The following is a 72,089-nucleotide window of genomic DNA, read 5'->3' on the forward strand; positions in this document are numbered from 1 at the left end:
GGTCATTTGTTTATATTTTAATTTATTTTTGCTATTGTAACTTCATGATTGTTAAATGCCAGTAATATTATCTAGTTTCTTTCCAAAAAATTTTTGTTCCTCTTATGGCTGATTAATAGAACGCGTACTCATAATACAGCTTCCAACAGCATTACACCATTGTAACTTTGAGTAACAGACTGTGGCCTCTACAACTTTTGCAAAAGTTTCTTCCATCTTGTTCCACTTTGGCTATCCTGGATGGAATTATCATGTCCTGAGCCCTCTGAACAGGCTATAAGCTAGAGTCTCTCGTTCCACAGTGTTATCATTATCTGGTGTCAGTAAAGTAAGTGACTTCTTTCTTATGGATTTTGACCAACACATTCTTTACAAAATATCCCTATTTTTTTTTAATCAATGCCCTCTGCATTGCTGAATCTGCACAAATGTTGCTGTTCTTTACCTGGGATGACCAGGGGCTACTATATCTGAATTATATATCCTACAACCCTAAGGACAAAAGTTCTGTCTATAGATTATACATGGCCTTCATATTGGAAGGTGCCCCTTTTATTAATGTGTCTCAGAATTATTTACACCTACTGGCTAGGATATTTTCTTGGATTTTTAGGCTAACCTTGTTATTTTCATCCAAATCATGTTACTTTTGAAAGTGAAAGGAGTGCTATTAATAATTGCACTGGGACATCAGGCATAAATAAGCACATACCAATCACATCAAGATGTATCCTCATTGTAGTTATTATGTTTGTAAAACTAAATTGTATTGAGGCACTTGGTGGGTTTTATCATGATTTCCTTGATACCTAAAATTATAGTGTTAAAAAGATGGCACATCTCCAAAATGAAAGAAGCAAAATGCTTACAGGACCTAACAGTCCTTCCTCTGGGCCACTCTGTTCCTAAATCTCACCTCTCTTATTGAACTGGTCACAAGATATTGCAATTATTGGTTTACGTCTCCATCTCCTTTGCTGCACTCAGCTGGGTAAGACCTGGGACTAGAGCATTGCTTGTGACCTGGAAGGAAATTAATGTGTATTTTTATAATTGAGATGATCTGAATAAATCGAAAAGAATAGAATGTTTTTATGAACTTTCTTTTTTAAGGAGCATTAACAAAGATAGAATTACTTGTGCAAGAGAAATGGTATGTTACATGTAATGTGCTTATATACTAATATGGCACGATGCAGCATGCTAATATGTAACTGTGCAATTTATAAGATAACTTGTTATAGCTGGATCAAAGGAGCAACATGGTACAATGTTTACGAGGATCAACTCTGGAGGAAGACTGCTGGAGTCTGAATCTAGACTTTGCCACTTACTAGCTGTGTGACTTTGGAAAAACCAGCCTCTCTACATCTTTTTCTATCTATAAAATGGAAAGTAAATGTACTTCTTCCACAGAGTTGTAAAACATAAATGAGTTGTTTCACATGAAGAGTTTAAAATAGTTCCAAATTATTGTAAACACTCAAGAGTTGGTTATTGTTTCGTTATAATAACAATAATAATTACTACTACTACTATTATTATTAAAGATTGAACCTCACATACACGGGTCAATAGCAATACAGCTGTAGATATTATACTCAAAAATTTAGACTGGGTACCTTTCTTATTCATGTAATGAAGAATCAATACTTTGCACCTAAATTAAATAGTAATTTAAGGATGGAAATAAGACCAGGTAGGCCAAAGAATTCACATGGGAGAAAAGTACTGACGTTAATTGAAATCTATAGGCCTGATCCCAAATATTAAAGACTACAAAATAAATATGAAAGACGTTTATACTCTCTTATCTTTACATCCTATTTTCCTTTCCAACTTTCAAAGAGTAGAAAGGTATTTAAAATATTTCCACTTATATCTGTGAAGGTAGGAAATAAATTATCTTTTCTTTAACCTTTATTTTCTTCCTTAGGTAGGACTTAGAATTGTTTCATTTAAACATGGGGAAAATTTATGTACATAATGAAAAATAACAACTGAATTTCCCAAAGATTTACGGATTAATTGAAAAGAGTCACTTAACATGTAGAAACAAAATGTCAATATCATTTTTAGGGTGCATGTAGAAAATGATTTAAATGTGTGATGTTTTCATAAATGCTCCATGCTAAAAAATATTTTACAAACTGCACATTAAAAGCCTCCTACATAAAATTATTAAAAGCAGATTATGGGTTATTTCAGTGTTTACAAAGAGAATTTCTAACCTCTTAAAGTGATTTTTTCAGCACCATCTCTCTAATGTTTGACATTATATTTTATGGAGTGTGTCTTTAGGAAATTTTAAATCTGTTTCCACTCAAAGCCAAGTCAACCAATACATGATATTGATGAATTCTACAATATAGTAGACACGTATCTGGCTTTTCTTTAAGTCTTAAGAGACTAATTGCTGATGGTCTTAAGCTGTTATATGTTGTGCTACTACATTTCCCGGCCATATACTACTTTTCTTCAGACTCTGCCTCAAAAATAGGCATATATTTTTGCTATCAATTTCATATCTAAATATGATAGAATGAGTCTTTCAAGGAAAGGATAAAACTTTTATAAATTATATACATCACTACACATCTTATTATTTATGCTCACTGCCATTACTGTCATTTATCAGATGTTGGAATACCACGTGTGCATATGTTTGTGAATATATACACATACTCTCTTATATGTTAATCAGGCATGTTTTCTTTTTTAAAAAATCCTCTGACTATTTTTACTAGCTGTTCTATTTGCTCACCCTAAAAGCTGACACGCAGAACAGGTGTGAAATGGAGAGATCAGCAGTTTCCAAAGGGCATGGCAGCCGTTGGGAAGATTGAGTTTCTTACACTTTATACCTTGTGATGTTTGTTGGTGTTTAAGCTACTGAGCTACTTTATCTGAAAGCATGTCGTGTTCTATCAATTTTCACATTAGCCAGTGAATTAGGTATGCATTATTAGTCTCTTAATACATCATCTATATGTTATTTCCCATGAAATAGAATGAAGAGAATGTTTTCTGTGCTAGGAAAAATTAATAAATACAGAAAATCAAATTAATTGTTAAGAAGAATGGAGAGGATGGATTATTTCTCTTCTTGCCCACGTTCCAAATCCACTGCACTATTCTGTCTTGTCTCCACATTTCTTTGCCTCTTTCTACATTGTCTTTGGCAGTTTCCTAAAACATCCTAGCTTTGTTTTGATTAAGTTTATTTATTTTAAAATCAGACCTCAGAGTATCCTGTCCAACTATAGGAACAGGAGAGGAAGGAGACATCACTGCAATTCAATTCTATCCACAGGTACTGACTGAGGATTCCTACAGACTGCACCTTGTGAGGGAAGAAGACCACTGTCCCTGCCCTGAACAAGCAGGTGGTCCAGTCAGGATAATTAGTGAAATGCTTAGTGCATGCAAGAAGATTAGTGTCATAAGAGATCTGAAAATGAAGAGCTCCCATCAACTGAAATAGTAGGAAACTTCAAAAGAGTGGGGACTTGAGTTGTACATAGAAAAATGTGCGGAGTTGGATAGGAAGAGAGGAGTAAAGATAACTGAAAGTGACTGAGGGATGCTTGTGACCAGTCACAGAGGAACAGGTGAGCATGGCTTGTTCTAGGGACAATGTGACTTGCTTGACTGACGGCGATCTTGAGACAGGGAGCCATGGGAAATAAGGCTGCATGGTTTAGGTGGGGTGATAAGAAGGCTGATGCACTAATACTAACCAAGATCAGTTACTTAATTAGGCATTGAAATATGCTGCAAAATCAGACCTTAGAGGCATCTCAGCCAAATAAAAATGATTTCTTTGTAATCCACTCTTGATTTACCCAAGCCCCTCTTTGCTTTATTATCATGAATATAAAGAATTGGATATATTAGGAAAAGACTTAGGGGATTTTTTCTTATATTTTCACATATTATATTGTTTCATATTTGAAAAATGAAGGTAATACGTATGTGTTTAACAAATATAGAAATGACACAAAATAAAAATTCTGAACATTTTTTAAAAGTTTGTTTAATAAGGTTTTAACGCACTACAATAGTGACATTTCTTATAAAATGTGATCATTCAAAGCTAGGCTGAAAATCTAGTGAAAATTTAATTAGCTGTTTAATAAAGTTTGGGTAAAGTTATGGAAACATATTGGATTAATGACCAAATCTATTTTTGAAAGATGAAAAGTAAATTATGTTGTCATGATTTTTATTATGAATTATTTCTGAAAATAGACAAAAATTAAGCAAACTAATTTAGTCAGGTATAAAAGTAACTTTTTTAGCTATTCTCTTCATATAGGTGTACCACTGTGGAGACACTGGAAGAGCATGGCCTGTCGTACCTCTTTCATACTTTGCTGCACAATCAAAATCAATCCTGCTCTTCAGTTCCACAAGAACTGGCTAAGACAAGATTCAAATAATAAAAGACGATCCTTATTGCTTAGTTTGATTTTTATATTCACTTGGTGAAAATTTGAAAGAAAGGTCACAGATCATGATAATAGAAATCAGTAGGTAAACTGGCCCTGGAGAGGACAGTCTTCCTGCCTGCATCTTTACTAGTTCTCCTGATAGTTTCTTATTGTTTTGCTTTGCCCGCTTTTTTGATTTATTTTTATGTAAAATGTGAGCCTAATAAACAAGACAATAGTCCTGGTGATACAAAATAATACTCATGGCTGAAGAAAGTGTTTAAAAAAGTACCACAAATGCTATTAAGGAAAAATGAAGTATTTTATTTATTTCCCCAAATTTGGTCTGGATCTTTTTTCTTTTTTCTTTTTTTTTGGTGAAGAAGATTCACCCTGACATCCATTGCTAATATTCCTCTTTTGCGTTTTTTTTTTTGGCTTGAGGAAGATTAGCTCTGAGATAACATCTGTGCCAATCTTCCTCTATTTTTTTGTATGTGGGATGCCTCCACAGCATGGCTGAGGAGTGAAGTAGGTCTGCACCCGGGATCCGAACCTGGGCCACTGAAGTGGAGCACACAGAGCTTTAACCACTCAGCCACAGTGCAGGCCCCCTGGTCTGGACATTTTTAAGTTTTCCATTTAACTAGCAGACTGGTTTAAGATGACAAATAAAAGATGATCCTATTTCTCTCACAAAATGGAGACACACACATATATATATATATATATATATTGAAATAATTCACTACCAAAATATTGGAGCTCAGCAGGGGAACACAATTGCACTAACCCAGTGTTCTTGAATGTTGATGGGTGAATGTCATCTCATTGACTCATTTCCTCTAACATTGAAAAATCTGTTGAGATATTGATGGTGTATACAGATGTGATTTTTTTAAGATAGTTGATTTTGGTACCTACATTTTCTTGACTTGCCAATTAATTTTTAGAATTTTGTTTCTAATAATCAGAAGCCCAACAATATAGGTGGTGGCTATTAAATCACATTTCTTACCCGCTATAGAAACAGGTGTGCAATGCACTTCTCTTTGCTTCTTCTCATGTCACAGCCTCTTTTGGACCTTATCCAATACTCAGGAAGACGTGGTGAAGGTTTTTAAAGATTACCCTTGCCATGAGAATTCATAGTCGAATCTTTATAAACCAGGGGCTGCTGGTTCTTCCTGAGACCCACTTTTTTGTTCAACATAGTGATGTGACCAAAATGGATCGCAAAAAACCACCTCTCCACCTGGCCATAGTTTCATAAGCCATAGTTTCATGACTTTATTTCAAATTCTTCGTAAGTAATGTTTGGAAAGTTGGTTAGATTACCAATTATTTCTTCATTGCATGCAGAGAAATACACAATTGAGTATTTCAAATCCTTTGAAACTTCTATTGTCATATTACAAATATGCATGAGAAGGTTTAGTAAGTTAATGTTACCAAAAGTCAAATAAAAGAGATAAAAGAAGTTACATTCTTTTATGTATAAGAGAATAATTATAGTTCGGGCACCTGTGTTCATATAGTAATGTAGTGTTCTTTGCATTAATAAGATATGGCATATTGACCGAAACTCTTAAAGGTAGAATGCAAAACCAAACCATTAAGAACTGAAGAAATGCTAACCTTAACTCCGTTGTAATTTAGACCTGTCAACAAAATTATCAAGACAGCAATTTTAAAGATAATATTCTAGGTACGGCCGACAGTATTCCACTTGTATTTAATGAAAATGTGCTTTCTCAAACAATCAAATATTTGCCCTTAGTACTACTTCAGGATATTTGTATTTGTTCAACTAAAAAGTTAAAGTCAAGCATTCAGTTTCAATGGGACTTGAGACAAGCAGGCAATTAGGGGGTTTGGAAATAGTTGTATACCTGATGAAAACTCAGGAAATCATTTACTACCACATGAAAGTCGGTTTAAATGCTTCCTTCTCATTTCGTCTTCCCATAAATGCATATTTCTTAGAAGTGTGGGATGATATATGCAAGTTTTACACAGTAAATTTACCTTTTTAGGTAAATAAACAGATTACTTTTTCTCTCTGAAGATACACGCTACATGCTCTATGAAAGAAGTTCCTATGAAAAAGGAATCACCCAAATGGGTTCCCTTGATGTGACTCTCTTCCATATTCCCGGCCAAGTCAAAAGTATCAAACTACATCCCTATTCCTCCTCCCTGAGGACTAGAAATTCAGGATAGTAAAGGAAGTGCTCTGCCATAGAACAGTTTTTGCATATAGTAGTCATTCAATAAATGGTGGTTGAAAACCATTGTATAAGAATCTTTGCATTACCCCTCTGTGACTAAAATGATTAGTTCCGTTATTTCACATACTTAACCATAGATCATAACAGCAGCCAAAGTCACTGCTCTACTGTATACTCGTTTCTCTATCAGTTGATTTCCATATCTACCTATTTGCCCAATTAAAGTTTTGAGTTATCATCTAAAAATCTGTTAATTACAAACTAAATATCACAAATGATTAGTTGTTTGTTCTCTAAATGCAGGTTGGAGAACAATTTACTGTCTTATAATGAGAAAAGATTAAAGATTTGAGGACAAAAAGTACTACCAAGTAGAATAGTTCATTTGGAAATCTCTTTTTAATTATTAGTATCTTTTAATGCTTTGTGCTTTATAGGTACAAATTCATTCTGAATCAATGCTTGTGGAACTTTAATTTTCAATTCTGAATAACAGTTGACATTGAAATTGTTCAGCTGTGTTATACACTCTCCTTTTATAAGAGAAAAACATCACTTACAGAGAGGCCACCCACAAAATTTTGCAGAATTGAAAGATCATCTCCCAATTGCTTCAGTCTTTGTCAGACTTGGCTTATGAATTTCCTGACTTTGTAGGTATAAAGGAGGTAAAAGGTATGTGTGTTTATAAAGTATTATTCAAGCAAACAATGGGCTTCTTGAATTTCCGTTTATGCATTTCAGTATGCACAGGCGTCATTCTTAAAAGTATGAAATCGAAGTTGAAAGATTTGATCTATTAAAATGTGCTGAGAAATGATACAGTGGTAAATGCAAACTTCATGGTTAATACTAAAAGACCAAAAAAAGTCCTCTGCCATTGTCCATGTTTTATCTGTTTTTAAAAACCGTAGGGGGAAAAATACTCTCAGGGAAAAAAAATGAAGCTTTACTGCAAAAGAAATGAATGCAAGAAATGGCACTTTAAGTAGTGAAGAGACGTGAAGCATTGCAACTTCATAGCCTGCTAAGGAGCAACAGCTGTACTTAATTTCAACTTGACGTGCTTCAGATCTCATATTCATATAGGTATTTAATGATCCAAACATAATGGTCCTATATAGAATAATTACTTATATGAAGGAGCAAACTTCATACGCATTCTTTTTTAAATGATCCTTCAAGAGAAAAACTGCACTGGCTCTTTGAACAATGAACAGTCTTTTTCACCAATCCAAAGGTTTGGGGCTAAGTAGCTTATCTTTTAAGAGAGAATAATAATAGCGCTGAGGTTACTTCTTCTTGACAGACTCTTTTTGTCTTCCCCCTTCCCACGATAGCCAGTACAATGACAGAAGGTAGAACGCCAAGCCGATCATTAAGTCATACTGGTAAGTGGTTATAAGAAATATCACAAACAAAAGGAAATAAGGTATTTTAGAGTTGGTGTATCTTGAAAGCAGAGATTCACTGCTTTGAGCTTGACTCTCCTGGGCAGGGAGACAAGCAGAAGCAGAGCCCTCAGGTTCCTTGTCACCTGAAGTGTACAGTGATTGTCGATAGTTTATTAATCCTTCGTTTTCATGCCTTGCCTCTTCCATGCTCTCAAAATCTTCACTGATTAAAATCCTTGGCCCTAGAGATTTTTCCACACTACATTCTCCTTGTTGGAAAATCTGGCCTATGCATCTTTCTCTCCTACTACCTGACGTCACTGTTTCTGAACTTCTGGAAACTTCTTCAGGTATAGACCCAGGATGAGGGTGCTTTTCAGTACCCTGGGTTTCACTTGTTGGGTTCCAATCATATTCTGATTTAGCAGAAATAGATTGGAGAGTCATGGTAGTAACTGTATTCTCTACAGCATTTGCCTGTTCATAAGATGGCACTGAAGTTTTAGCATGGTGATTGGAAATGTGAGAGCCATTTTGAGAAGCCCTATTAGTGTCTGAACTTAAAGCAGAATGAATAACGGCATCTTCATCTGTTTTCTTTGATAATTCTTGGACCTGCCCATGATCTCTATTTTCCGGAAATATTTTTTTTTCTGTTGGTAGCATTCCCAAATGTAAATCCGGTTTTGAGGCTGCTTTTTCATTGCCTGTAATGGTGTGTAAGGATTCCTCTACACTTGTTCTATTTCCAATGCCACGTCTCTTCCTGTCATGTGTCTTCCCAGGATTGTACATAGACATGGTTTCTTCTTTCTCCATTTTATCTACATGTACATTACAAATACCTAAACGTGATTCCTTTTCAAAATCATTGTCATAGATTACGCCTACTGTATCTCGTTGACAAAGGGTATAATGTGAATCATCATTTCTCCCTTCATGTGGATCAAAGGCTGTTTCCTTTACCTCCATGGTCCTGTCATTTCGTGCTGTCTCTTGAGGTAGCTTAGCAATTATTGCTTTTTCTCTAGCAGACAAGCTTTCTAGAGTACTTTCTGATGTTGTCTTAATTATATAAGCTGTACCTGCTTCTGCTTTCCCAGTAATACCATGATCAGCTAGAGAAGACAGTTCACAGCTCACTGTTTCTTGGCAGGTAAACAATTCTTCGGTAGGAGTAGCTTTCAAACTCCTTGTTTTATCTCTTTTTTCCCACATGTCTTCACAATCTGCTTGTTCTTTGATCTGCTCTGTTCTATTTCTCTCACTTTCTCTTGCTTTAGCCTGACTTTCCAGAACATTCCAACTTTGTTTATGTTGTGTGTTCTTATTCTGATCTTCAGGATTAATCCAATCCAATTTTTCCTCTTCACCTTGGAAAAGATAAGCAGTCCTCAAAACATTTCCATTTCTTGAGGAACAACTTTCACCAGGTATCCCTCCTAAAGTTGTGCCTCCGCTAGTCAAGAGATCATGCTCAGGGGTTAACACAGCTTCTTCCCAATTTAGGTTTGTCCTTCGTAAATGAAAAGTATCTGCTCTTATTGCCTGGGTGGGAACTGTGGTATCTTTACTCGGCAGAACAGTCAGGTCTCTGTTACTAGCTCCAATCCCTTCCACGTTTAATTCAGGGTGGCCGATCTTCCTTTCTTGGTCATGTAAGATTGACTGAAAATTTTTACTTTGTTTTTCATTAACATCTAAATGTATTCTTTGCTCCTCCTTGTCATTCTTAGCATTGTCATAATCTTTCTTGGAAGATCCTTTTCCTATCGATTCTTCCAAATGGAAATCTGAATGGAAATCTCTTCTTAAATGTTCCCAATCTTTTATTTCAATTTTCTTAGCTCCTCCTTCATGTTGTTTATTGTCTGCCATTAATTGGTCTGAGGAGGGACAAGATATCTGCACTCTGCTTCTCCCTTGGGCTGGATTAGCATTATCATCTAGTACTTCTTTCCTGCCAATATGTAATTGCACTAATTCATCACTCCTAGTGTCTCCCAGTGATGGCTTGATTTCTCCCATATCGGACGTAATTTCCTCTGAAGGTTGATGACTACACTCATTTCCCGAGGAACACTTTTGATTGTGGTAAAAATCTCCCTTTAAGGAGCTTTCTGCTGATGAACTTGGAGACAAAGGCCTTTTAAACAAGTCGGTGTATACTTCACCATGGATTTGTGTCTTCTCTAACCCCTCAGCTTTATTTGGAAAATCGACTGGATCTGTTGAAAACGTATTCTTTTCATCTCTGGAAGCAGTACTTCTTATTAAGCGTTGATTTATCTTAAGGGATAAAAACAAACAAACAAAAATAATGACCAAAGGCTTTTACATATATACAATAAATTAGATAGGTCTCATTAACTTGGCTAGTAATTATCGGGTAAATTTCCTTGACTCATTTCATTTGTGAATTTTGTGCAAATTCTGGAAGCCGGATGTTTTGGGGGGATCCTTGTAGGCTGTGACTTGGGAATGAGATTAACAAGAAAAGGGGCCAAAATTAATCACTCTCCTTCCCAGCTTCCAAATATCACATTGTATTATTCAACTATTCTTGCTTGTCATTGCACTTTCTCCTCACTTAGGATATACACATTGATAGCTCCATGCTAATCAATTAGAGAGCAGCTTCCTGGGTGCCCCTTGCTGCATTTACTCTTGCTGTAGGTGCCCCTATTACAGTTTCTCTTATTAATATGTTTTCTGCAAAGCTTCTGCAAACTATTAATAGCAAAACGTCACTCAAAGAAAAGTGAGGGAGTTAATGTCTCTGCAAATTCTGTTTTAATGACCCTCTGCCAACTGGTACTCAAATGTATTTGAGCTCTTCAGTGATGCCAACTGTCAGGATTTAACAGTGAGATGCCTGTGTTTTTTTTTTCTCCTCATAACTGACATTTGCATGATCTCAATAATTATATGCAAATCTTACGTTTTCCCCTTCTTCTCACATAAGGCTCATGTTACTTGTCAACTGCACAGCTGTCTTGTAAGCCAATGCCTGTGGGTTCCACAGATTTGGTTGTATTTCCATCTATTATAGAGCTTCATTGTTTTATGCATTAACGTCAGCATGGAGCAAATTAGCATCTAAATTACAGCTCCCTGTTCATTTATTGGACGTACAATCTCAGTAACTTCTAAACAAACTTTTATATTTGAGCCTGCTCATTGTAATGAGGTGTGTTGGTGAAGTATGTGATTTTTCAGGACCCTTTCATTAAATTCTGTAGTTTGAAAAAAAAAATTGGCGATGTTAACTTTCAGCTGGTGAGAATTCTCACAATGGGTGACAACTTTGTAGTTTCTTAAAGTTGGAGCAAAGTAAATTGCATACTTTAGTGATGCAGCTTCCATATCACTATAGAAAAGATGGAATGCGTGGGGAAAGAGATGAGCTCTATTTCTTTTCTGTTTCAGCACTGACACTTGAAGAGGCAAATGTCATTTTAATCTTAGATGATTATGAATCCATGTATCCTAATGATATGAGCTCCAACCAAATACAGTAAAGGATAAATTGCATTATGTGACTCATTTACTCCTATTTCTTCCTTTGTGATAAAAATGCTATCTAAACCATCCCCCACAAAATTCCAAATAGATTGAATGTTCACCAGTGTGAAATTTATGATAACAAATTTAATACTAAGTTTTACCGTACTGAATTTGTTTCCTGTTTAAAAATTATGGCACAGGCTATTTTCTCCTCATTTGGTAATTTAATCCTTTCCAATGATATAGAGCTTTGAGATTCTCACAAAGACGGAAGTAAAAAAAAAAATGCTGCTCAATGCAAGAATCAGACTTGTAGAGCCGGACAGAACCTTAACAATCATCTAGTCCAGCCCTCTCATTTTACAGATGAGTTTATGCTAAGTGTACACTTGTCACAAAGATTAGAAATGCACATCGGGATAGTGCTACCTCTTCTGTAATTCCTACAAACTATTACTCAGAGCCCCTGGTAAAGAGATAAGAAATGAATGTCATTAATTTACTAATGCAGAGACCAGAAGCAACATACTGAAATCAAAGTGCCTTGTTGATCAAGCTAGAGACAGAATAGGCTGTGCTTTCACATTTGCAAATTATATTAGTTGAAGCTATTGAAAGGCAGGCATTGCAGCATCTTTGAAGCATAAACAGATTCATCTTCTCTAATACCGTGGCAACCAGAACACTTACCATCAACTCTAATTCTTTTCCATTATGTTCATCGTGTTCCCTGTTTACCTCTTTTACATTCTGATTACTGGTTTCCAAGTCTTCCTTGTCCTCATGAGAAGAAACAATGCTTGGGATATAGGCTTCTGAAAAGTTAATATAATTGTACCCATGTAAGATTGTTATAATGGTAGGCTTTAACAAAAGAGACAGATTTTGTTTAAAAGTTAAATAAGAAATATTACCTGTAATTTTTGAATCCTCAGAATTATTCTCATCGGATGTTCCTGATGATTCTTCTTTACTGTTAAATTTAAAACAAAATGTTATACATTTTTCTGGCACTACATCTTCTAATAGTTTTTATACAGGGGAAAATTAAAACCAATAACAAGCCAAATAAATATAACCTTTCATATTTTTTGCATTACTTTGTATATTTTTTAAATAAAATTGATCTCTTAGAATGAGCAATAGTAAAGCAATAGTAAATATTAGTTGTAGAAAAATTTTGAAATAATTCACACCACCTCATATTTCTAAATATTATTGTGTTACTCATATTAAAACTTATACAACCAAAGTGAAAATATATGTAAATGCAGATTATTCCATCATTCATGAATTTAATCTTTCCAAGTGAGAACATTCTTCTCTTGGCTTATATGATAAAATTTTATGAACTGACAGTCCATTTGTGGTCATGGAAATTGCTTTCTAACGTTCCAATTATTAATTTTTTTGTGTTCCATTTTATTCAAAATTCTTTCAGTTGGACTGACATAATATTAACTCTCTGTTTCCAGAAAAGGAGAAAAGAAAACAAACTTACTAAAAACTGAAAAGCAGGAAAATTTATATTCAGTTAAAAGACTTTATTTGTGTATTATAGCCACAGGCCAATTTTATAACCAAGACTTCAGATCACTTATATGGAAGCATATATTTTCTTTACTTAAAATGATTTGGGTTATACTCCCTTTTCTCTGTGTTCTGCATACTGACTGAAAAAGATAAATAGCTTTTTCTTTCAAATGTAATCTGTTTGTAGATATATTTGTGGAATCATTAAAATTTAGCTTTGTCCAGGACACTTAGCAGGAAAAATGGTGGTGACAAAAGTCTACTTTGTGTATAGTTATGTCATAAGTCAATCTATTAGAAATGACTGGCCCAGTGTCCACATTTTCTTTTATTGTCTGAGCTGAATTTGCTGCTAGTGACTTTTCTCAATGATTTTTTCTTCAATAAAATAAATCTAGAGAGTTGGCAATGGTTGATACATTTTTATAATAGAGCCCAGTCTTCATTGCATGGATAATGTTGATCCAAATCCCAAAAAGGCTAATCTTATTTTAACAAATCATGAGAAAATTGTGAATTCTTCCATCCTGTGTAAGAAGGTAATTCAATTTTGTATATATTTATAATGCTTAATTTTAACTTTACCAAAACTATTTGGTAACTTCCAGGAGGTCCATAAACGAAAACAATGTTCTACATAAATATAATTTCATTAGAAAAATATAGTGTTTACATAATTGATATTGACTTAATCTATGAATCTATATTGTTTAACGAAGCCAATAGCTATGTGAAGATTTACTTTTGTGGGATCCGACTGCAAGCTGACACATCTTACTTCTCCATGTACATAATGTCTATGTGCTTAAACAGATATAAACCATTGAACAGAATTTAATTGTCCCTGCTTCCTCTTCATTCTCATAACAATACTGAAAACTTCATTTGTAGAGGGAAAATAATAGCTATTTAAAGGCTTTTGCTTTTTACCTAACTAAAATGCTAGCAGTCATTTTTCTAACTCAATTGTCTAAAATAGTTCAATTTTTAAAAAATGATCACATCAAAAGGAAAGGAACTTGCTTTTAACTCATTTTGGGGACAAATAATGAGGTGTCAAACTGTGTATTACTATATTAGTGTCTTACAAAAATATGCAAATACACAAATATGGTGGTGGGAAATCTCAGATTCAGGGATAAATACAAGAAAGAGAAGTTGAAACAGAGAAAAATTTAAATATTATATTAAATATCTATGGAAAAACTAATAGAAGATGTGTGAGACACCTAGAAGGAAAAGAATAATAAAATTGTATCAAAAAATAATAAAGGCCTAGAAAAATTGAGAAATATACCATGTTCATAGATAGGAAGAAGGTATTATGAAAATGTCAATTCTCTCTCAAATTGATCTATAGATGTAATTCAATTCTAATCAAAATTCCAAAGAAGTTTTTCACAAAATTTGAAAGTATGACTCTAAAGAGAAGAATAAAGGGCTAAAGATAGCTGGAATATTTCTGAGAAATGGCAGAGAAGGGAGAAACTGCTCCATCTGATTTCAAGAGTTCTTATGAAGATTGAGTTATTAATACTGTTATATTGGTATAAAGACCGACAAACTGGCTGATGAAAAAGGATTGAGAGCTCAGTAACAGATCCACACATATTTAGAACTTAGGTACATGACAAATGTAGCATATCAGACAGCAGGGAAATAAGAGACTTTTCAGCAAGTGGAGATAAGGAAAATGGCTAATACCTTTATGGGGAAAGACGAAATTGGCACAACGTATAGTCAAAAGTCACCTTTAGATGGATTAAGATATTAAATGTCAAAAACCTTCAAAATCTTAGCAGAAAACATGTGAACATCTTTCATACCTAAGAATAGGAAATATTTTCCTAAATAAGAAAAAATCTAGTGACTATTAAAAAAAATTAAAACTTTTTTTCATTAAAAGACATCTTTATAATGTAAAAATATAAGTTACAAACTAAGAGAAGACGTTTGCATTACAAAAAATCAACACAAATAAGTATCAAGAATATATTACAAAACTCCTACAAATCAATAAGAAAGCACAAACGTATTAATAGAATTGGGGGAGAAGGGTAGATATTTCACAGAAGAGAAAATACGTGTAGCTGATAAACACATAAAGGGATGGCAGCACTATTTGAGAACAGAGAAATGCAAATCAAAACCACAAGGAGATACTATTTTATACCTAATTAATTGATAAACATTGCTATTGACTGCATAAACTTGAGCCGACCCAAATGCCCACCAACAGGAGAGTAGATAGATAGCTATGGCATATCACAACAAGGAATATTACATAGCACTCAAAATTAATAAACCACAGAGATATACAACAATATGGATAAATCTTAGCAACGTAATATTAAATGAATAGTCCCAAAACCTTACATCAGAAGATGTTCTTTTTTATGAGGCTAAAAACTACCAGAATAATTTAAATATATATGTGATGGAACAGAGAGAATAAAATAAAAAGTTATATGAGAAAGAAAGCTTGATTTTCAAGATTATAGTTACATCAAGTGGTGCAAGTTAGAGGAACAGAATGAGGCAGGAAATAGAAGTTTGTTACTGTTTTCAGTGGTAGTTTTGCAGGTGTTTATTACATTATTGAAAATATCTAAGTAGTTGAATTTTAGTTTCAGATAATTTATTAAGACAAATGGGTAGCTCTCTGGCCTAGATTAGAGGACGTCTATAGATAAAATCCCACTCTGGAGTTCAAAGTTTTTGTCATATGATCAATTACATAAAAAGTGAATAATTATAACCACTTTAGAAAATCTGAGGAAAAAAGACTAAAAACGATAGTTGATGATGTATATAAATGAAATGTATTATGGAATGCTTCTAGTCTCTCCTTTATGTTTCCTGAGTCCTTTTTAAGTAGAGGAGTGTCTTATTTATCTGTATTCCCAGTGGCTGACAGTGCCTGACACACAGCAGTGACATCGTAAATGCTGCTGAGTACATGTGCAGCATCCTTTCTGCTCTTCCTTTCTCGCAACCTCTTGTCAACATTAGCATAACATTGTTCTTCTCTTCTTTCCTCACAAAAATTTAATTTCAGAAAAGGTTCTAATAAATTAAAACAAGCATAGTTTTCTATGTCTTATAATGCTTAAAGTATCACCCCTTCCAAAGTTCAGGAATGCTTTTGATTACGGATTCTAATAATTAAATAAAGTTTAAAAATCTTCTAATATAAATTTAAAAATTAAAAAGAAAGGTACTTATTTTGATCATTTCCAGTGCACTTTAAATTATATAATATAGTCATTTGTATTATTTAATCATAAGAAGGGTCATTTACTCTTCTAATAGATATTTTGAACACCCACTATGTGCCACAAATTATAATAAGCCCTGGGACATCCACGTTGAATAATCTATAGCTTCTTACCTCAAGGAAGCTATAATGTAATGATGGAAATAGACATATCAACAGGTAATTATTATCACAATTGATACATATTATAGTAAATAATGGGATATGATAGATATTCTCTTAGAGAAAAATGAGAGGACAGAAATGAGGAGAGCACTCCATTAGGAGAATCAGGGAATTTTTCACAAAGGAAGTAACATTGTGAGTTAGGTTTTAGGGAAAGTAGACATTTCCCAATTAGAGAAGAATGGTAAGGTCATTTCAAGTTGAGAGAATGACAAGTGAACAAAGATTTAAGGTTAAGAAAGCACAGAAGAAAGAGACATCCTGAAACAGTGAGGTGCTCAGAGACCATGGACTGTGTTTTGGGGAAAGAATGCCAAGGAAGAGAACTGGGGTTGGTTTGAGCCAGATTTAAAGGGCTTAGCAGGCCAGACAAAGCAGGGCTGAATTCTTTATACACTTTTTAACTAACGTGGTTGACGGATGGGACAGTTAAATGGGAGAGAGACGTGGTCAGATTTACATTTAGGGACCAATATGTGGACATACAATTAGGAACCACTCTTAGGAAAGCCTGGATGGGATGAGCTACAATGGCAGGAATACCAGTCCTGAGGCTCCTGCAATATTTCAGGCACAAAATGATGAGTGTTAAAGGTGACGGCAATGAGAAAAGAGAAGAGGAATCAAATGTGAGTCATAATTTTTGAGGTAGCATCAACATGATTTGTTGATCAAGTCCCTGTACATAGATTTTTAAAATGACTTCTCTGCCTGAGCTTGGTTGCCTTCATGAGATTTGGAAATCTATTATTGCCCCTTCCAAGATCTAAGCAAGGGAGAGTTAAGTATGGTGGTTAACTGGGACTTCTGCATGACAAGTCAGTAAGGTCCTGAATTAGTCTTCAGGCTGGTTTCTCATGTCTTCTGGGCTGGCTGATGTGCTTCTGAGGTGTCCATGTAGACACTGCTTTCAGGCTTCTTCTCTAGTCTCTGGTACACATGCCTGCACAGTGGACCAGCAAGGTATGCCTAGGCTCCTGGCTTTTATTCTAGTCCTTCAGTGAGGAAAAGTAAGATACTTTCCATCCATCCTCTGTTCACTTGGGTCTATAACTTTATAAGTAGTGCTGAGCTAACCTATGAACAGTAGCCAATCTGTCTTGCTAGATTTGGGCATTCTACCTAGAAGAATTTCTAACAAACTAGAAATCAAGCTGATAAAGGAACTTTAAGCATCTCAGTTGTTCAGAAGCCCTGCTAACCTTGCCCCTCCCTTCTCCCATGAATACCATAGCTCTCAAACATAACAACAGTTCCCAAAATTGTTTTTCATATCAGAAACACCAGGCCCTGTTTCTGTGTGTTCTAAATTAATAGAACTGCACATGGAGGTGGGGAGAGGGAATGGAGAAGGATGGTACTGGAAATCTCCTAAGATGATTTTGACGTGAGGCCAGATTTGCAGACTTCTGATGTAGATAACAATGCATCTCAGAGCATAAGCCCATTGGATTTAGCTATGCAGGCTGCCCCTTCCCTAGGCAGTTGGGAGAGTCATTCCTTAGCTTTAGTTGGACCTCCTGGGCCAGAACCCAGTTTTCCTACTTCTTACTAGCTTTATATAAGTGTGTAGCATGTTTTACTACTATCTAGCCAAAACTTACCAGTACAGAGAAATAAAGGATGACGCAGATATTTCTAGTTTGAGAATTTAAAAGGATGGAACCGCCATCATTTGAGATGGAGAATTCAGGAGGAGAAACAAGGGTGCAGGAAGGAGGGTGAGTTCCATTGAAGGAAATGTATTAGGATTGGAAGGTCCCTGGGATATGGGCTTTTGACCAAATGAGAAGTGAAAATTAGTGCTTGTTGAATGAAAAATGTCCAGAGTTTGATGTGTTTCTTTTATCTCTTGTGATATCATTGCACAAAGTCTTCCACCATCTTTACAATTTGAGTATGTGAATTTACCCCCAATTCAAAGAAATAGGACATAACATTGAAATTTTATATGATGACCTGGAGTAGATATTAAATAAATATATGTTGCATATAGGAAGAAGTGAATGGTTTCCAGCTGATAGTGATCCTCATGAAATTAATAGTAATTTTAAATACATAGCAATCAGTATTCATTCATTCAATCAATCATCATTTAACAAATATTTATTGTGTCCACAAATTTCTAAATATTGTACTAGATCACGACAATAAACAAGACAGAATCCCCACACTCTCAAAGTATCACAAGCCAGTGGGGAAGGCAGATGGTTAAGTAAAGCAACACCCTACAGTATAATAAATGTGTGTTCAGTGACGTGCAGGGTGGGTTGGAAAGGCTTCCAGGAGGACATGACTTCTAAGTTGAAACCTAACAAGAAGTGACATTCGTTAACAGTGTCTTTCAAAATGTGGTTCGCAGCCCTGCTATGTGAAAACCATCTGGTACTTGTTACAAATGCTGCTTCAGGAGCCCAGAACCCGATCCACTGAATCAGCGTCTCTGGAATGGGGAGTGGGTATCTGCATTTTTGACCAAAACCTCAGAGATATCTATGTGCACTAGTGTTTGAAACACTCTGGTCTAACTATACATATAAAAGGGAAACAGGGAGACTCCAGTCTCTAGGATTCCAGGAAAATGGTGTAGAAAGTGCCTCTTTATGCCTCAGACTTTTTAGCAAGTCAGAGCCTACTGTGTAAGGAGACCTGCAGCTCTATGCACAAAAGAAAATAATTGTTTATGTGTCACATATATACCTAAAAAAAGAAGAAATACATTGAAGACTAGACCAGTCTATGTGCCTTAGAGAATAAAATGATGAAACATTGATGAGGCAGGAAGTGAAAGGCGTTTGTAACATATCTAATAAATTAATTAGCAAACAATAACTTGTGTTTCTGAGTCAGCTGGTAACCACTCAAAAGTTGAGTCCTACCTAGTCTCTACCTCTGAGCCTCACATAAATTAAGGAAAGTTTATTTTACTTTTTATGTCAAATTTCTCTCATTCATAGGATCTCAGATCTGTAAGGGACCTCATATGTGGATAGTCCCATCCCCCCATATTATAGAGAGAGAAACTAAAGCCTAGTTAAACGACGTGGCAGAAGTCACACAAGCTAACTAGTAGCCAAGCTAGAACTAGATTCAAGCCTCTTGGTCACCATGTCAGTGTCGTTACGTAGGGAGTCAATCCGTAGCAGAAAAGAGCAGAAAGACTTGGATGCAAATCTTAGTCTTTTCTGTTATTTACCAAGTACTAAGCCACGTGACCTCAGACAAGATACTTAACTTCTCTATATCTCATTTTTTCCAAAATATGCCTACTTCTTACACAGGGCAATTATTTAGCACAGTTCTTAATACATGGAAGCATTTAATAAATATTATTATTATCACTACTGCTTTTATCATTATTATTAGTGACGTGGTAAATACCACACTGATCATTAGTTCTACACTACCACAGGACCCGATTCCCACACTTCTCTTTCTACTTGAAATTATCTACATTTTTTAAATTTTAATCCATTGTCTCATATCTTTAATTCACAAGTTAGTTTTAAGAGTAAAATTTGCAACTCATGATAAGATACTTCCTTAGTCTTTTTTAATGTGCCCTTTTTTAATATCACCCTCCAAAGAAAAATCACTAGATCTTCAGTGAAAGTAACCTTTTATTTAAAAGTGTGCACTCCAAATACAGCGTACACGAGAATGCTAATTCACACTTTCTGTTATTACCCAATTGATTTATTCAGTGTCAGGACATAGGCACCATGCTAATATTACTGCAGTTTCTGGGTATGTGGCACTTCTGCTTTTGGAATTACGGCTAATTTTAACACTGTCAAAATGCAGTAGTTCTGGTGTAAGTAATAATATAGTTTTTCCTAAGGTCCTATAATGCCATTGTGCTAAAAGCCCATATGTCTCTTATAATATGAGGGAAACCTCTCAGAGACCTGTTCCCCACAATCTAAGTCTGATGTGATGGAATTACCCAACCAGTCAGGGTAAATGTCAGGATTAGGCTGGAGACAGCAAAAGTGTAACTCCATTCCAAGTGGAATCAAAATGTTGGCATAAAAAAGGATCCTTTCCAAAGTGAGTCATGAATGTTGTATTTGTGTCTCCTTAACACTCTGTGTGAAAGTACTCAGCACTGCCTAAAGAGAACCAGACGTGGAATTCTTGGCCATCACCTCTCCCCCTACGATAAACAGCTAAAGAGTAAATGTTGAACTCCTCAAGAAGTTCGGGCCTGTCCTCTTTGTTCAAAGCTTGTGGTCTCATTCTATTTCCTCCACCTCCTCCTCTAAAGAAAGAAAGGAAAATAAATGAATGGAGAGCTTTTAAATTAGGAATAACTTGCACTTCATTTGAGAATTTTTTTAAAAGACACTTAGGAAGAGTATATTAGCACCAGCACTGATAAGTGGTTATTTACCAAAATACTGAAAAAATTTTCCTAAGGTAAATAATTACATATTGTGTACTATTTATTTTCATAAATTTTATGGTGATGTTTCTCTAAAAAACGACTTTCTAGTATTCTGACATTTTATAGTCATTTATAAATTGGAAGAAGGAGGAAAGCAGAAACTTGTACTTAAGGAGAGGTGAAGTTCGTAACACACTAACCCACTACTAGGACGTCCTATCTTTTCCTTTGGTGTTACAACACTGGTAGTCTAAGGATCCGAAATAGAACCGAAGATAGAAGAGACATATTTAATCAAAAGATAGACAATTAGAGAGAGAATGTCTAATTACGAACAGAAATGTCTAAGGAACAAAATTTTAAGACATGCTGCAGAAGGAATTTAGGACGGATAGATGAATTAAATTCAGTTCCTTGATAATCATGGCAGAAAGGAAAACAAAATGAAGACAGTTCTGCATTATTAACAGGGATTGCAAGAAGCAAGAAATAATCTCAGAAGGAAAAATCAAACATTTTTAAATGGCTTTATATTTCCCTTAAATTCTGACTCTGGAGACTAATAACTAACATTGTAAGGAACATGGTTTTTGTGGACATCACATTCCTTATCTTCGAAGTGGAAGCTCTGGATTAGATTAGGGATAGCTAACACAGTACCCTTGTCCTGGCCTTCCTCTCTGGCACCCACGGAAGCACTGATGACAGATCAAGAGAGTTCCTTGCTGAGACCAGATTGAGCCTGGTGGCACTTCTCTACATAGCCAGGCAGCCACTACCTGTTAACTCCTTTATTGCTCAAAATGGAACCAATTTTCTCTTCTCAGTTTTAGACTTCCTTATTTATATAACTGATAGGAATAGTCTATGAATACAATTTTGAAATGTTTAATTTGGAAATTCCTTAATTTTTTTTGCAAAAGAAATGTAAATGCTAGTAGGATCAACAGAAATAAGAACTTAACATTTCAATACAGTGAAAGATAAATTCTTAATTCAATCTTACAGTCAGCATTATTAGTTCAAATTGAGAGAAATCCTACTTGCATATTTTGTAAGCTAGTCTTACATTATTTGTAATATAGATTACAGAAGGATGTATTTCCACATTATTTTACTTATGTCCAGGTAATACTTTTCAAATAGTGGAACATTACCAATATCTACAACTAACTAGGATAAACGAATGTATCGGATAAAACATACTATACAAGCTAATTCATTGCTTTTAAAATGTAATCATAAACCATGGCAAACCACAAGCCCTTTGAATAAACTCAAGCAAAAGTCTCAAGCATTCAGGTAACTAAGAACATACCACGACCTTAGCAATAGATGGTTTTATTGAGTCATTTTCCTGTTTTCCATACAACTGAATTACTACGTTCTGAAAAATTTTCTCTATTTCTATTTCTAAATTAGAGTGTTGCCCATTGCCTCAGTGCTTGATCTTGAAAATGTACTGAAAACAATGTTTCTGTGCCTTCTTGAGGCAGGAAATTTCAGTAGCAGAGAAGGAAGCAACTGAAAAACACAGCCTTGTTGAAGAATCCTTTGGTAAGTTACTTTTCCAAAGTTTTTTCATTTCCTAACTCTTTATTTCCTACCAAGCATTGCCCATTCACATCTACTTGGTCATGTCAAAGTGGTGGCACTATTTTTTTTCGCTCATCCCATCCCACAGGAATCAGGGAGGAAAAGACTATTTAGATTTAATTTTGTGATTGAATCTGGGCGCCGTGTGCAATTTTATAGAGATGTGTACTTTCTAAAGGGGCACTAAATTGTGAGGATCTAGTGCATAATTAAGTAGAATCTTGGAGGCCCAAGTGTAAACCAAAAAGAAATTGTAGGTTACTTTGGGAGACATAATTACAAGCGGAATCCGTGAACTCTAAGTAGAAGACTTATAGGTAAACCTGGCCCAAGGGAATTCTCTGCCACAGCCTGCCAATTACATTCTATCAAGAGAGAAATGTAAATGTTTTTAAGTTACAGATACTGGAAAAACTAAAGAATATATATCAGAGAGATATCAGGAAAAGATTTCTTCAACTTATCGACCTGAAGTCCTTATTTTACGTGAGTTCTTAAAGGAAGTAATTGTCACCTGTGGGGCAGGTGGGTGAGAAGAAAGTAGCGACTGTCCAGCTGAGAGTCTTGCTACCTCAAAAGTCTGACATTCATTCTCATTCTTCACAATTCCTCTGTAAAGGGATTGCTAAGAGCCTTATATTGCCTCCCTCTTTCAAACATTATCAGAGTATTGTTATGTCTATTTTTTTCTAAGGATAGTAGCTTTCAGGCATTACTTTCTTCATAATAATATTGATTTGTCTGTGGTTGTGTAAAATTTCATTATCACAGAGTCATGACTACTGAGCCAGCTTACTGAAGTTAAAGAAATCTTGATGAAACATGTTTTCTCTCTGGAATCTACATGTAAGTATCACCTAAGTGATTTGGTTTGTTAAATACTAAGCTTTGACATCCAAGTTCTACAGCATTTTTGTTACAGATCGTTTTGAAAACTCTCCTTGAAAAGTAATTTAAAATGTAAAATCAGGGGCCACCCCAGAGGCATAGTGGTTAGGTAAATTCATGGGCTCCACTTCAGCGGTCTGGAGTTCGTGGATTCAGATCCCTGGCACAGACTTACGCACTGTTCATCAAGCCACGCTGTAGTAGCATCCTACGTACAAAAAAACTGAGGAAGAGTGGTACAGATGTTAGCTCAGTGGCAATCTTCCTCAACCAAAAAGAGGAAGACTGGCAGCAGATATTGGCTCAGGGCCAATCTTCCTCACACAAAAAAATTAAATAAATAAAATGTAAATTGATATTCCCAGTATGTGTTTAGAAGGGTTATGTTTGAAAGGGTTAGGAGAGGGAGCAAATAAAAAGGGATATGAGACTTCCAGATTTTGAAATCAAATCATTCACAAGCGACACCTCTCAGAAGAATTATCTGTTGCCCAACTGAGGGTGGCAGGTGTGAGGCCAGAGCACCAGCCTGCAGCCACTCCGCTGAGCAGCCGTGTCCTCTATTGTTCCTCAAGACACTGATGTTTGCATGTGGTTGTTCATTTTGTAATTTCTTAAGGGGAACAAAGTGCCAAGCTTCAACTTTTTACTCAGCTTTTGTCCCATTCCTGTCTCTTGACAAAGAATTTCAAGCTTATATCAATACTCTTCCTTTCATTTGGAGAGTAAAACAGATGAAATGGTGAATAATTCAATAAAAATACTGGAAGAGCAATTCATCAGTATTTCATTTAGGAGGTCGCAGGTTTTATGTTTGTAAAAAATCACTAGATATCTTAAATATTATAATTGGGACCAACGAAAGTCAAGACATGCCAATGCAAGTTAGAAATGTTAAGATACTCAGTGTCTTCCTGTGACTACTTTTAAGTAAATGTTAAATTTAAAAGTTATAGAGTCATTTTTTCGGATCCTGGGACCATTTCTTTATTGCCGTGCAATTAATATATGTCTAACATTTCCTCTGTATTTTTTATTTTTTTATACTATCAGCCACTGCTTTTTAGTTTTATTAAGTGTTTAGTAACCTCTATGATATGAAATCTGTTAGAATTAATTTCCATTTTCAATCAATTCAGTTTCACAAACATATTTTCAGTCTAGCTCTTCTACTTATGCTAATCACAGCATAAATTGGTATATCAGGGAAAAGAGAAATATGGTAAATTGGGTTGGATGGTTTGTGTTAAAATCCAAATAAGAACCCTAATTATCAAACTGGGTTTGTATTTAACTGCATTTGAAAAGTTTTCTAGGCAGGCTCAGTAAGTCTTAAAGCATTATTTCTTAATTTAATGCTTTTGTGAACTTACGTCACACATTAAAATCATCTTAATGCACCTTTTTGTCAATTCTTCACAATAGTATTACAAAAGGAAGAGAGGAGAGGGATGCATTTTAAAAAGCAAATGAAAAAGAACTCAATGGAAACCTATTAGGCTACCTGTTGATGAGCATGTAAGAGAGTCATTAATATGCGGATCATTGACATGATAGGCCATAATGACTCCTCCAGGGACGTTTCAGTCTATTGTGTCAGACACTAGTTAGGGATTCATTAATGTGAAGACTCGTGACTTCTTAATATGCAAATCATTAATGCAATGCACTGAGGCATACCTCACAAATGTCCACATTTTGTGTTACATATTTTCTTTGCCAGCCCTTCACCCACACCTTTGTGAACTATTTTCTTTCTTCCATCTTCTGTTGCAGATTTCTTCACAAAAGATTCTATATTCGTGTGGAATCTACCACTTTACATTTGAAGACCGCCTCCCCTTCAGCCTGTGTTTCTTTGATTTAAGGCACGTTTACATATGCAAACCACTTGAACACTTTGACTAAATCACTCAAAATTCAGCACAAAAATCTGATTTGATATTTTCCTCCAATGTCAAATTAGCCAAAGGCAGAGCAACATGAACAAAGTACTTGTTTTTAAAATTAAAACTCTGAAACATGAATAGTATAACCAGCAGTTGAATAATTTGGACTGAAGGTGGGTGGGAAAGAGTAGTGGAGCACAGAAAAGAAAAGGAGAGCAGAGAAAGACCCAAGAGAGAGAACATCGGAAGAAAAATAGTGCAATTAAACCAACTAAGAAGAGTAAGTATTCGTATCAACGTAACACGTTAAATGAGGAAATGGATTTAAATGACTCAGTGTCTGGCATACAGCAAGTAATCAATAACTATTCGCTAATATTATTATGTCAGCGTTTTTCACTTATACAAAAAGATGAAGTTAATACCCACATTCCCTATTGAAACAATATGAAGACGTTATAGAGTGAAAGTGCTTCAATGTTTGAATTAACATACTATGAAGAAGGGGATCAAACTTATATTCCTTATTCCTGCAGCAGAATCAGCTACAGAATTCATGGAAAGGTACTCTAGTATCTCTTGAAGCTTTTTCCACATACCATGTATGGGAAATAGGTTATAATATAACTTTTCATCTGGGACTTTACCTGCTACCTTTATTCATTTTCTTGCCACTTTATTACTCTAGTCTCACCTAAAATACAATACAATCTTTCACAAGTATTTTTATACTAAATTTCAGGAAAAACAGACCCTTAGTTCTAAACTTATAAACTTCATAACTCTAAACTCTGTATGGGTATACCAAAGTGTTTATCTGCTTATCATAAAATACTTATGTCCCCATGCAAACTCAGTATTATAATTTTCTAAGTTAACAGCTTTATTAAAGTGTAATTTACATAAACAAAATCCATTTGTTTTAAGTATTCAATTCAATGACTTTTAGTATATTTAGTGTATTGATAGAGTTGTGCAACCATCACCAAAATCTGATTTTAGAACACTTCCAGCACCCCAAAAAGAAATCTCATGCCCATTAGAGTCGCAACTTATTCCCACCCCGAGTCCTAGACACCTGCTAATCTTTCTGTCTCTATTTATTTGCCTTTTCTGGACATTTCATATACCTGTACAGGGAATCATGCAATATGTGCTCTTTTGTGTCTGGCTTCTTTCACCGAGCGTAATGTTTTTCAGGTTAATCAATGTTGTACCATGTATCAGTACTTCCTTTTTATTGTTGAATAGTATTCCATTGTATAGACACACCACACTTTGTTTATCCGTTCACCAGTTGATGCACCTTTGAGTTGTTTCCACCTTTTGGGTCTTGTGGATAGTGCTGCCATTAATATTCACATGCGAGTATTCGTGTGGACGTATGTTTTTTTTCCCTTGGACAGATACCTAGAAGTGAAATTGCTGGGTTTATGGTAATTCTATAATTTCAATTTCTCCACATCCTCGTCAACACCTGTTATTATCTGTCTTATTGATTATGGTCATTTTAGTGGGTGTGAAATGACACTTCTCTGTAGTTTTGATTTGTATTTTTCTAGTGACTAATGATGTTGAATACTTTTTTATGTGTTTATTGGTCATTAATACATCTTCTTTGGAGAAATGTCTACTCAAATCTTTTTCCCATTTTTAAATTGGGATATTTGTCGTTTTATTATTGAGTTGTAAGAATTCTTCTGGATATGTCACTTATCAGATATATGATTTGTAAATATTTTCTGCTATTCTGTTGGTTGTCTTTTCAATTTCTTGATTGTGTCTTTTGAAGTGCAAAAGTTTTTAATTTGGATGATGTCTAAGAAATAAAATTTTTAAGTTAGCTTTAAGGTCTTTGCTACCTTAAATAGATCTACAAAGATTTATTTGATTAAAATTCTTTAAATAGGAGGCAATATTATTATTAGCATAAACAGTCTTTATTAACATAATTATCACACACAGCTAATTACACTTCACATTCATGCTCATGTTAATTTCAATACTAAATGATAGAAAACATCCACCAGTTATTGGTCCTAACCCAGGTTCTAGACTGGAGCAGATGTAAGTGGATTCAGAGATGATGCAAATGAACATATAGATTCAAGAAAAGAAGTCGAACTGATTCTAGAAGGTTATAGTACAAACACCATCTTATTTTCTCTGGAGCCTACCACTGAAAGCGATGGAGTAGGCAGGGAAGAGCTCATCGGTGCCAAGATGGCTTTCCCGGTTGAAGGCTTTTGGATCCCTGATTAAACAGAACAAAGTTCATTACCAGGAAATCCTAATAAGGTGAAGTGAGAAGAGCTCACTAAAATAGACTTTGGTTGGAGATTAGTACAAGAGCAAACAGTACTGGGGGAGGATAAGTTGAGAACCAGATGGAAACCAAAGGCAAGGAGCAGGTGACTAAAGTTGGACCACAGACTAGTCAGGGACAAGAGCCGAATTCTGCTGAGATGCAGTTACATTCTTACAGAGGGGGATCTCTGCCACACTTTTAACAAGGCAACACAAGACTACAGTCAACACTCTGAAGAACACTGCTATCAAGTGGGCTTAAAAGAACTCAGTCCTTCTACTGGACACCATGCTAATTCAGAACAATGTTGGACAAAATTCAATGTATATTTATTCAACAAATATTTAATATGTGCTAGGCATCATGCTAGAAGTTAAACCATGAGCACAAGCCAAGATTAAACAAACTCTGCCTTCATAAGGTTTACAGTCTAAAGAAGGATAAATGCAAACCAGAAGTTTAAAATCACAGTTGTACTTTCATGATTGGGGAAGCATGGAGTCCTACAGAAGAAAATAAGAAAGCTAGCCCAAACTCAGGGAAAGAAGGTGGCCAGGGAAGGCAATAGCAACAGCATATACACATGAGCTTGTAAAGAGAGATCAGACTAGAGGAAGGTCAGATCCTGCAATAAGATTTAAAGATTGTATTGAAAAGTTTGATCTTCTGAATCATAAAATAAATATTTTTTAAAAGGAAAAATAAATACTTTCTAAAAAGTTTACTCCATTCTAAATGGAAATTAACTTTACCATGCTGTTTAGTTGTGCTCATTCCTCTTCCCCAAGTCATCACAGGGGCAAAAGATCTTTAAAAAAATGCCTTATTCATAAAGCTCATCTTTTGTATCTCAATGTCCACACAGTCCTTAATGTTGCTACTGTTGCTAAAAATCTCTCATCCCGTATTTGTAAAAGTGTTATTTCATTTAGATTTAATAATTTTCCTCTGTTTAAATAGTATTATTCTTTTGTAGATACTGAAACTAAATGATTTTCAATTTAAAAAAATTATAGCTCAGAACACCTATGTTTATGCCGGTCCTTCTCAGCCCTTGGACACATCAGAATCACCTGGGGAGCTTTTAAAAAAATACCTAAGCCTGGAGCCCAGCCCAGAGTGATTAAATTGGAGTCTTTGTAGTGGGATCTGGATATAAGTGTCTTATTTTTCCCTTTCCTATGTGCAGCCCACTTTGAGAAACCCTGGTTACAGTACTGTTCTACACTAGCTTTTACTGCATGAAGGTATGGTTAGTGTGAAACTAGGTCCTTCAATAAAAACACTCTATTAAGATTTTCCTTGAGGGAGGGGAGGAGAGGGTATACCTTATCAAACAGCCGAGTTTTAATATAACTTTTATGTGGATTGTACTTCTGCTTTGTTCGTTCTATAAAGCAATTAATTTTCATTCATCAAGGGTATTACCTATCCATACTTCAGTGAATTAAAATTTTTTTAACCAAAAGGCAACCTAGATGCCATTTAGGATAAGAGACATTCATCATTTCTAAGTTAACAACTGTATTGCTCATTATAAAATTGATGGTGTTTGTGAAGATTTAGACCTGGGCTAGTAAAATATTTTCCAGTTGCACTATGTGGCAAATTGCCCAACTATTATTGTAAATGCAAGCACCATAAAGTGTGTTGTCAAGGACACTAGTAGGTTAGATCCCATAAAAGAAATAGAGTCCTGAGGTGAACATAACGGAGATGAGGTGACAGTTATTGAAAAAGGCAGAATGTGCAATTTACTGGTTTAACCATAAGTTTGTGAATAATGCTGATAGTTTAATGTGTTTGGAGTTTATCCTATGGAAGAGAACGTTTCATATAAAAATACCGTAACCACATGTATTCTGGTCTTCTTTTTTCCTGATTTGATAATAAGTGAAGGCACTTGCAAGATTACATTTGCTGTCTTTCAGAATCATCATTTTCCAATGGTTTGCTTAATTTATATGTATATAGTGTTGATTTTATGAAAAATGTTTTATTCTTACAAGTACCAATTAGACTTATCCAATAGTACAACACTAATATTCTACATTCAAGGTAATCAAAACATTTTGCAAATAAAAATGGTAGATACAATTGTGTCATGCTTTTTAAGATAACTCAAATGCAGAGTTTCTTCTTTGATTAGATTAACTATAGCCCAGCTACACCTTCACTAAAACAAAATTGTACATGTGTCCTTCAGTGCAAAAGGTAGACCTAAAAGATAGGATATGGGGATCTGGGTAGCCAGAAAGCAGCCAGAGAAAGGAGACAGGGACCCTAAAAGAGTTTGGTGTCAAGGACAAACTGCTGATTGCACTCTCTCATCTGAGCTTTTTCTGCACTCCTCCTTTCTCTCAGAGACCTTGTGGGTAGTGACTGGTCTTCTGGGAAATAAGTCCAAGAGGCGATAGGAGATTTGAGCATGAGAGCTCAATGCAAAGAGAAGGGGAAGGGCCTTCACTTGAACTTACTTAGAATATTTGTACTGGTAGCTTCATTCAGCATGGAACTCTCTTCCTCTAGATTTCTTCATGACCGACTCTCTTCAAGTGTCTCACCAATTGTCACCTTCTAAATGAAGTGCAACCTTGACTCCTTGTTCTTCTTATGCTGCTCTGCATTTTATATTCTCAATTGCATTTATCATCTTCTAAATAACTTACTTATTCTTTATGTTTATTACTTACTAGTTTTCCCTCCATTCAAACGCAAGCTACACGAGGACAGGGATTGTCAGTTTTTTGCTGTTGTATCCCCAGTGCTTAAAACAATACCTGACACATAGTACATGTTCAATAAATATTTGTTCAATGCATGAAGGTCCTTTATTCATTTCTTCCAGTCACTGATTTTTTTAACTCCCTGTCAATTCACAAGCTGAAGGGCCTAGTAAGAGCTCTGCTACTGATATTTTAATGATTTTTTTCTTTCATGTCAACCAAGACCCATACCCTCTCAATCTTGAGGTAATTGGTCTTATAGAAGAAACCATACTACTGTATGTATCCATCCAGTGTATCCACCCAAGGAGATAAAGATTGAGATGCCTGGACTAATCTTTTTCAGTAAGTTAAAACAAAACCTTAGATTTTGAAGGAAGAATTTGACTAAACTAATTAAAAAAAAGAATTTTTTCCTAAGTATGATCAGAGCTGTAAAATGAATCACTGTGAAATAAGTATAGAAATATTTAAATATCTGTGCCTTAATACATATCTGCTTATTTATGTTAAAGATGACACAGCAAAATTAAATAATTGTTATTGACCATGAAAAAAGGATAAAACCTGTTTTAAACATCCCAACATATAGAGACAGAAAGTAAAAAGTGGTTATGAACATTTAATCCACAACACATCTCAAACACAATCCTAAGTATAATGATATTCATAAACGCGATGAGCAGTTTTTCAGGGCAATGAAGAATCTTTCATATAACATCATTAATGGAAAGCATCTTGTGATAAAAACACTGGGAAATTGTACTCAACATTTGCAATTACATCAATATCCTTGCAGTTAGCCACCTGGTTCATACTTTGCTCTCCACTTTAATTTACCCTGCATGCTCTTTCTGGATTAATATAACTAAAATACTACTTTGTCCATGAGCATAGAGACTAAAGTTACTGGCAAGACTGTACAATTATTTTTCAGCTCTGGTTTCCAAGCTTGACTCCCACAAATCTTTCCATTCCAGGCAGTCTGATTGACTAATAAAACCTCCAATTTGTCTTTTTCACTGCCATTTCCACAAATATTTTTTACTCTATGTAAATGCTCTTCTGCCCCTTCTCTATTTCAAAGTCAAGTTCAATTCCTCTGTAATGCTGCTCCTAATCAGAGCATCCTGCAGTACCATCATTTCTCTAATGCCTGTTGCTCTGTATCTCCTGTGATCTCCTCTGAGTATGTGGCATTCCATTTGGCACACGCTATGTTGATAACTAACTTCTACTGTATATAAATATTATCCCCTAACCAAATGAATGCTTGAAGATAGAAGCTACGTAGGAGAATTCCACCTAAAATAAGAACTCCACAATTTCTTTATGAATAAAGAGGTACTACGGTTCAGAGCCATAGGGAATTAGAGACCTTATATCACAAACCTTATATCACAAAAATCTTCTATATTTCCTGGACTTGATCAAATAAGCCCTTTTTGCCTAAATTTCTCCTTTGTGAAATGGGACTGGCCTTGCTTATAAAGGTGATATAATGGGAGATAATTTTCTATAACTTAAGAAATAATAATAGATTTAAAACATACATTCTTTAAGTTTATACAAGCTAATTTATTAAAGTAGTAAAATATCAGAATTAGAGTTGTCGATAGGCTATAGTCCATCCATGAGATGAGAGTCCCACCTGGTTTTATAGCCAAGTTCTAACAAATGTTGCAGATCCTCAGACACAAAATTAGAAGAATGAAAGGAAATTGGTCCAAAATTACCATAAGTGGTCAAGAAATTTTCCAGGAATTGGAGAAATACACACACACGCACACACACACACACAATTGACCCTTATAATCACACCAACACAATTTTGAAAAAGGTTTCCAAAAAATTAATTTCCTTAGAGGTTACAATCATCATAGACAAGTATATTCTATCACACTAAAAAATATCCCTCCAGATTACTCAGTCCATGGCTAAGCCCTCCCCAGAAAATGTTCAATTGTCTCCTAAGTAACATTTTCAGTGGGAAACTAGGCACATCGGTATATTGAAAGTTAAAGGGAAAACAACAAATGTAAATGATAAAACTTTAATTTTAAGCTAATTTCATTGAAATACTTCTGAGAAAGTGAAAAATAACTATTTACAAATGCCATGCATGAACTACCTCAATAATATATTTGTATTTTGCGTGGAGACTTTAGGTTTTGTACAATAGTGTCCTTTAGGATATTAGGAAAATTATACTAAAACTCCTAATGAAAACTATGAGACATTAGTTGAGGGTGATGATGTAAGAGTTAATTGATATATCATTATAGATAGGGTATACTATTATTTTTGCCGTATAAAAATATAATTATTTATGCTAATTTCCTAAAAATATATATTTGTTTCATCTTATGTCATAAAAAGAAAATAATGTTATTTTTAAAGTTTTAAAAGCACTATAATATGCCTGATGATAACAGTACTATTTCCATTTGAGTTTGTTAATATTTTCACAAAACATTTTACATATATTTTATATTCTGCAAAATCGGCAATTAGCTACAAACTAGAAAATTACCACTGCTTAAATTTTTCAAAGGGAAAAGCTTTTGCCTATAAGGATCAACGCAACTCGACTCGTCTGTTATACAGTTTTAAAACATTTGTATGCAGGAGTATAAGAAGTCTTCATATTCTTCCTGTAACTTTTCTTTAAATCTGAAATATTTTTAAAAATAGTACTCAACAGAGCATAGCTGATTCATCACACTACCTTTTTGTAGGTTTTAAGCTTAAACATTTAGATGCATTGCATTATTCCTCTTTAATTGTCTTTATTTTTGTGGTTTCATGTAGGGGAAGACCAAGACTCCACAATCTCAAGACAGATGACAGTGGTATATAATAGTGTTCAGGTTTAGGTACACAGGAGGAATCTACACAGGTAAAGGTACACAGCAGACAGGACAACAGCCACGCTCAGAATCCACAGGTATCGGAATCAGTGAGCGCCACAGGAGCAGCAGCAGCACTAACAGGAGTACTGGCCCTGGCAAGAAGAAAGAATGAATGACTCATTTCTGATCAGTGGACATACAATATCTGCCTTTCTTCTTTTGGCTTTCAGCCTGTTGAATTTTTCTGACTCTAGTACCACTGGTCTGGATCGTGGTACGAAGGCAGTCAAAGGCTACTTAATGACTATTTCTTTTATTTGAGATGCTAAGATTATTTGACATTACTGAAAATTAACATTGTGTTGACTCAATGGATTAGCTCTTTAGAAAACATAGGAAAGAAGAAAAGACAATAATGAGAATATCTTTAGTAGACTATATTAATTTATTTCTCAATTTGATCTTTCATTGATACCTTGGTAACTGAAAGTAATCATCTGAATTTAGACTGTCCATAAATGTTATAAGGGTTAATGTGTTCAATTCCATATTTAATTTTGAGTCAATTTAGATAACAAATATATCTCTTATCACAGAGATAAACTTCTCCTTTATCGGCTGTTTTTATAATATGTAAATACAGCTTTGAATATTCTATTCTATTCTTAATTTTGAAAATAATTTTTATTTTTCTTCAAATGAGCAATCATTACCTCTATGGCCATAGACTATAATCAGGGTGTAGAATTAATAGGAGTTGGCAAAAGAGAAATCAGTCATTATGTGGAAGTTTCTTATTTGCACGATAGGAATGATGACTATGACTTTAAACAAAATAGAGACTAAAGGCAGAGAAATTACCATGGGAGGGAAAAGATAACTTTGGTTTGGGACATAAGGGAATTAATTTGCCACCTGGATATCCAGATGGAGATGACCAGAAGGCATCTGATTTTTAAAGATTGTGAAAACAATAAAAGCATTCTTCATTAAAACTATAATAAGCATAATTCATTCTTTAATTATTCAGAAGGTACTTTTAGATTTTACCAAGCCTAAGGGTTATCAATGAGAAAACCATTTGCCTTTAATAAGTATTTTTTTCAGAGCTTTTTATATGCAAAGCCCTGTGTTAGTTGCCATGGAGAATACGCTTATATGAATACACTGTTCCTGACCTCAAGGAACTTGCAGTCCAGTTGTGAAGGTGGCACACAGAGTTTTTTTTAACTGCAGGAAAAGGTCACCATTGTAAACATCCCGCCCAAGCAGATATAGAGGGCCATATGGCAAATTACTCTTCCTTCCAACCATAAAAATATCTCATAAACAGTAAGTCTTTTGCTAAATGTTAATTTCCTTGCCTATAAATAAATTGCATCAGATGCAAACACAGCAAACAGCATCTCTTTCATTTGAGGAAAGTTGTTTTATTTTGTACCCTAGGAATAGCTACTCCAGGGGAAAATGCTGCCAGAAATACTGGTAATTTAAAGGAAGCATAACAAACAATGAAAGGGCAAAAGCAAGTCCCGTAATATGGATAAGTCAACAATAGTTCCTGTGGGACTACATGAGTTTTACGAGATTTGTAAACAAATGTCTTGAATGCTCATATAACTAGCATTGTCTAAAACTTAACTTATTTGGCAAAGTTAGCTTGGAATGAGATATTACTAATATAGAAAATATGAAATACTAGAAAACATATGAACTACCTGAAGAGTATCTTTACTATATATATTACACACACACGAAAGAAACAAGGTTTAAGTGAAAAGCTCACATATACATATGTGTGTGTGTATTTTTTCCACAAAAAAAGCAATGCATCAAGGATAATTTGAATGTAGATGGACAGTATTACTTATACTGCTCCCTATGTTCAATTTACTAAATAAATTATCAACTAGATTGACCGTACCTGTCCTCTGCACATATTCATTGACTATAGCAAATAACTTTTAATTAAAATTGTACACACACACAGAGGATAAAATACAAAATAAATGTAACATATATTCAAATGAATTCTTGTAGGCATTGTATCAACCTTTCTACAAAAGGATACAGTTACAATCAATTTAAATTTCAGCTGGTCTATATTACGTTTGATTTTGACAAATCTATTCAAAATTCCTTTTCAATATATTATGCAATTACATTCTTGAGTTACATTTTATTAAAAAATTAGATATCTAGAAAACAGTGTAACTATTATTCTTAATTATTCATTATTTGTGTAAGAGGGTTTCAAAAATTCTAATACAGCTACCTTTTTATGTAGGATTGAGAAATAAACTGAGTGATCTTCTGAAATGCCTTAAACTTTGTAATTTTGTAAAATAAAGTTTCCTTCCTTGCTCTGACTCCCATGAGAAGTACAGTAATAATAATAATACCTCCAGTGTTCAAAGCTAAAGACAGCAGGATTGGGAGAGCTCCTTAGCTAGTCTGCTATTAGCCTATTGGGCTGCCCCTGATACATCAGTCCTGGCAACACATGGTTCTCACAACTGCGCTACCACTCACTCCTTAAGAAAATCCAGTTGGTGATGAGTTTCTTCTCTGACTTTTGCATTAAAATACTACAGACTAGTTTATTAGTTTACTAGTTTGGACCTCAGGGGAAAAATCTAAAGTTACAGAGGTTATTTGACATGGAAAACAGAAATCAGTCACAGAAACAATATAATTCTGCTTAATTATAAGAATAGAGACTCCCACATTGAATTCAACTGAGAATCAGAACAAACTAATGACAAGATTAAAGACAGAACAATGTGAATGGCCACGTAAAGACAGAATTTCCTGATGGAATATATTACCTAAGGACACAAAATCCCAAGAGATGATCAAGAAGAGAATATACAATCATATGGCTTGGGCAGTTTTCAGACTAATTCTATCAGAAAGCAAAGGATAGAGTTAAAAGGTCTCTTCCACAATACAACTCAATGAAAACTGTTCGGAAATCAAAGCTATATTAACCTTGGAAACAAATATTATAGTTTTATTTACACTAAACATGATAGTCTCATACATCTACCTAAGATTATATGTGAAGATTTTTTTTTTCTGCCTCACCTGGCTGTGAAAAATCTGTGCAATTTTTCTATTGGCAAATACTCAAAAGATTTAAGTTGTAACAATATATTATAAAATTATTTATATAAACATTAGTCCTCCAAAGGAGATATTAACAAAATGTGAGAATTTTGCCTGGTTTCATTCCATATACGGCTTATGAAGCTGAAATTTACCTGAGCAATTCAGTGGGAACTGTAATTGTGTGAAGACATCCACAGTAATTTTTAAGAATGAAGATCACCCTGGGATTTCTCTTATAGATTTAGAGTCAAAAGGTTAGGGTTGTATCATGGCTTAATTCTGTAAAACAAGCCAGAATACCATCAGTGTTAAATGGATGATAAAATCTGTTTCACTTAATTAGAAAAAGTAGGTATTATTTGGCATGCTTTATAAATATAAATTTAGGGATACTTTGATCTTTTTTACTACTGCAAATTTTAAAAGAGGAAAATAAAATTCAAATCCACATATATGCATAGGACAATAATTATCTTATGATGTTAGAATTCTATTTCTAGTTGTGACTTGAACAGCACTGATGTACAACATAGACAAACAATTTCCAGAGTAACACAAGGGGGAGGAAATAGTAAAATTTCCTAAGTCAGGTTGTTTAATGTACAATTGGTCTCTGTCACTAAACAATGCTGTATGACAGTCCAATTTAACAATTTATTTCTATTTGTCATATCTTTAAACAGCAGGATGGTAAGAGTAAGGCTTCAAAACCAGTTATTATTTATATAATAGATAATAACTCTACCATGCCAATTACCCGAAGAAAGTTATTAGGGGAGCAGAATAAAAATCTTAAAAGGTTTGAGAGATATGTCCTGAGGAGCTTTTTCTTTTTTGTATAGTGGTAGAGTCCAGAGAATGCTTTAAAACAAAGGAATGACCAAAATGCAGTGGTGTACAATATATTTTCTTAGAGGAAAAGAATTATATAAAATTCAATTTCATGTTCTATTCACAGGTATACAGGGATGATAAGGTGAAATTGTGTGCAGCCAACTTATTTAGTCCAAAAGAACCATCTTAAGAACTACCTTCAGAAAAAATAGGCCGCAGTTCATTAAAAAAAAAAACCAAAACATAGCGTCCAACTTATGAACAGGTGATATTCCAAAATTGCTTGTAACCCAGAAGTTGCTGGAATTTGGAAACTGTTTTTTCCCATAGAAGCAATGCCATGAATATTAGTTTCCCTGGTTAATGCCCAAAAGGTTATTGAACCCGTCACATAATTAATTTTGAAACTATTTGTATTAGGCTGGGTCCTGGTAGCAGGAATGATAATGAGGGAAAAAAGCATTCCTCCGTTAATCTTTGGCATAGCACTAGCCATATACAAGATTTTAAAATGTGGAATTTATCACCAATGCCATGTGGAGTATCTAGAAAGTGTCAACAACTGGGATAGATGGTTCTATATGTTAGCTCACATGTTTCTCATAGCAACTCTGCCAAGGGGAAAGTATTATCCCTATTTCACACTTGAATAAAATGGATACAGATTATAATTGAAGTTCGCACAGTTAGTGATTAGTTAGGAGGAAAGCACAAATCTGCCCTACTTTAGAGCTGATGCTATTTCCATTGAGCCTTGTTGTTTCTGGAATCCACCTCCCCACTCCCCCCTAAATACACACAAACACACTCCAGACCTCGAGTCCTCATGCTTCTAAGGAGCCCTTAACACAACTCTGTACTCAAATCTGCCTTGTACACCATAGTGCTCTCAGCCCTAAAAGTATCCATTTCCGTTGTCTCAGCACAAAGTCAAAACTCCATTGTACAACTGATCTTAGTCAAGTGTAAGATAGAGATAACCCATGCCATCCTAAGGTGTCTGCATTTAAGGAGAAGAAGTTACACATATATATACTTTGTATTTTATACATATGTATATTATATACCTGCTATATATAAAAATGTATCTATATGTATTATATGTACGTGCATACATATATAAATAAATTTCAGGCACAGTTTCAAAGTGAAGTGTCAGGGTACAGAGGATCTTTGAAGTTCGACAGGGTGCTGGGCAATGAAGCCCATCTCAGAAATCTGCCCCTGAGGTCACTTCCCTTACATTATTCCTGTTAGGGTCTCGAGGTAAAAACTTCAAAGAGGGACAAGAGTCACAGTCAGCAGAGTTTAAAAAAGATGAAAAACTAAGTGTCTCGATTCACAATACTTTTATTGCCCAAAGCTTTATCGGCTCAGAGTTCTTGGGCCCGGCTCCCTTTCTATAGCTTCAGGTGTGGAAGTTAGGCTCCTAAAGCTCCCAGAAGATCCACATGAGGCATGGCATCCACAGTGATTCCCTTAACGTAGACCTTGAGAGAAACCCTGACTGATGAGACCCTCCTGTTCCTCTTCTCTCAGAAAAGATTCAAAACTACTCTAGGGCAAGTCTAGGCTTAGAGGAGCACGGATTTTCACAAAACCAGGAAGCCAAGAAGCCCTGGTAGATTTCCAGGGAAACTCTAAGCTAGTTGGCTCCTTGCTGCCAACCAGCTGGCAGCTTCCAAACAGTCTCCTTGACAAGTCCTGTGCAGCTGTGTTTTATGTTTCCACACGGCCTTGCCAGAGGTCCCTCCCTTAAACAGACCCAGCTTCCACAATTAGTACAGACTCAAAACAAGTTAGTTATAGAATGCATTAAGTCTTAAAGGCCTCATGGGGCTATTTACACCTCTTGGACTATTTCCAGGATCCCAGATTATACTGTAAATGTAAATGAAGAAAGTTTCACAATCCAATGGCTCTGACGGGAACACGCAACATGACCATATCTTATGCCCCATTTTCCAATGCTTTTCTTGGCCCCATTTTAACAATTTTACCACCCTGAAAGATAAACTCTCTGTAATCTTAAAATCATGCTTTAGAAAGTATTTCTCTCTTTCCCATTTTTGCATATGGCTGGTTCTATTCCTTGTACAAAAACTGAAGACTGATCAGTTTTCTCCTTTGGCATTAAGAATCTTTCAGGAATTTATTTGCATTCACCTGGCCAAGTTATAAATACCATCCAACACCTATATCATGCCATTTCTTTGCTTAAAATAATAAATTGGTTTCACTTAATAAAATGAAAAATGAGATGAAGTCAGTCTGGGTACCCAACAGTTGAGAACATACATTTTAGCAGCTGGGGGTGAGGGGAGATGCTGAGAGGCTCACTCTCCTGGCCAGCACACAAGATCAGTTATAGATGACATGTTGGAGAAAAGCTGAAATGTAATACAAATAATTCTCCTTTCATTTTTTATCCATGGCTTCCATTTTGTACTCAAGGAATCTGAGCTTGGTTTTGGTGTTTCCTTTCTCCCCCTCTCTGCTCTCAGCCCCTGTGAGGCATTTTCCCTTGTGGCCTCTCCTCATTTTCCAAGAGTCATGTTTCCAGCCATGTTTCTCCATTGGATACTGGTCCTAACAACACAGTCCCTGACACACAGGCCCTTGGTAAACACTTGAATGAGTTTTGGAACCTGAACAAGAACACCTAAGATGTCTGGAGAGGTAATGCAAGTCCAAGAATCAGGAAATTAGTCAGCTGAGCAAGATTTGATAATGATGATGGCAATTGTAGTTGGCTTTTGATGACTACTTTATATGTGCCAATACTTTACCAGAACTTTTAAAAATATAATCTCATTTTACTTTAATTTAATCATCACAACATTAGGCATAATTACTCCTATTTTATAGATGAATAAACTGAGGCTTTGAGAAGTAAAGTAGTATATCCACAGCCACATAGCTATTAAGTCTATATTTTATACTGGGATTAATACACATGACTGTTCAATGACAAAATTAATGCCTTTTTTACTCCTTCTGATCGGGTCCTCCATTTTTTAATCTATGAAATGTGGAAATTTGAACAGTTACTAAGAGCTCTTCCAGCTTTAAGATGTTCCAGATAGGAGGTGACACACATCTCAAGATAATTTACAACTCAATTAGTTTTGCTTATTGATTAAAATACTATAAGAGACAAAGAAAACGCTCTCCAAAGCTGAAAATTTGGGAACTGTAAGAGGAAAGAGGAGGGGGACTTTTGTGCAGGTTGAACCTTTCTGGGGTTTTTCAGATCCACCTAAAGGTAAAGTTAGTCTTGTCTTTTTATATCAGGTACCATTTATTGATAACTTATTATGTGTCAGACACTGTGCCAAAAGTTTATATGTATTATCTATGGAATTCTCAAATAACCCTTAGGAGATAGTACTATTGTTATTCGCAATTAACAGAGGAGGAAACCAAGTTTAACTTGCCCAAGGTCACACAGCTAATATGTGGTGGAGCTTGGACTCAAACTCAGATATGTTTAACTCTGAAGCCCGTAATTTTAACTTTGAGGTTATACTGCTTCTGTAGCCAACTTTAGCTTATTTAACTATGTCCATTTAATGTAATTTATATCAATGCATATATTTCTTTTGGTCAGTTATTTTGAAATAAAGCCTGTGGAACATAGATCAGAAATCTGCTTAGTAAGCTAGTACATGCACCAGTACCACATATGTGGTGACACTTATCAAGTATCTCATGATGCATGCCTCTCAGTGCAATTAAATACCTTTGGGTCACTCTCAGTCACATGCTTATGAGTTATAAACTCTGCTTTCCTCTCCCTCTAGATATTTCTTTCTATCCAAAGTAGGTAGATTAACAAGCATCAAAAAAGAAATGGACAACCACATCAATGTGGAGATTTGCAAACTCTGACCTGAAAAAAATCTCCATAGAGAAAATATTGTGCCCAGGGTGACTGACATCACAGAAATCCTACCTCACTAAATGTGTTCCCACAGATCTCTCTGTATTTATTAGAGGGGATTATCGACACTTTCAGAAGATACACTCTCCAGGACTCTGATGGTAAATTAACTTTGGTATTAAGAAGAATTCAAGTTAGATGATATTGTCTACATTAGGACAGACTTCTTTTCATTTTAACTCTGACATATTACACACTCTTATTAATCCACATGCATGTTTGGAGCAAAAATTCACAAACATTTCTGTTCTGTATTTATCTTCTGAAAGAGATGACTTCCAAATTAGGCTACATAGGAAGGGTGGAAATGCTCAGAAAAGACCCATTTAGATTCTATAACTCTTTGGAGGAAGGAGGATATTTTAGAAGGTATAAGTTTTTTGATCAAATAAGTATTAATTCATTTTTATTTTAGCCAAGTACACGTTTGGTAAAATAACACTAATAAGGTGTGCTATTTTTCCCTACCCAAATTCTTCACAATGAAATCCAACTGCAATATTCATTTAGAAATTTGATAATGCTCTCTTGTGTGAGTTTTAGGAATATTTGAAACCCCATTGCATATAAATTCTATCATGGAAAAGCTGTATAAATATTCTATTATGGCACATGCTGTTCTAAGGATCTGTCAGGATTTCCTTTATACACTCCATTTTGAGTGCTATATAAATCAGATGTAAAAATTCATGTTGGACTGAAACTAAGCATAAAAGGCCTCCTCCAGAGGTGACCGGTTTTTTCAAAATGTGGTTTGAATTATGTTGGTCATTTTTAAGTTATAGAAGTACAGAAAATGTATTTGTGGTTTTGAAGGAGAGAGATTTTTTTCCATTTTTATAACTCATTAGGAAACTTTACAGCCCTTTAGACCATTTTGTGGTTTAGTTCTTCTCAGGTTTTTCCCCAAAGCAATATTAAAACTTGAATGGTGTCCGCTATGAGTCCAATGATGACTGTTCTGAATACAAATGTGTGTTTGGATATATGTGGTTATATATATCTTAGACTAGGACGAGTTCGAATAATATCATGACTGGGGTAGAAGATTGGGCCTATCAGTTGCCCATTTTTGTTCTTGGTGTCAAGTTTGGTCTATCTAAGGAATGCCCTATCTATACCATAGTTCAGCATGTATTGCTTGTCATTTTAACACTGCATCTTTAACTCACAAAAAATTCTCTGAGTTAAACACTGCTTCTTTTATTAACTCAGACAGTAAGTTTGTGCCTTTTCTAAATTTTGCTTTTCTCTAACATAGAGAGCAATTTGCTGCATGTTTATTAGATATTCACTGATGATGATCTTATTTGTAAAGTATTTAATATGTACATGTTTATGTATATAAATTAGATGGTTAAGTAGAATTGAACTTATTTTCTGTATAGCTAATATGTTGCTAAGTAATTTCGTAAATATCTAAATTATTTTAGCACATGTAGAGATTATGATATTATCTCTCTTAATAGCATGAGTTAAAATCTGAGAAAGTTTTATTTAGACTAAGAAAGTTGGCGTAATTCACAAAGTTGAGCAAGTCAATCTTTCACATGACTTTAAAGGATGATGAAAACAGAAATATTTCATACAATTGAATTGCTTCCACTTATATAATATTTTGTTAATGCATTAGAATAACACATTTAGTAGTTATTTATTGCCATACAATAGGTCAAGGTATTAAAGCATAAGGAGTTTAAAAATTTCCCAATGTCACTCTTTATATTTTCATTTATTTCAACTTAGAATCTGGATGTGTTGAATCCTAATACACTATTTCTAGTACAGTAACTAGAATCTTTGAGTCTAGCTGCAGTTAGAATGGACCTCCCAGAAGATAACAAAACATTTACCTGTGGCTCGTGGAGCAACATGGACTTTCCCATTGGGACACTCTGAGAAGCAGGAGGCATCTCTCTCCTCCTGGATGTTTTATCTACTAAGCTAGTGTCATGGAAATTAGCCATCTCTGCAATAGAGAGAGCTGAATACCAGTTTTCTTTGTTTTTCATATTAACCAGAGAGCAAGGTTACTAATGAGGGTTCACATCCCAAATCTCTAATCTATAAAGCTGAATATCCTTATTTTTATTTGGGTCATTTTTTTTTATTCTGCTCCATTTACTTTTACTAAATTATCCTACTTTGTGTTCCATAATGTTACATTTGGTTATAATTATAAAGTTTTATGTGTAATTCATACATCACTTATATACATACGTCTTTCTTTCTCTTACTTTATAATTAGAGTCACAGCTCTTATGATTTAGCTTAACATGTATCACTCCAAACATCCCTGTATGACTCACTCAATCAGTCATTAAGAAGTTTGTTGCAGCTTTTGGGGGAAGTGTATAAATTTCTGAACACTGGGTACATATTGAAACACAGTTTGATGGTAATCAGAAATGTTTTGAAATACAGTATACACATTTAAAAAACACTGAAAATAAATATACTTTAAATGACAAAATAAATAGTTTTACACGTGAACAATATAGATTCCGTGGTTTGAACTTAAGCAATTGATAACTCATTAGGCAAGCAATATACACATTGCACTCCCCCCTCCATCTACTAAATTATACCCATATTTTTCCTCACATTTGGAGGGCTGATCACACACTGCTATTACCTGAATAGCATTGACCTTGTTAAAGCCTAGCTCCATTGTTTAATATATAACAAGCAATATATTTTTCAACAGAATGGCTATTATTTCTTACAACATGTGAAATAAAGAATGACATAAAAAAAACCTTAAGGTTATGAAGAGTAAAGAATGTAAGATATATGCTCACCTTGATTTTACCTTTAAGCAGCCTTTTATTTGTTTATTAGAAACTTCTTCCCGTTGTTTTACAGGCTCTGGCTCTTGTTCTTTCTTTTGACAAACCAATATATAATTTGTGCCATTATTATTTGACCAAAATGTACCAACAGAAGTTTCATAACGTATACAAAACTCAACTTTACTGCCATCTTTTTGATAAGGAGGAACCAATGAAATCTTAAAGGAGAACTGGTCAGTTTCACCGTCACATGAATTCGGGATATATTCTGCTAAAATGTCATAATATGTCTGCCAGTCATCCAAGGACATTCTCACATATACCAACTTCTCAAAAGAAATATTCAAAACTCGAATAACGCCCTTCACACTTGTAGACCCAGGGGGATACTCAGTTGACTCCAGTATCGCTTTCTGTACTTGAAGCTGTTGCATGAGATCTTCTTTTGAAGAAGGCAATTCAAATTGTGGAGATAAAACATATTCTTCTGTGTGGAAAATGTCCTTCCTTAAGTCAAAATTGGTTGAAACACTCGGTAAATCCCAGCAATCGAATTCTTTGACAGACACAAGATTGAATCCAAAGGTGTCAGCAAATGAAACTCTTCTCGCACCTGGAGGTGGAGAGTCTAGGTACATATCTTCAGAAGATTCAGAACCTCGTCTACTAGGTTGAGGGGAGAAACCAGGTTTGAAGGTAGCTTTAACTTCTTCATCTTCAGAAAGAGAATCAGATAAATTAGGAACTTCTAAAAAGTTATCTTTGCTAATCTGACTAGGTTCTTCAGAAGGCTCCATTGGGCTCTCTGATATCAAATAAGGGAGAACTGTACAACTAGTAGAGGCTGATATTTGAGATACTGAAGCTTAAAATAAGTATAATGTTACAGTTGACATTGCAAAAACGAGTCAGCTCTATAAATAGGTTCGATGGCGTGTAAACTATGCTAGCCTGCTTCCAAAGGCCTTTAATATGATAGCATCCGTGTTACTCTCCCCAGTATGTTTCAGATTTAACTCTCAGCTTTTAAAGTTGCATATGTTTATGAACTGAGTTCCAGAGACATTTTAAATCTTTGGGGTTTTTTTGCCATGTTAGAAAATATGAAGCTTTAAAATAAAAATATTTTAACCAGTTGATATTAAAAATAAAAACTTGGAACATTTATTTTAAAAGAAAATAAAAGTAGTATCATAATACTAAATATGTAGTTTGAGCTAAATCAATCCATTGGAGCAGGCAAGGGCAGACAGGAGAGGATAAGAACATTTATAGAGCTAGAAAGATCCAGTGTCTCATGATAATGATAGCTACCACTTATCGGGGACTTATTAGGTAAAATGTCAACTATAATAGGGTTATATTGTGCTGGGAGTTCTGAGGCAGGAACACGACTTAGATGGAGAAGGTATCATTTGAAATAAACCGTGAAGGGTAGATAAGACATAGACATGCAGGGTTGGAATGAGGTGGATTTTCCAGGTGGAAGAAATAGCCTGAGCTAAAGCCTAGAACAAATGATTAGGCAAATCTGTAATTTTAAATATTAGCAAGTTTCTTTTAATTAAGCCCTGGGAAAACACACGCAAGTAATGTGTTATTGACTTGAAAATATAAGTGGGCAAAGGTAAGCCTAGGCCTGGAATAGGATATTTGTGCAGAATAAAATGTCCATCTTTGGCAAATTGCCATTTTATGCCACAAAGCAGAAGTTAAGACTATGACATCTTGGGGTTCAATGTGAATTTTAAAATGTGAGCAGCCTGTTTAGACTCTCATGTATTTTTTGTGTTAGTGTTAACCCACTTTGAGGATGGCAATTAGATTAAAATCTATAAAAATTTCAAACTTTCCTGTGCTTTAACTCAGAAATGCTCCAGCTAGAAATTTTCCCTATTGGTGTGGGATAAGTATGTAATGATAAATGTAGACATATGTTCGTAACAGAACTTCTTATTTTAAAAATTCTAAAAACTATCTAAATATCCACCAACAGGAAACTGTATAAATAATGTTACAGCCATATAATATAATGTTTTGCAGTCATTAAGAAGGACAAAGTAGTACTTTATGGGTCGATATGGAAAGATAACCAAGATAAGTTGCTAAGTGAAAAAAACCAAGTATGCACAGTTATGTGCACAGAAAATTCCCTGAAAGACACAAAAGAAACTGTTAGCAGTGATTATCTCTAACCACAGAGGTTGAGGGCTGTAGGGGGAAAAGGGGCTCATTCATCTCACTTTATAGTCTTCTGTACTGTTCGAAATAATCATGAGCAAGGTTTTCTTTTAATATATCTTCAACTCAAATTAAATTAAATTAAGTGAGAGGCGATTAATATTGTTAGACAACCCAATCGCACAATTTCTTTAAAATGACAGGTTCATAAATATGTTATATTGGATAACTTGAATTGCATAAGATAGTGAATTGAAAAATTATTGAACAAAATTAGAAATGAGTAGTGTCTGGGATAAGGAGATGAAATTATTTAGGCTTTAACTCATCCACATAGCTAGAATATGTGGTGACCACATGGATTGTTCAAGAATGGGAAATGGCTGTGGGAATGGCTATTCCTTGCAAACTTGATGATCATGAGCCATAAGTAGTCATATTCTAAGGTACCTAAAATATGTCATTAGGTATTCAAGGAAATTAGTAGCAAAGTACTTCATAGAATTAGTAAATAATCCATATAGTCATGTAATTCATAGAATAATGAACATTTACAGATATAATAATGTACTAAATTAACTGGCAAGGGGTTACAAGTAAAGGCATGGAGATAAAGACCCCTGGGTCTGTATTCTGCCTCTGTTAGTTGGGTGGTTTTCAGAATGTTGCTCAAATTTTCTAAGCCTCAGTTTCCTTAATCGTTAAAATGCAATGTTAAGAATTAAATGAGATGCTTGTTAAATTTCTAGCACAAAACCTATAGCAATAGTAGCAATCATTATTTTTATTTCTATATATGTTTATGAAAGGCTGATTTCTAAGAGACATCAATAGGCAGATAGATAGATAGATAGCTGGACAGCTTAGATACATACATAGATGGATAGATGGATGGATGATGGATGGATAGACAGATGGAAAGACAGGTAGATATGATAGACAGACATACTATACAGAATCCACATATATAATATTAAGTAATGATTTTTGTTTTTTTCAAAGACTACAATATGTGACAGCTTTACAAGACATAAAATAGCTCTATGTTAGAAAATGGTGCTGTTATTTGAGCTAAACTTTTTCCATAATTTGTCTTTTTACAACAGAGCCCTACTCCTTTGATTTGCAGTAACCACTGCCTATCTTTTGGAGTTTATAACCTTTGCATAATTGTAGACAGTTGACATATTCCCCCTTAGTCACCACTTAGTTAAAGAAGAGTAATTTCATCTTTTTAATCTCTTCTCACATGTCAATCCTCTGGCGCTTATTATCACTTTGTTACACTTCTATGAACTCTCCCCGGCTTGCCTATATTACTCTGTTAATAAGCTGCCCAAGGATGAATGCAATACCACAGATCAAGTGTCTCTGGAGCATGTAAAGAAGCCCTATCAGTTTTAGCCTTGTGACTTTGTGTTTGTATGCAGTTAAGATTCACATTGCTTTGCTTCTTCTCCACATCATAGATGAGATCAACATCCCATGTTCTCAGATCCACTACTGCCTCAATTTTCATGTGACTTTTAACACACTCTTCCTCTGCTGCTTAGGTATACTGTTTTTAGCAGAGTTAGAGCTTTTTTACAAACTGCAGTTCAAGTTTTCAAACTACATTCCACATTTTTGTATTAATCAAAGGTTCTCAAAGATACTGTTAACATAAAGATTGTATCACTTAGAATTCTAGTAAATAGGAAATAGATGGCATACTCAAAATAAGATAATGCCAGGAGATCTTATGTACAAGAGTCTATTTATAAAGTGGAAATTCAGAAAAGCCACAAGGGCCAGTGCAGTAAACTGGGGGTCAGTTGCATCAGAGCTGTTATCATTCCTCAAGGGATGAAGGAAGAGTGTGATCACCAGAACTGAAAGCAAAGAGTGTCATAAAGTGTTTACTGGTTGGAGATGATCAGTGATCTTTGGTCAAGGGACACAGCCAACTGAAGATGACCTTGCCAGGAGTGATCTGGTCGCAAAAATACACTGAATCCGCTCTTCTTTTCTATGATGTCCTACCAGGGCTACCCATTGTCCAGAGGCTATGGGGACTATTACAGTTCATTCAGGCCAGTCTCCTGGAGCAGAGATCAAGGGTGGAGAAGGGTGCAAACAGTGGTAAGTGGATTTGGAGGAACAAACAAAAGATATCAGAGATTAAAAGTTTAGTATTTGCTTATATTTGTGTTCTTATGCACTATATTTAAGGATATATTATTTAAAATATGTATGTGTTCCTCTTTCTTCATACATATTCCATCTCAATGCTGACTGAGTTTTTATTACCTGGTCTTTTATTGTCACAGCAATAAAAGTTCAAATATCTAAGATCTGTAAGTCCGATCTAGTAGAAGTCACACATAAGAAATATTGAGTTTATCCACAGATAGCTAAGAAAGAAACAATCTCTCTTGAGATAAATTATAACTTTGTGTTTGTTTCCCTTGTTAGCATAGGTCTTTGTCTGAAACCCAAACTCAAGAAATATTTTGTCAAAAGAGAACCTGGAACAGTGATTCTTAACTGGAGATACATGTCAAAATCACCAGGAGACAAGTTCAAACTACACAGGCTTGGTTGTACTATCAGATCCATTGAATACAAGCTTCCAGGATGATGATGCTCTCCCAATGATTCTGGTACAAAGATTGGTTAGGATGCATGATCTACCAGTCTACTGGCCATAGAATCAGGGGCTTATGTTCTAGTTAGAAAGAATTATAGTTATCATTCCTTTTTGATATGGAGGCTACAAAATACTTTCACAAAAACATGACATAAAAATTTAATAGAGTTATAGAATGGCAGAACTTTCAGGCACTTAGCAATCATCTAGGCTAGTTCTTTCATTTTCACATGAGAAAACTGAAATTCAGAACATGAAGGCCCCCATCATTTAGCAACAGAGCTGGGATTTGAACTCAGATCTGTCTTGCTTTCAGTCCTGTATTCTCCATGTTATACAATATATATACGTTAACTTTTAGCTTTAGAATTCATAATTAAAAAATTAATCATTCTTTGAAAATAGTCATTAAAATTCATTTGTTCTAGACTTAGTTTAGTTTTTTAATCAATTAACTTTTGTGAACTCTCTTTTTTCCATTTGATGAAAGATCTCCAGAGGTGTCCAGATAATTTTCTTTGTGACAGAGTCTCCCAACCTTTTTAACCTATGCCCCCTTTGGTAAATATAATATTTTACACTGTCCTTTCTCTCCCTCAGAGACTCTGCTATACTCCTATTTGGGAATTACTGGTCTACATTAGAAAAATGAATAATGTGATTTCTTTAGAACTAGCATCGATACTTCGTATTTAAAAGACTATTAGTTGAAGGACACCAGTTCAAACATAGTCTGAGACACAGATTTATTCATCAGACGCGAATTATCAGAAAAAAACCTCTGAAAATGTTCACATCTACCAATAGAGCATACACAGAGACGTCAGTGGAGAATGCAAACTTTGCCAGATGAAGGTAAATTTTTAAAGGGATTTGTCATTTATTCCATGGAGAAATGAATGATTCAGTTGGGTAATTGATCGTGTTATAGCAGAAAAGTTTGTCACCAAAGGGAGCACCCAGATTCTTTAGCTTAATTTACAAAGGAAATACTAGTATAGTTCTCAAGCATCAAGTGCTTATTTTATATACATTGTATAATGTGCTTTAAACTCCTTTGACCAAAATAAAAGCACATACTTAATATAGAGTTATAGAAATATAGAGCTCTAACAGTGTTCAGCAAGCAAGCATCAAGGCAAACCCCTTCATTTTACCTACAAGAAAATTGAAATCTAAGTGGCCAACTGAATTCTTACCTCAGGTTGCGGGTGATTCCAACATTGGCCGTAGGAGGAAAATACATTATAGACGTCTTACAGACAGATATCGTCTGATAATATCTTAGTAAATAGTTAATTGACCTATAAAACGCATGATCATATTATATGCATTTGATATTAAACATTATTGCTAAGCACACTGCATCAGGTGTGAATAGGCTTGAATTCTGGAGCCGTGTTTATCATTAAGAAACTATATGACCTTAGAAATCATTTACTTGCTTTGTATACATGTCTGGATATTTGTTACTTAAGATCTCCTGAAAATTGGGGAATCTGCAAACACTTGAGCCTTTCATTATGAAAATTGCTATTAATCTGTGAAGCAAACAAATATTGACTTCTTTTTCTGCGCCAGGCACTGTGCTAGATCTTAAGGCTACAAAGTCAAATATAAAATATAGAATCAGTTCTCAATAGCCTAGCATCTAGTGGAGAGGTGTGCAACAATAGAAACTCTCCATCATGATACAATTCACTTTCTTGCCCTAACAGCCTTACTCATTGATTGAGGAATGTTGGGAATAATCCTTGTAAGCTAGGCTTCAGAGGTCCTGCCCATATTCTCCTCTTTTGTGTTAAAACAATATTGTGCTAGAATTGGACTCTTGTTTCATAGACAGATCTGTAAATTCTTTTATCTGCAGCCAGGGCCCATCCATCCCTTTTTCAAAGGAGCTCAGACTCCAAGTCCTACAAAATACTGATTCTTGTGGCTGCTATTTACTTTGTTGATATTTTTGACTGTTCAATTACAGGGACTCTAGTGTTAGAATGCCAACCAAAAATGCTCTGCTCGTTTTTCCCTCCACGTTTTCACTGTAGGTGATGGCATCAGCTAGGTACCTGGGAGTCCATGACAGAGAGCAATACCCCTTGGTATGGTATAGCTAGCCCTTGCCTAAAATCATTGCCTTACACAATTAAGAAAAAGGCAAAATTCAAGGGTTTTTTCTAATTAGATTAATATGAATTATCAAAAGATGATTTTTAAGATTAACCTAATATTTGAAATCATAATTTCCAATAGTATGATGGTTAACAATTTACAAGGAAGAAGATCACTTGAAGTCTTATCATGCAAGATATGTAACACGATAGAGGTGTTACCTAATTCTATAGTGGTAATCATATTGCAGTATATAAATGTATCAAATCAAACACCTTGTGCACTTTAAACTTATACAATGTTTAAATATCAATTATTCCTCAATAAAAATTTTTTTAAATCCTATCATCTAGTATAGTCATTGTGTATTTTTCTTACATTTCTTTGTGAAAGTTCCATGACACAAAATATCCATTGTGTGAACCATTGTATTCCTATACATCCCATAGTATGTAAAATGAGTGAATGGATGGATGGATGGATAATGGATGAGTGGGTGGGTGGTAAGCAGAATGAATGAATTTAACATAAGCCATCATCTTCCTAGTATTCTATTGACTATACCTTCTATTACTATTTCTGTACTTCTGCAATATAGTAAAAATCAATGTTCATAATATAAGATCCTGAAGTATCTTCTCAGTTGTTACAAAATGATTATCTATGTGCTTTATATGTGGCAATTCTCCACCTGCCAAAATATTTTGTTAAGTGGTACACTCTATTCTTTGCTCAGGCCGGATATTGTCCTTAGTAAACAGAGCAGAAATACCAATGCATGCTATTGGTGAGCCTTTATTATGTGCTCAACCAGATTACAGCAGAAGAATTGCACTAGTTGTTTTGGATTCGTTTTATACTACGTTATTTTAGAGGCACACATTTTCTTTGCACCGAGTTACCATAAGTTTAAATCACTAGAAGACTTTTGCCTTCTTCTCCACCCCATGCTAGTACTTCCTTGTTGTCATAGAATTCAATAAATGGTTTAAGATTGGATGAAACAACATAGGTCATGGAAGGAAACAAAATTTGATTTTGGGAAATTAAGTTTCTGGGGTTTTATTATGGAATCCTATATAAATAAGCATGTAGGCAACTATATTTTTTTCCAATCTATTTAGAGGATAGTATTGTAGATATGTGACTTACTTTCTTATGCATCTTCTGTCGCTTGGGTTGCTTAATATGGGCAAAAATTCAGCATTAACTGTGGATTTCTCCCAAACTTTCAAAGACATGTAAATGCTTTATGCAATGCTTGGCACAGTTTTGGATGATAATAAATATCAATGCCTATGCAATAATTTAAAGAATCTTAAACTAAATTTGCCATGCAGGGTAGAATGCCTAATAGTGTTTAATATTATAACAAAGCCACAACATTGTTGGTATTGTCTAAACTGTTCATTATATTAGTTTAGCAGGCCAGGAGCTTGTAACCTGGGATATATGGACCTTACAAGGTATGTGGATAGAAAACAAAGGGTCTAAAATTTCTCTAAAATTATATATCAAATTTGTGCGTGTCTACTTTTTACGATGTAGAGTATACAAAATTTTCATCCTGGCTCCCTGGACCAAAAATATAAGAATTATTGATACATATAAATGATTATTTGACAATCAGGAGGAGTTGGTCCTGTGAATTAAAAGTAGAATATGTGCCAGTTTGTCCCTTTCATGCATCTAAAGTTACTGCTTAGCCCAAACTGAATCAGTCTATCTGTTATAAAAATCTGTTTGCTATGTAACATGAAAAATACATGAAGATGCTTGTAAGAACACATACACACATTATGCATATCTAATATGACTGTTTAGGTAAGAAATAAATAGAACTTGCTTAAATTTCATAAGCCACTTCCTGGTGCATTGAATAGATACATTGAGCATCATTCTAAATTTTCCCATGACAAATCATCTTTTACCAATGGACCAGTCAACTGTCTTTGGATTATTTTAGAATTTTCTTAAGAATCACAAAACAAAAATCTAGGCATAATCTCTTGCTTAACCCTGTAGATTAGTCATATATTTTTTTAAATCGTATAACAAAAAGTTGTCAACAGTATAAAGAAGTGAGAAATCTATGTACTTTCAAGCGGAATCAGCCTGAAAGCTTAAATGATTTGCTAACTCATGAACAGTGTTTGGCAAATTGTTTGGTATAACCCATTTAGGAGTTTGTGTTTGTTCCTTATAAGGTTAAAATTATACAGTCTTAGAGTTGGAATCTCCTTAGAAGTCATTTTGTCCAGCTCCCACTCTTTAAAGACTTCCTTTTAATATTTACTAATAGGAATGCTTTTATCTTTGCCATGGATGCATTCAGTGATAGCCAACTCACTGCTTCATAAGGCAGCACATTCCACTTTTGAAAAAAATTAATACAAAGCTCTTCGTTATTTTGTGCCACAATCTAATTTACATTAGTTTTTGTTTTATTTTTATTTTTGTTTCAGAAGCAGCATTTGATATCCTCATAAGAACTCATCATAAGTCTCATAAAAATCTGTATTAATCGAAGTAAAAATTTTGAAGTATTACACTCAAACAGAAAAGTTCCCAAATCATAAGTGAACAGTGCATTGAATTTTTGCCAAAGTGAACTTAGCTGTTTAACAACCAGGTCGTTTGAAAGTAGATGATTACCAGTCCTCCAGCCAGAAATCCATCTCCCACCCATTCCTAATCTTGACTTCTATCACCAGTGATAAGTTCTGCTGGTTTTTGAACTTAATTTAAATAGAACCAAATTGGCATCTGGCTTCTTTTGCTCAATATAATTTGTGAGATTCATCTATTCTTTTTGCTGTATAATATTCTATTTCATGAATAGATCATAGCATTCCTTCTACTGTTGATAGATGTTTGATTTGTTTCTAGGTTTGAACGACTAAAGACAGTTCTGTTATGAACTTTTATTTTTGTATATGTCGTTTGGTGCACAGGTTTATGCATTTCTGTTAGGTATATGCCCAAGAGTTTATTTTCTGGATCATAAGGTATGAGTACATTCAGCTTTAATAGAAACTACCCAAGAGTTTTCCAAAGCAGTGGGACAAATATGCACTCCCAAACAGCAATATATGAGAGTTCAAGTTGCTCTACATCCTTGCAAGCACTTAGTATTTTCAGTAGTTTTATTTGTCACTCTGGTAGTTGTACAATGGTATCTTACTGTGGTTCTCATCTGAGTTTTCCTGATGTTTTATAAAGTTAGGCATCTTTTCATTTTTTTGCCATTTGGATGTCTGCTTTTGTGAAGTGACTGTTCAAGTCAGATAGATGATAGATAGATAGATAGATAGATAGATAGATAGATAGATAGATAGATAGATAGATAGATGATAGATAGATAGATATAAATATGAGCCTTTTGTCTTAAATACATCTGTACATGTCTATATGAGTATTATTTCTCCCACTACACAACTTGCCTTTTTACTCTTAATGGTGTCTATTGATGAATAGAATTTAAGTAGAATCCATTTGCCAGTATTTTAGGTAAATCTTTTATGATCAACCTTTCGCATTTAGATCTACGTCCATCTGGAACTGATTTATGGATATGATATGAGGTAGGAGAAGCAAGATTTATTTTTGTGGCATAGAATACTCAGTGTATTCACCTACACTGTGGTGTCACCTTTGCAATAAAATTAGTGACCATATGTGTGAGGGTCTGTTTTTATACTCTCTATTCTGGATAATTATTCTATTTTACTATTTTTGTGCTAATATCACATTTTAATTATTGTAGCTATATAATAAGTCTTCATATCCTCTAAAGTAACTCTCAACTTGCTCTTCTTCAAAATTTTCTCGGCCCTTTACGACTTCATTTAAATCAGCTTGCTAATGTTTACAAAAAATTCTGCTAGGATTTTATTTGGAATGCATTGAGTCTGTAGATTATTTGAAAAGAATTTGAAGAGAACTGACATTTTTACAATATTGAGTTTTCCAATGTGTAAACATTGTATAGCCTCCATTTTTCAGCTCTTTTTAAATATCTCTCCATAATATTTTATAGTTTGCAGTGAGGAGCCCTTCCACATATATCATTAGACTCATTTCTTGGTATTTGACTTGTTGTGCTAATGTGAGTAGTTCATTTTAAACATTTCATTTTCTGACTTTCCTTTTGTTGGCATATAGAAAAAGAATTGATTCTTGTATACCGACCTTGTGTCTAATGATTTTACTAGATTCATTCATTTTTGTAGTAGTTTATTTACAGTTTATTTTGTGTTTTATATGTACAATACCATGTCTCCTGTGAATAGTGGTAGTTTATTTCTTAGTTTCTCATCTTTATATCAGTTGTTTTATTTTATTTATTGCACTGGTAAAAAAAAATATCTAGTACAATGTTCAATGATAGTGACTGTAACTAAGATTTTGTCTAAATCCTCATCTATGGGGCACAACTCTCAATATTTCACCATTAATTTTGACGTTTAATCTTGGTTAAACTGGATATGCACATGCGAAAGAATTAAGTCAGACCCCACCTCCCATTATATACAAAAATTGATTCAAAATGAAATCAAATACAATTTTTAAGAGCTCAGACTACAAAACTCTTATACAAAAACATAAGCATAAATCTTCATGAGCCTGGATTAGACAATAGATTCTTAGATATGGCACCAAAAACACAAGTGACAAAAGAAAAAATAAATTGGACTTCATCAAAGTTAAAAATTTTATGCTCTGAAAGACACTATCAAGAAAATACAAAGACTAGCTACAAAATGATAGAAAATATTCACAAATAATATGTATGATAAAGAACTCATATGTAGAATACATAAAGAGCCCTTACAACTCAACAGTACAAAACAAATAATCCAATTCAAAAATGGTCAAAGAATTTGCAGACATTTCTCCAAAGATTTATGAATGGTGAATAAGCACATGAAAATAAGCTCAACCTCGTTAGTAATTAAGGAAATATTAATTAAAACCACTATGAGATACCACTTCATACCCACTAGGATGTCTATAGTTAAAAAGAAGGTAGTAACAAGTGTTGCTGAAGCTTTGGAGAAATAGAAACTCTCAGACATCGCTGGTGGGAATGTAAAATGTTACAGCTGCTTTGGAAAACAGTTTGGCAATTCCTCAGATGATGAAACGTGACTTATCAAAAGAGCCAGCAATTTCACTCCTAGGTATATACCCAAGAGAAATGAAAACATACATCCACAAAAAAACTCACACGCAAATATTTGAATATTTACAGTAGCATATTCATGACATGCCAACAGTGGAAAGAATCCAAATGTCCATCAGCAGATGAGTGGATAAACAAAATCTGGTACATGCATAAAATGAAATGTCATTCAGTAATAGAAAGGAATGAAGTACTGATATATGTTACAACATGGATGAACCTTGAAATCGTTATGCTAAGTAAAAGAAGCCAGACAGAAAAGGCCACATACACCATGATTCCATTTATATGAAATGTCCAGAATAGGCAAATCCATTGAGAGAGAAAGTAGATCAGCGGTTGTCAGAGGCTGAGGAAAATGAGAATGGGAAGTGACTGCTAATGGGTACTGAGTTTCTTTCTGCCGTGATGAAAATGTTTGGGAATTAGATAGTGGTGATGTTGCACATATCTGTGAATATACTAAAAAAAAAAACACTGACTGTACACTTTAAAAGAGTGAATTTTAAGGTATGTGAATTATATCTCAGTTTTTAAAAATTCAATTCTCTGATAAAATTCTTCATCTTGTACTATTTTCTTGAAACTGCTAATCACACTGATTTTAAAATCCATGTCTGATAAGCATTTTATGCCTTGCTTGTTGTACTTGGCAGGATAATTAATCTGCCACAGCTATGGCATCATAACAGAAAGAGAAGCCAATTTCTCTATCTTTCAAATATGCCAATTCTGCCTCAATTTTATATTTGTGTAATCAATTTTATGAACCTAAGGGTAAGAGAACACTATTCTTGTCAACTTCTTTCATCTGCTATAGCGTCCAGCTCTCATATTAGTTATAGCACTCAGCTTTGTTACAACAGGTATTTCTAGGTAGAATATAATTTTCTAAAATCTAAATATTTTATAGACCCTTAGATGATATACTTAAAATTCCCTCACTTATGGATGTACAAACTTCCAGTAATCTATGTAATAATTTATGAGATTCTTCTGATAAAAAGAAAAACATTAAAAGCTATTTCCATATCTTTTAGATGGTCCTACAGTAAAAAAAAGTCTTTCAAAAAAGTAAAATAGAACATATTTTTAGAGTAATAATGAACTTTAGCTAAAAACCTCTTCGTTTTACAGATGTACATATTAAAGAGTGGAGATGAAGTACCTTGACCTCTTCACAAGCTGGTTAGTAAAAGATAGCATTAGTCCCAGAGCCACTACTCACCACTTTACAATAAATTCAATTCAACTAAAATCCACTGCGGAGAGAGCAGCCTTTTACGAAAAGACCATTCTAGTCAAGAAAATTCTATTCCCACTATGCTTCACACATTACCAGTCATGTGATCTTGGGCAAGTATTTGACTTTTCTAAAGGATCTTCATTTTCATTGTCATTTAAGATGATAAGAGTACTGTTATGAATATTAAATGAGATGACCTCTTTTCTAAAGGTCAAGCACAGTGCTTAGCATATAGCGGGTGTTCCGTTAGCAATAACATACACTGCAATTAAAAATAAGGCAATTTATTGCCTTAAACTTGTGTTAAAATATTACATTTTTCAGAGCACAATATTCATTAGATATTATTGCTTTTATAACAAATGGGTTTTTCTGGTTCTGTTTGTGTAACGTTCCTTTAAAGACAGGAACTCTTAGTGTCAATTTGCACTTGAACAACCAAAGAAGAGAAAGAAGAATTGCAATTATTGTTTCTCATTCCCCTGAATATGTCAACTCCCAGTCTTCCTATCTCTCAGTCCTAAATCCCATAGCCCATCTGAAAAATTCTCACCTGTACTCCCAAACCACCAACGGAACACAAGAAGTTTCTAGAAGCCTAACGGTTAAAGAGGTGGAGATGGTAAGGATCTGATGCTATCCTTTTTACACTCCTGGAGTTTAAACTTATTTTAATTTGATAATTCCCTCAGAAAGGTTAAATATAAATTCTTTCTCATTCCCAGCTCCCATAGAATCAGCATGTGATTTCCAGTCATGTTCTCTCATTAAAACAAAATTTCACTATCAGAAAACAATTAGACAATCCCCGAGGCCCTTTTCAATTTTATAATTCTGACTCTGCACCCCGTGGAGTTTATGGCAACGCACTTAAACTTGTATACTGAATTGCGCCTATTTGTTCAGAGTGTGTGTACATGTATGTGTTATGTTGGAACAGGCACTATTGATTGACTCCCCAAAATTCCATTTTAGAAGATTCCTTTCAGTAAATATTTATTGATACTCTTCCTTTGTGCCAGGGTGAACAAGAGAGTGCCCTTGCTTTCAAGGGGACCTCAGCCAACACAGAATATGTAACTTAAATATCTCCTCCATTATCAATTGGACAAATATTTTTAGGTACAACAATTACAGTTCATCCTTTTACTTCCTTAAAAGCTTATCAGCTTGTAACTTTCTTTTAATTTTTAAAATTTTAGTTGATAGCTTTCCACACGCTCTTTAGGTAATTTGCCTGCATCAGGTTGAACCACATTGGGTTGCCATGGGGAATGGTGTCTCCTTCTTATCATGCAAACTACACACCCAAGAAGCAGACTATGAAGATAGCATCATAGTTATCACCATGTTCAGATAAGACAGCATTACGGGGTCCTTCCATTACTTGCATAGTGTTGTAGGATTGGCTCAAAATTTTGGTTTAATTTTCTCTATTATTTTCAGATATCATGAAGTAAGTGAGAGCCAGCTATTGAAAGACTGGAAAAGCATTAATATAATATTGTGTCTTCCACAGCTCCAAGTACATAGCCTTACCAGAAGATGTTTGTATACTAGAATATATTTATGCTAGAAGGGATTTTAGAGAGTATTTGGATCCTCTACTTTGCTTCATTTTACTGTAAAGAGAAGTAAGTCTTTAGGGAAGAAGGGAATTTTTTTTTACCTCCTCATATTAGTGCACTAAGCAACATGGGCAAAGCCGGCACATGGTCAGCTGGCTCACAATTCAATAGTCTTTCCCCTCAACCACAATAAGTAGATCTTGTTGAATAATTAAGAGAATTGCTTATAATGTGTCTCTGTGCTTCTCCTGAAGGTGTCCCCTTGACCATTAGCAGCTGAACGCTTCTTTTCTAGATATTTTTATTGTATCCATACTTAAGACTGGGATGGTCCATAAAATTCGACTCTGAGAACTAATCAAGTTCCCCACCAAGGGAATGTGGTATCTATCCTCTTAATCCTAGCAAACCACACTGGGATCATTATCACACTCCAGGACAATGAAAAAGTCCAAAGATCGTTCCTCAGTTGACAAAGGATTCTTACAACACTGATACGTTGTCATTTCTCTGCTTATCTCTACTTGGAGGTGATTTCTTCACTGCCTACTTTGAAGTCTAAAGGAGAGTGCTTTTTATTTTTCCAAAGAACCCCTTTAAAAAAACAACTAAACAGGTTTTAATGTATTAAGCAGTCACCATAGAATGTCTCATATATATGAAACTATTTACCATACTCATTTACTTAAGAATCTCTATGGGATAAATTTGCATCCTGTTTTATATAGACTTCTCAAAAAAACCAAAATAACAACTTTGAAGAACAATGGGTACAAAAGAAAACAGTTACGAATCCATGAACAGGTAGACTAACATTGGATTATTTTCAAGTATAGTTTCATATAAAATATAAAGATGCGAGGGACATGATCCACTGAAAACTGATATCAGGGAATTAGCATCATTAGAGGAGATGTGATAAATACCTGCTGTCACTACGTCCACCTGGTCGTAAAGATTTTAAATTTAGGAACGGCCTATTTCCTTTCCCTAGGAGACTAATCAGAATTTAATTTGGGGGAAGAAAGGTCGCTCACAAGGTTTCTGATCCAGAATTTTCCCAGATATGGAAAGAAGGGTCAAAAAAATATGTCCTAGCATATTTGGAAGGTGATATTTTCTTCCACCCATTAAACACTGGAAATCATAATCACTGCAGTAAAGAATAAGGATTAACTATTTTAAATTTAATAATTATATGTTAAGTCTTCCGAGCATAGGTGAAGTGGAAATAGAATATGAATAAAGCGCATTTACCCAGTCTAAAGTTCAGAAGTGCAGAGCAATCTCTATTTCCAAGGGTCAAATTACTACAATTATCATGGCGTACGTGGTCTGTGGCCCAACACTTTGAATTTCAAAAAAGAAACCAGAATATACAGAGTCATTTTATTCTGGTCCATGTGTCCAGATGTCACTCATTCACCCTCTCCTGAAAGTTGAGGAGTTTGGAGGCTAGGTAGGTGAATTTACTTTCCACACCATCCCTAGGAGCTTTTGTCTAAATTATCTGGCTACACAAAAGATCAGCTGGAAACTTATTGCTCACCTCTTATCTATTCAATGGTTTGATGGAATAGCAAGGAATATCGTTAAAGACAATGAGGCATCAACTCCTTTAATTATTCTCTCTTAAGAATCTGCCATTTCAGACCATCTATTTCAGATTTGGACTCGTGACATTTTAACCTCTTCTTGATTAAAGGTTTCTATCTCCATCTCAAAGAATGCTTACTTATATGTGGTTTCTCACAAATGGCTTAACCTTTCTGCATCTCAGTTTCATTCCTTATAAAATAGAGATAATTACAGTGGGTTCTATTTGCCCAGCATGTGGCAGGCATGCTCCATGCATGGACTCCCTGTAAGGTCTTCATATGGAGTTCAGAATATGTCCCGCAAGAACAAAGACAGAACTGAAAATAGAATTAGAACAAAAAGCAAGGCAGGGCTCAAGGCAGAGGGGATTTGAATGCTGGTGTTCTAGAGTCCTTTGGTATCCTTCTGCCTTTTACACATTTAATTCATCTACCTAAAAAATATATAAAACCATCATACACAATAAGCAAATAGAACTTTACAACTAGTATAAATTAAAACTCTCAAAATGTTTCTTCAGCTTTCAAGTAATGTAATGGTTTTCTTTTTTTTTTAACAGTTATAGAAACACAAAGCTGACAACTGATGTGATTTTAGTGTTAAAAGCCATTTTTCTAAGAGAGATAAAAGATGTGGGATACTGATATTTTAATGAAGAAGAGAATTATTACCCTATGATTTCTCCATTAAGAATAAAAACAGCCTCTCCTTGCAGAAGGTTTTGTAAAGTTTTCAGTAATTTTAATTTTGAATGGCATGTATGCTTCCATTTTTTAATTATTTGTTTAATTAATTTTTGTTTTGTCATTGAAAAGTGGTTTTATGCAATTTGCTCCATCAAGTAAAGGTTTCAGTCTACATTGATAAGCATTTTGAAATTGTTTCTCACACAATATAAATAATAAATAGCCAATACATTACAATAATTGTGAACCTATTCTTTGAGTAATTTTTTCTTTCCCTATATTAGAAGAACCATGTAACATATTATCATACTAGTAACATACTAAAAAAATGTGCTCTGTAAACTGATATTACCCAATTAATAAACACTGAGGAACATTTGTATGACTTCAGGCTTTTTGACCACAGTATTCACTACTAGCAAAATGTTGGTAGCCTTAAAGTATTTCTTTTATCGCTTACCTTTAGTTGAATAGAAAGACTAACCAATTAATTTAAAAATACAAGTACTTAAACCAAAATCTTTTCACAAGATATTGTCCCCTTGCTTCAAAGTAGTAAGGCCAAGGCAAAACAAGAGACACTGATCCTACGTCACTAGATTATGACTTTATTTCTCTTTCAATAAGTGGTCAAATGGAATGTTCTCATTCATTTTGTGTGAAGGAGGTTGAAGTGGAAAGAAGTTTTTCACTAAATCGTTATTGATTTGCCTATTACTTTTAATAGGCTTAGAAAATCAGATCCTAATAGAATTTTGACTGGAAGAAACTATTTGTCAATAAATAAGTCCTAGTATATGAAATAAATGTATTCTTTAGTTTGGTTCATGAGACAAAATTCTAATATCTTTAAATTTCCTTCTAAATATAGTAGTTTATTGTAATATTAGACATTTAAAGTTTATATGGTTATGTGTTTTATAAGGTATCTTCTAAGAAAAATGGTTGTGACTTTCATACAGGTCTCAGTGTTTGAAGAAACAGTACTATTTTCAGATTTGATTATGAGTATTTATTTACTCTGGTTTCGTTACTCTTTTATTTATTTATTTATTTATTTTGAGGAAGATTAGCCCTGAGCTAACATCTGCTGCCAATTCTCCTCTTTTTGCTGAGGAAAACTGGTCTGATCTAACATCCGTGCCCATCTTCCTCTACTTTATACGTGGGACACCTACCACAGCGTTGCCCGATGAGTGGTGCCATGTCCGCTTCCATGCTGGGGATCCACACTTGGGATCCAAACAGGTGAACCCCAGGCCGCCAAAGCAGAATGTGGGAACTTTACCACTGCACCACCGGGCCGGCCCCTCATTACTCTTTCTTGATCAGGTAATCTTTCGCATCATTTCTTTCCTGCATCAATGCTACCAGCGGATACGGTAATAGGGTTAGAGTCTACATGTGTAAAGACATATAATGGGGAAAGTAACTGATCATTACTACAGAGTTCTCCGCTTAACCCCAAAGTGACTCTCACTCTAGAATAATGTTCATATGCTTTTTGATCGAAGTCTTCTTAACTTTGATCAAAAAGGAGCACAGTGTCTACTGCAAGAAGAGCTTCCTCCCCAGTATCTCCTTGAGTGTGGCCATAGCTCCCTTTGCCATGCTCACATGGTCACAACATTTTCCCTGAGGTGGAGATAAGAGAAACAGACTTTCATTCATATGGTAGTAAATAGCAAGATTAATATTGTCCAAAATTTTAAAAGAGTGAAATCATTTACTTTGAAGCAAGGTCTGTAACTACTTTTAGAAACATTATAATAGTATCAAATACTTTTATATAATTTAAACTAAATGAAGAATAAAGGAGAGTTCCATAAACTTTAAAATAGTGGTCAGTAAACTAACTTCTCCAGTGGGAATGATAGGGCAACATCTTGGAATTTTTTCACACTAAACTGAATAAAAACTATCAACAGCAAGGCTATCTCTGTATCTAATTATCTAAGCAATTGATTTAACATAATGTAACTCAGAACACTTAGCAGTATTTACTTTACTCTTACACTTTCATTTAGTAGCAACTATTAAAAGGATTTGGTTGTCTTCCCTATATTAAAATAGTGTTTGTGACCTGTTATCAACACAATAGAATATATGAGTAATTTTTAGGGACCAATGATAGCTTTGACCTGATTTGAAAACACTTCATTTCATTTATTCTTAACAAGGGCTTGGACGAATGATTACAATTCAAGGTAAAATCTCTGGCTGGAAACCCAAGAGCCAGAATACCTAAGAACTTGGATTCTCATACCAAGCGTAAATGATGCATTGTGGCTTCCTGGAGCACTAGGGTGAGAAAAATTGTAAGTTCAAGTCCCACTCAGTAGGAAAAATGTTATGGTGGACTCTTGAATGACAGCAAGAAGCAGGGAGTGAGCTCTGCATAATGCTGCTTACACTGGATTCCATTAATATTTATTCAGCACCTACTATGTGAATGACTCCGTGAACATCACTGCAAGAGACACAAAGACAAGTCAGGTACCCCTCTTGACTTCAAGGAAGGCAGCTGGGTGAGGGAGGAAGAAGAGGCAAATACTATACCATTCCCTGAACACAGGAAAAGCCTGCAAATTGACAAATTAATTGAAATTTTAAAATCTAAATTTAGCAAGTCAATATAGTTCAGTGTAATTGAAATTTGCCCAAATTTCTATTTATTCGATAGCTATTCTATGATATTTGCCATGTATACTTGGTTACATGTGTGCCCACGTGCAAATTATTCTAATAATGTGCCAAGGGGAAAATTATTCTATTTATTTGATAACTTTTCTATGACATTCTAGATCTGATTTTTCTTTTTTTGTTTTTTTATTCCCCAACCAGATTATAGCATGTTTTCTTGTCTTCCCCTCCAAACTGCTAGACTTCCAGCAGATGACCAAGGGTTAAGGATTTAATTGATATTCTGAATCTGTCAAGAACCAGTCACTTGGACTCTCGGGCCTCTTGGTCCTATTTCGAGAGTGGCCTGCCCCATATAAGCCATAATACAGTTTGTAAATTGTCCAACTTAGCTGTTTAGCTGCCGTAGTCTAAAGTTTAAAAATATGTAAGTGGGTCAGTTCTAAAATTAATTCAGCCTAACTTTGCCTGAAAACACTAAGAATATTACCCATCACGAGGGCCAAAATATCACCCCCAAGCAGACAGGAACAATTCCTGGAGAACAACTGCCCAGGATGACGGCTCCGTGACACACTCACTCCACTCCCACGTCTGCAGCCCTTGATTACAACCTAGGGCGCTCTGATCCTGCTTATCAGATGAAAGAGGTGCAGCTTTAGCTGATGTGCAAATGAAAGTAGGCTGCTCAAATGAAGCACAGTTAAACGATAACAATCCCAACTAACACTTATTGAGCACTTCTAATTTACCAGACACTCATTTAATCTCCTAACAATTAAAAAAGAGAGGCATTATTATTATGCCTACTTAACAGATTTAAAAACTGGGTCCGGATAAGAGGTATTGCTGGAACTTGAACACAAGCCTCAAATGTCTGTCTTTAATCACCACGTTATACTGTATAGTCCATATATTACTGTCCTTTGTGTCCATTCATCATTTATTAAGCACCCACTATGTGTCAGTCACCATGCTAGGGATTAGGGATATAATGACAAGGTCCCTGTCTTGAGACAACTAATATAATGATGAAGACTGCTATGGACTGAACTATGTCCCCCCAAAATCCGTATGTTGAAGCTCTATGCCCCAATGTGACTGTACTTGGAGCAGCGTCTTTAACGAGGGAATTAAGGTTCATGACATCATCAGGGTGGAATGTCCTTCTAAGACTAGTGTTCTTACAAAAAGAGAAAGACACCAGGAGCACCCAGGCATGGAGAAAAGGTCATGTGAGGATACAGTTAGAACCAACCATTGAAAAGCCAAGGAGAGAGGTCTCACCAGAAATCAACTCTGCTGACACCTTGATCTTGGACTCCCAGCCTCCAGAATTCTGTGAAAATAAATTTCTGTTGTTTAAGCCACGCAGTCTGTAGCATTCTTTAGGGTAGCCCTAGAAGACTAATACAGAGACAGATACATATATCGTTTTCTATTAAAAAAAATATATATATATATATAAACTAATAGACATAAAAATTAAATGTTTGGAAAGAATAAATTTTAATTTCCTTATTGAAAATGTGAAGTTGGGTTACAAAATTTAATTCCTAGGGACTTTCCTTATTTTTCCTTATTTTTGTCTATAGCCAATCTGCTCTTTTCAAGAGGCCCCATGTCTGGTTTACTGGGAGAAGCATTAACTAATTGTCAAATTCAGTTTAAAATTTGGTCCAGGGGCCAGCCCCATGGCCGAGTGGTTAAGTTGGCGTGCTCTGTTTCAGCGGCCCAGGGTTCAGATCCTGGGCGCAGACATGGCACCGCTCATTAGGCCATGTTGAGGCAGCATTAAGGGGATTTGGGCAGAAAAAAACAGGAAAAAACAAAACAAAAAAACTTGGTCCAATATGACAATTGAAATAACATATTTGGGTAATATTCAGTAACTCCAGGAAACTGTTTTTAGTCTCTCAGATTTCTTACTCTCTGCTGCCTCCCAGGTTCCTTTCCAACATGGCATCTGGGTATGGGGTAAGGGTGGCAGGGGTAGGAGGTCTCTTTGGTTGGCTAGCCTGGCTCCTCCAGCCTGCTGGTCATGTTTCTTGATTTCCTAGTTTCTGGATGCTCCGTGGTCCCAGAGTGCAGATTGCTGCCCTAGCAGGTTCAGCCTCACTCTCACTCATATTGCTGCTATAAGCACTAAGCTGAGAGTCCCATTCAATACCAGCCTAGGTGGTCATCACAGAGGTACAACACATTCCAAGTCTTGGCGAGTCGCCAAAGTCTTAGCTACCCAGGGGCCTATAATACACAGGAAAGTGTGAGAGTGAATTGAAAAATTAAAATTCAGGCTATGCCTTTAAAATTACTCTGTTACAACTGAACCCCAACCAGGATGGTACAAGGAAAAGTATGAGGGGGCCTCCACTCAGAGTCCCAAATGGGGAAAGGGGCTCGCTGTGATATCTTTACTCATAGAAAGGATACTGTTCATTATATTCTCCCACCTCACTCTTTGTGCCACATTTCTCCAGGACTAGAAATAGGCTTTTGCTCTGTCCTCTTCCTTTCTAGAGTACTTATATAAAAATCTGTGGACTAGGCTTCCGGGTCTATGCTAATAATAAACATAATGGAACTTGGAAAGTCCAATTCTCAATCACTGAAATCCAAACTATTGCCTTGCTGCAAATTCTGTTCTTGAATACTAATTATTACCTCAGTCTTTTGCTTTTCATTCCTTTTGGAAGAAATCTTGATCTATATCGAAGCAGAAGGCTCTCTTCAATGGAATACAGCTCAGAAGGGCAAAAGAGTAAGCCACGTTAATAATGTTCAACATATAGCTCCTATTACACTTCTGCTGAGTAGCTAGAGGTGAATGATTGATTCTGACTTAAAAATGCTTCCTATAAGAGATATCATTTGAGCTGAATCCAGAAGGAAGGAAGGAATATTTGTTAAAATATTTTTAGGAGTGGCTCAGTTTAAAAATGGACAGCCAGTGGTTCTTTTCTAAAGTTCCACATTTTTATATCACCAGAGAATACATGGCAACAGCAATAAGAAAACTTCAGAATCATGGATCATCCCCAACAAGTAAGAAAAAAACGAAATTCTTCCATTAGTTCAAAGACACTATAAACCATCTATTACATGCTAGAAATTGTGCTAATTGCTAATAAAAATGAAAAAGACACTCCCCACTATCAAGCAGCACACAAGCATACTATTGATAATGTTTAGCCTGTAGTGGACACACGCATTTTAGAAGACAAGAAGAGTTGTGTTCACTGAGTTAAAAATAATTTTCCAAATATTGAGTCAAATATTGCATAATAAAATCTAGACTAATCCTTATATTAGTGTTTCATCTATCCAGCTGTTCAGAGAGTCATAGTAGTAGCATCTTTCTTGTATTTCATGAGGAGAAAGATGCTAAAAGATTATGGCCAAGGATACGTATAAGAAGCTTTATTGAGGGGCCGGCCTGGTGGCACAGCAATGAAGTTCGCACATGCCGCTTCTCAGCAGCCCGAGGTTCCCCGGTTCAGATCCCGAGAGTGGACATGGCACTGCTTGGCAAAAGCCATGCTGTGGTAGGCATCCCACATATAAAATAGAGGCGGATGGGCATGGATGTTAGCTCAGGGCCGGTCTTCCTCAGCAAAAAGAGGAAGATTGGCAGTAGTTAGCTCAGGGCTGATCTTCCTCAAAAAAGAAAAACAAAAAGAAAGTTTATTGAAAAATTGTAGGTAGAATAGGATATATTTTTGCACATTTATTACTGAAATTATGTTTACAATGATCACTAAGACTTTTAATTCCCCGTCCAAATGGTATTTTTAAGTTTATATGAAAGAATTTACATACTCATTATTCTTTGATTTCATAGCACTCTAAGAAAAGTTCACAAAATACAATTCTGAAAATATAACAAGAAAATAAAGAATCATTCTCCATTCATAGAGTAAGGAATCTCCTTTCTTTCTCTTAATCCATAATACTAATTTTTATGTAAAATTCATTTTATCGAATGCAAAGTAATATGATATAAATGGAATTGAGAAGTAGAAAAACTAACATATAGCAATAGTGTTATGACTAAATACAAACATTGTCTTTGATTAATCTGTCAATAAAATATTAAAATTATCATCTATAAGTATTTTTAAATTGAGGACATTTTATCAGTTCTAACATTACTGCGAATGGTAGGTACAGGTTTGAGTTTCAGAAACACATACTGCTTTACTTCTGCTCTGCTCCTATTGACTCAGTAATTTTAGGGAGAAATAATTTATTGTCTTCATGAATTATCATATATACTATCCAACAGTAAATAAAAGTAGAACCTCTTCTTAAAATATACTGAGTTTGTGTCTGCAAAGTCTTGAATATCTTAATGAAACTCGAGTACAGAAATTTACATATTACACATGCAATGGTGGCTTCAAAATTTTATATAAGTGGGGCTTTAGGGAAAAAATCTGGCTAAGCCAGGAGTCTCGTGTTGAAGGTACATTTCCAGAGCAAGTACACTGCTTTTATTTAGATTGTATATTATAGTCAATAAAAATATCAATCGTATTTGGCCCTTACATAAGTGTAAAAAAGGATAAAAATTTCACATGAAAAATACTATCATTATTTTTATTTAAGATACAGTTAAAAATTTTATTGGGAATTAACATGTTCTCCCTCCCCCAAGGCATTCAGTGGCACTGTCAATGTAGACACATAAAATCATATGTGAGTAACTCCCATATCTTTCTTTCTAATGCTAACCCTCTCCTAAATTCAAGAGCTATATATTTATCGTCAATCTCAAAAGGATATTAAACTCACTATGTCCAAAATTATGTTCATAATTTGCTACACTCTCCCTAAACATTTTTTCCTTCCAGATTTTCTATTTTAGTTATGGCATCACCAGCCAGCCAGTCAGCAGGCTGGATTCATTCTTAATCCTTTTCATGGCCTCATCCTCAATTATTAATTCCTTCTGTATCCCATATGGGGGCCTCGGCATCCATCCAACCATTCAGACCAGAAACGTGGAATGAGTTCATGTCAATATCCCATATATCTAGTCACAGAGAAAGTGATAGTAGCAATGGAGATGGTACTCTCTCACCACTGATGCAATCAATCACCAGGGTCTAGAGATGTTACCATCTGAAAAGTGTCTTGGATTTATTCTCCCAGGTGGTAGAGGGGTAAGTCAAACTGAGCTTTGTGTGAACTTGAATACTTGGAACATTCAAGTTCACACAACTTGAATACTTTAATTTCATGGCAGAAAAGTATGCAAAAGGCAGAACTGGAATGCTGCCCATGTAACCAAAAAGGAAAAATACAGGGACAAAGAAGTCCAGGAAGTGGATCACAAGGCAAGAGCTTAGTCCCTAAAATTAGATACAAGACCTGAATGAGACAAGAATAGAGGACAATGATATTACGCCTCTGTGCTGTGAGCCTAAGATCTTATAAATTTCCTCTGACTAGGGGCAAGATTAGCTATCTTATGAGAGGCAGAACTGAACAAACATCTATACATCTATACATACATACACACCTAAAACAAACAAATTCATAATATACAGCAGCTTAGAAAATTTCAGAAGCCATTAGTTATTAGTCTTCTTCAATGCACAAGCTCTGAAGCCCAAATTTTTGGGTTCTAATTTAATCTCTACCATATACTGTATGATCTTGGAAAACCAACCTACATATTCTGAGCCTCATTTGTAAAACAGCCATTATAATACCATCTACCCCATAAGATTGTTTAAATGAGGTTTAAATGAGATTACCAGGGAGGTTAATAAGTAACAGATTTTATTATTACCATTATTACGTATTGAAACATCATGCACTGTAATCTTTGACTAGAACCTATTTCCTTTAGGATAACAGTCTACTCTTTCTTTCTCACATCACTAAATAGATGACACCCCAATCTGCATTTCAGGTCAAAAGAGCTTGCCTATGCCTTACTTATCTTTACTCTATTATTTATTTGGCTGTCTCCAGTCAAATGGCCTTTTATACATTTTACAAATTCAAAACTCAATACATCATCTTCTCTTACTTATTTTATGCATCCATAGCCTCAGCAAATAGTTGAGAGCTTTGGCTGAAGAGATCCCAAAGAGATGTAAGACAGTGTTCCTTCCCTTAAGGTAAGTTAACCTTAGTCTTCTCAACTAGATTGTAAACGCCTTAAAAACTTACAATTCTTCTTTTTACTATTGTGAGGCTGGGCACCCCATGAGGGATGAAATTTATATGTTGGAGTATGGAAAGGGGAGGATGGTTCTCACATTTTCTCAATGAGAGTGTTGCAGAGAATGACCTTTGTATCTTTGAACAGGTCCTCCAACTTAGAATTTGTCTTAGAAAACAGATCACCAAGGATTCCCTGAAGGTAGCCTTCCTTAGGAAAGCAGGCAAGCAAGCCATTATCTAGGGAAAAATTATTTGAGTGTTTAAAAGGAAAAGTTACCCTCCATTGATACCTCTGAATAGGGATCAGATTCTGGAACCAGCTCTAACTCAGCATTCCTGAAATCAGCTAGGACACTGGAAATCCTGGCAAAGCTGAGGATAACGAGTTCCAAACCTCTAAGAAGGGAATGGGATTGTCTTCAATTTAAGAAGCGGAGCAAAGATCTGGAGCAGCTGGTAGTGGTACTGCACCGTTGCTCAACCTGAAGAGGACCAAGTGTCAGAGCAGCACCATGTGGCAACAAGAAGCAATTCTGGTGTCCTGAGCAGGCCCCCAACCCTGCACAGAAAGCAACTGAATGCATCTAGAGCACAGTAGTGGTACACAGGGAGGAGTGATAGGATGAGCTGTTGAGAGAGGATGGAAATGAGAATTGGTCAAGGAAATATATTGCTGTAATCCAGACGATAGACCTCATCTAAGGCAAGGGTGATGGGAATGAACAAAGGTTGGAAGTTAAAGACTGATTCTTCCAGAAAAAGTAAGAAACCAGGAAATGAAGGGTGTTGATGAGAGAGTAGTAGTCACAAAAGTTGACAGATAAGTCAATTTCAAGAGATGGAGAAATCAACAGTCAAAGGATCAATAGAGGGAGATGAGGGTGTGGGCTGAGAAGAGGTGAGATTTCTAGAAGAGTGCCTGTAAACAGCACCTCTTTAGTAAAACACCAAGGCTTGAGTAGGAAAGTGAGTGGAGAGACAATGCAAGCACCAGTGTCCTATGTGGTCATTTGAAGAGGCCGTTCAAGCAAGACTGACGTTAAACAAAATTATTAAGGAAGTGATTTCAGTGTTTCCTCATTCCTTTTTGAAGTTCTCATTCCTTTTACCCTCATGAGATTATCCAATGCCTTTGGCTGTTTCCTTTGCTTGAAGGATCTTCCCCCCAGATATCTGATGGCTCACTCCCTCACTTCCTTTAACCTTCACCATAAAATAGCCCTCTTATCTAAAATTACAACCTCCTCCCTGGGAAGCACAGGCACACATCGACACATATTCTTTATCCCCCTTCCCAGGTTTCCTTTTCTCCTTAGCACATATCAATGTTTAATGTATTACGTACATTTTGTTCATTTACCATTGTCTATTATCTGTTTCCATTAGAATTTGAGGTCCATGAGGACAGAGATTGTTGTCTGTTTTATTAACTACTCTACCCCCAGCACCAAGGACAGTGCCTGGTGCACTATATGGGCTCAATAAATACTTATTGGATGAATAATTCAATTATTGGATGTGCCTTTTGTAACCTCAAATGGCTGGTCTCTTTTACTAATGATTTTCCTGCTCAGAAGCCACCACCAGGGAATTTCACCTAGTAACTCTTGTCTTAAGTGATTCCTGATTCACTTCCCCTTTCTGTTGAAAATCCTCTGTCCTATTTTCCATTTTTTTGAAATTTTTCTAGATGATTGGGAATTATTTCAAAAAACATTAAGTGAATTTAAATGGCTAAAATTAATGTACAGTGTAATCCAGATACTATTTTCTGTGCTGAGATCTCTCAGTGACTCATCCCAAAGAGTCAATAATGTGAGAATTTCAGGAAATGTGACAGTCCTCTGGGAGAAAATTTGAGAGCAAGAGAGTGTTAAACATACAATGTAGAAAGCTGCCTTTGCCTTCTCTGTCTGTGATCAGCCCTGGACCTTCCAGTGTAATCACCCTGGCTTAAAGCTGATGTGTTGTAAAAATAAAAATTACTAAATTCAACAGCCATTTAACTAAAATGGGCAATGTATTTAGGACATACTTTTTTTTAGCATAGACATGGGCTTTTCAGCCAAGCCATTTTTACTTGACTACAATTTAAACTAATTTCCTTTTGTTCAGTCCACAAGGAAGAGTGAATAGCTAGTTCTTGTTCTCCATCTTTCTCACAGTGATATTGTGAAGGTTTAATGAAGGACAATAC

At 35.1% G+C, this 72,089-nt stretch overlaps 1 protein-coding gene and 1 long non-coding RNA gene across 3 annotated transcripts; both read right to left on the reverse strand.

Annotated features, from left to right (window-relative positions):
- Window positions 1–5,693: 5,693 nt before the first annotated feature.
- PPP1R3A (protein phosphatase 1 regulatory subunit 3A) lies at window positions 5,694–44,777 on the reverse strand. Its single transcript, XM_014838199.3, has 4 exons — window positions 43,876–44,777; window positions 12,480–12,538; window positions 12,256–12,380; window positions 5,694–10,347 (listed from the first exon to the last, which is right to left on the reverse strand). Exons 1-4 carry the CDS (start codon window positions 44,661–44,663, stop codon window positions 7,957–7,959), a joined length of 3,363 nt encoding a protein of 1,120 aa, XP_014693685.2. The 5' UTR covers window positions 44,664–44,777; the 3' UTR covers window positions 5,694–7,956.
- Window positions 31,893–43,868, reverse strand: LOC139045529 (uncharacterized). Of its 2 annotated transcripts, none has more exons than XR_011504037.1 (2): window positions 42,928–43,868; window positions 31,893–33,338 (listed from the first exon to the last, which is right to left on the reverse strand). It is a non-coding gene; the product is annotated as an uncharacterized lncRNA (long non-coding RNA). The 2 variants fall into 2 exon arrangements; XR_011504038.1 differs by lacking the exon at window positions 42,928–43,868 and adding an exon at window positions 36,450–42,921.
- Window positions 44,778–72,089: the final 27,312 nt, after the last annotated feature.

Source organism: Equus asinus, chromosome 1 (assembly GCF_041296235.1).
Source record: "Equus asinus isolate D_3611 breed Donkey chromosome 1, EquAss-T2T_v2, whole genome shotgun sequence".
Classification (NCBI taxonomy): domain Eukaryota; kingdom Metazoa; phylum Chordata; class Mammalia; order Perissodactyla; family Equidae; genus Equus; species Equus asinus.

Excerpts from the sequence above, each read along its gene's own strand:
- PPP1R3A (XM_014838199.3), bottom strand. The coding sequence starts at position 44,663 with ATGGAGCCTTCTGAAGAACCTAGTCAGATTAGCAAAGATAACTTTTTA. Across the intron at positions 12,539-43,875 it reads TGCTTAAAGGTAAAATCAAG|TAAAGAAGAATCATCAGGAA; the intron begins GTGAGCATATAT and ends TAAATTTAACAG. Across the intron at positions 10,348-12,255 it reads GAAAAGAATTAGAGTTGATG|ATAAATCAACGCTTAATAAG; the intron begins GTAAGTGTTCTG and ends TTATCCCTTAAG.